Source organism: Heteronotia binoei, chromosome 21 (genome assembly GCF_032191835.1).
Source record: "Heteronotia binoei isolate CCM8104 ecotype False Entrance Well chromosome 21, APGP_CSIRO_Hbin_v1, whole genome shotgun sequence".
Taxonomy (NCBI): Eukaryota; Metazoa; Chordata; class Lepidosauria; order Squamata; family Gekkonidae; genus Heteronotia; species Heteronotia binoei.
The window spans coordinates 28,905,532-28,977,620 of NC_083243.1; the positions used below are offsets into that span (position 1 = coordinate 28,905,532).

The 72,089-nt window shown below is 45.0% G+C and overlaps 1 protein-coding gene across 1 annotated transcript; it reads right to left on the reverse strand.

The window, feature by feature from the left end:
* Positions 1 to 20,077: 20,077 nt before the first annotated feature.
* Positions 20,078 to 21,648, reverse strand: DIO3 (iodothyronine deiodinase 3). Its single transcript, XM_060262764.1, has one exon. The coding sequence runs from the start codon at positions 21,598 to 21,600 to the stop codon at positions 20,761 to 20,763; it is 840 nt and encodes a 279-aa protein (XP_060118747.1). The 5' UTR covers positions 21,601 to 21,648; the 3' UTR covers positions 20,078 to 20,760.
* Positions 21,649 to 72,089: the final 50,441 nt, after the last annotated feature.

Genomic DNA, 72,089 nt, shown 5'->3' on the forward strand with positions numbered 1-72,089 from the left:
TATTTTCAATCCACTTTCCAACTGGATTTTGCCAGTTCACACAGTAGAATCCAGTTGGAAAGTGGATTAAAAATGCATTATTTAGTGTGTGTGAGCACAGCCATAGTTAGGTCCCTCTCTGGGTGCATTCACGCACATTAAATAACACAATTTGCAACTGGATTTTTACTGTGTAAGAATGGCGAAATCCACTTGCAAACAGTCGCCATGTGAAAGCACACACTCTCTTTGTCCTTTTTACTATCAAGTATGTTTGTTCCTGAATAAGCCTTTACCTACTCTTTAATCAGGTTGTGCACTATTGCTGTGTTAATTACTCTGCCAAGAGAACCGAGAAATTCAAAAAACAGAACTGAAGTAAAGCATGTGTTAACATGACACATTAAATGATGCAAAATTACACAATGGCAGCCAACTATACCCAGTAGTATAGACTACAGTCCTTAGAAATCTATCCAAGTAACTTTGTGAAGCCTTTTGTACAGTGCTACCCTGTAGGCTGTGTAGAAAAGCCCTCTTGAATACTGCAGTTTTGCATCATTTGTGGAAAGCCAGGGAGCCTTTCTGATCTTCTCAGGCAGCCCATTCTGTAAGGCAGGTGTGTCAAACTCATTTGTTATGAGGGCCAGATCTGACCTTGTCAGGCCAGGCCATGTATATCATAAAATGTAATACCAAGTAAGAGAGATATAAACTTTATAAAGGACGCAGACAAACACAAAGATTTTTTAAAAAGCTTAAAAGAAAACATGCTTAAAACATTAGCACTCGGTCTTAAAGATACTTTCTTTGTATTTCTCCTGTGCAAGCCAGGGAACTGGGCAAAGGAAGCTCTGGCTTTCCTTCCCCAGGGGATCAGGAGGGTGAGGAGCCTGAGCCAATAGAAGGAAGAGAGGCTTGGCTCAGTAGCTCTGCTGTGCAATTGGGAGAGCCTGGCAAAGCAAGCTATTCCTCCCCCCTCCTCTCTGAGGGAGGAACCTCAGCCAATGGAGAAAATAGAGGCTTTGCTTTGTAGCCCCTGTGCGATTCAGCAAGCCTGGCAAAGCAAGCTGTGATGCAGAAGGTAGCAAGAGAGGAGAAGGAAGCAGATGACAGTTGGTTGCTTGGGGGCCTGACAGGAGCCCTTCAAGGGCCTGATTTGGCCCCCGGGCCGCACATTCAACACCCCTGCTGTAAGGTGAGGGCCACAATCGATAAGGCACATGTATGGGCAGTTGTTGATTTTGTCCATTTGCAGACTGGCACCTGCAGAAGCTCCTACTCAGATGAGCAAAGCCATAATGGCAGAGCAGGGGGAGACAGAAGATGTCAGGGATCACAGCAGAGATTCCAAATATCTGTTAAATTGACACTAAATCTCCCAGTTAATTCACCATATAATTCTGAACAAAAGTGGGTTGGTTGCAGCACGCTTGGTTAGCCCACAGGTTATCTATATCTTTCAGAAAGGACAATGCAAAACTGTATCCAAAGCAAAAATTTAAAGAGAAGTGTATAATTTTAGTTCGCACAAACTTGTTGATTCCATAAAGTAAGTTTCAGGCAAAATATAAGTTTTATCTGGCATACAGCACTGTGGCTCTTGAAAGCAAAAGGAAGGGTGGGGGAAATAAAGAGAGAAATTTTCTTGAATTTTAGAGCAGTTGTTGTTTTCCCAGCTAAACTGTTCCCTTGTAACAAGCGTGAGTGTGTGCAGCTTCCTCTGCTTCCCCTACTTTTGGACTAATTTTGATCGCTGTTTGGAATTGTGTGCCTATGCCTGAAGCACAGCATGTTCTCCAAAGTCCATGTGCTGTGAATCTGGTTGACAACAGCCTCGTGCTTCCCGAATCTCCTTCATCCCAAATGTTAAGTGATGTTATAAAATAACTTGAAACTTTTTTTTTTTTGCAGAGTTGTGTTGGCTTGTGCAATGCTGAATCATTTCACTGCCATTCCCTTTTCTCTAGAATCTCAAAATGCTCTTGGGCAGCCTGGGGTCGATTCCCTTTTGACTTATTGAGGAAGTTCCTGGTGACCTGCTGCTCTGAAGCTGTGGGGCAGTACCCAAAAGTGGCTCGTCAGGTCTCTGAAAGTGGGTCGGGGGCCAGCCCTTGCCCTTTCCATTGCTCTCTTTTGTAATTTGGAAACCAAGATCTGGCCCTGGAAACAGTATCTTCCATGTCATACATTACTTGGTGCTTTTTCTTCACTATATGTACATGTCAATCAAGTAAAATGTGTCCTGATGGTTACTGGTAGGATTGTCAAGTCCCCCATGCGCCGGCCGCTCTAGGCGCTTCTGGGAAATCTCTGTGGTCTCCGGAGGAAGACAAAGGGTTGAAAGTTTGGAACACTTTCCCTATGAAGAAAGGTTAAAACTCTTGGGGCTCTTTAGCTTGGAGAAACGTCGACTGCGGGGTGACATGATAGAGGTTTACAAGATAATGCATGGGATGGAGAAAGTAGAGAAAGAAGTACTTTTCTCCCTTTCTCACAATAAAAGAACTCATGGGCATTCAATGAAATTGCTGAGCAATAGGGTTAGAATGGATAAAAGGAAGTACTTCTTCACCCAAAGGGTGATTAACGTGGAATTATCTGCCACGGGACATAGTGGTGGCTACAAGCATAGCCAGCTTCAAGAGAGGTTTGGATAAAAATATGGAGCAGAGGTCCATCAGTGGCTATTAGCCACAGCATATTATTGGAACTGTCTGGGGCGGTGATGCTCTGTATTCTTGGTGCTGGGGGTGGGGGGTGCAAAGTGGAAGGGCTTATAGCCCCACTTGTGAACCTCCTTTTTTTTTGCCACTGTGTGACACAGAGTGTTGGACTGGATGGGATATTGGCCTGATCCAACATGGTTTCTCTTATGTTCTTATGATCCAAAGTTTGACTTTGATTAACCGAAATTAAAAGAGGAAAAAAGAGAGAGAAAGCAGGCTGTGTCCCAGAGCCTCAGCATGGTACAATACTATAGAGTCTACCCTTCAAAGCAGCCATTTTTTATGCGGGGGAGCTGATCTCTGTCAGCTGGAGATCAGTTGTAAAAGCAGGGGATCTCCAGGATCCAACTGGAGGTTGGCAACCCTGCATTGTGGAAGCATTTTGCGGTGATCAGTGGGCTCCAGCAGAACAGCAGGGAGTGGCATTAAAGTTGTGTTCTGCAGATGGAAGTGCCTTTTCGTTAACAGAAATTTTGGTCTGGATCCAACCCGTTGTCTCCTTATACAGCTCCATAGAGAGGTACTGCTTGGTGTATTTTTATTTGGTTACTTGAGACATTTCTGTATTACTTCTCCAGGAAAAAAAAAATCTATTCCAATCAGTGCATAGACTACTACATACAGCACCAGTAAAAACAAACAATGAAACCCACAAGTTTCTGGATTCCTGGATTTCTCCTCCCTCCTCTACCATCTTGAGTACTGCCTGTTATTTTTTCTATATCTGATCCAAATAGAGGTTGACTTCCCTAGTTTAGATTGTTTGATTTAATTTATTTATAATATTTATTAGCCAACTTTCTACCTTGCAGAACTCAAAGCAGCTTACAAAGCAAATAAATCAACAGTATGATAAAAAATACATGGAAAACTGGATTACTTCCTCTTTTTTTTGCTGCCAGTTCCCAGCATTCCAAAGTTCCCAGCATTCCAAAGGTGAAAAACTGATGCTAGCCACACCTTGCTGTGCCCACTGAATTCAACAAAGAATCCTACATTTGATGCTGGCAAAGAGACCTTCTGTTCATGGCCTTTCTCTGTTTTTGTACATCCAAGCTGACAAATAGCTCTGGACAACTTGAAAGTTTGTACAAGTCACTTACCTTAACAGAGAGTACTGAATGGCTTTTTGTGTTTGGGTGTTGATATGGACCCAACATGGTTGTCTGTTTTATTAGTTAAGTGGTTTTCAAAGAAACATTTGCTGCTGCAGGCTTGACCAAATGTTTTAAGCAGTGAGGTATCAGGCCATAAAGAGATTAACATAATGGTTATAATGTAAAAATATCGGGGGGGGGGGGATTCTGGAAAAAGAGGTGCCGAAACTGTCAAAAGGGAAATGAAGGAAAAACACATGAGTGCCCCTCATGTTTTTATATCTTAATGTGATTTTATGTTCCATGTATTTAAATGAGTGTGGAAGCCGCCCTGAGCCTGCTTTTGCAGGGAGGGCGGGATATAAATGGAAATAAATAAATAAATGAATTTTAAAACATTTTTTGAGAATGTTTTTTTCCACAAAGAGGTTCCAGAACTCTGTTCTGCCATGTTCCCACACAAAAAAAGAAAAAGAAAAAAAAAGAAAAACTCTGGTAATATCTTCTGTAAATAAATAAATACAGTACTCCTAATAGCAGTACTACTATAATAGCAGTACTACTTATAGTCCCTGGAAAAGACAATGATACTAGGAAAAGTTGAGGGCAGCAGGAAAAGAGGAAGAGCTGACATGAGATGGATGGACTCCATCATGGAAGCCGTGGCCCTCAGTGAGCACGGCTGTTAATGATACAGGATGTTTCGGAGGACATTAATTCATAGTATCACCATAAGTTAGAAGCAACTTGCTGGCACTGAACACCCACCCACTACTAATAGTACTAGGAGTAGTATTTTCAGAGGGCATTTAGATGTTTAGGGGGGTGGATTGTATTTTTATGGTTTGATATATTAAAAGGCTTTTGTTGCTAGACAAAAAAAAAGGATGATTGATTAAATATTGTCTTGGCTTCAGTCCAATGGTACTTAAAAACAAACAAACATGTGTTATCTTGTAATATTTTTTGTCACCATGCTTTCATTTTGCAAATGAACTGAAACTCCCTGACTGGGATTTCTCCACTACCAGCCCTTGAAATTTAATATAAAACTAAACCGGGGCTTTAATTCTGCTGTTCATATCATTTTTTTTTTAAAAAAACACCACCCAGTGGGGACCCAAAGAGGCTTGTATCACACTCCTCTCCATTTTTTCTCACAACAACCTTGTGAGGTGGGATAGGCCAGACACACAGTCATAGCCTAAGGTCACCTAGCAAACTTCCATGGCAGAGTGGAGGTCTGGACCTGGATCTTCCAGTCACTCTGACCACTATGCAGCACTGGCTATCTTTCTGTTTACCTTTATTGACTTACAACATATACTTATAAAGTACATTAGAATCAGAGACTCACACAGAGTTGGAAAGGGCCATACAGGCCATCTAGTCCAACTCCCTGCTCAAGCAGGATCAGTCTAGAGCATCCCTGACAAGTGTTTGTTGAGCCACTGCGTAAAGACTGCTGGTGAGGGGAGCTCACCCTTCCCCCTCTCGGTAGCTGATTCCGCTGAGGAGGAGAAAAAGAAGAACAAGAAGAAGAAGAGGAGGAGGAGGAGAGTGGAATTATACTCCACTCTTTACTTCCCGAAGGAGTCTCAGAGTGGCTTACAATCTCCTTTCCCATCCCCTCCCCACAACAGACATACTGTGAGCAATACCCCCTCTAAACTGGTCCTGAGTAATGCCCAAGACTTGGTGAGAGATGTAAAAGTGAGCGCACCACTTGGGAGCAGTAACCATAATGTTATTGATTTCACCATTTGTATAAATAGGGAGTTGCCCCAAAAGACCGGCACAACCACGTTTAACTTTAAAAGGGGTAAATTCTCTGAGATGAGGAGGCATGTGAAGAGGAAACTGAAAGAAAAGGTAAATATGGTCAAAACCCTTTGGGAAGCTTGGAGGCTATTTAAAACTACAATCCTAGAAGCTCAGATAAAATATATACCACAAGTTAGGAAAGGCACAAACAGGTATAAAAAAAGGCCTGCATGGTTAACAAACAAAGTGATGAAAGCTATAAAAGATAAGAAGGACTCCTTTAAGCGGTGGAAAACCAGTCCAAGTGAGATTAATAAAAGGGAACACAGGCTGTGGCAAATCAAATGCAAGACTGTGATCAGGCAGGCAAAAAGGGACTATGAGGAGCATATTGCAAAAAACATAAAGACCAACAATAAAAATTTCTTTAAATATATTAGAAGCAGGAAACCAGCCAGGGAGGCCGTGGGGCGCTTGGATGACCAAGGGGTAAAAGGATTACTGAAGAAGGATAGGGAAATGGCTGAGAAGCTGAATGCATTTTTTGCCTCTGTCTTCACTGTGGAAGATGAGAAGTGTTTGCCTGCTCCAGAACCACTAATTTTGGAAGGGGTGTTGAAAAACCTGAGTCAGATTGAGGTGACAAGAGAATTGATAGATGAATTAAAAACTAATAAGTCACCAGGTCCGGATGGCATACATTCGGTGGGAAGGGCGGGATATAAATCAAAATATAAATAAATAAATAAATCCAAGAGTTCTGAAAGAACTCTAAGTTGAACTTGTGGATCTTTTGACAAAAATCTGTAATTTTTCATTTAAATCTGCCTCCGTTCCTGAGGACTGGAAGGTAGTGAATGTCACCCCCATCTTTAAAAAGGATTCCAGAGGAGATTGGGGAAATTACAGGCCAGTCAGTCTGACTTCAATACCGGGAAAGTTGGTAGAAACCATTATCAAGGACAGAATGAGTAGGCACATTGATGAACACGGGTTATTGAGGAAGACTCAGCATGGGTTCTGTAAGGGAAGATCTTGCCTCACTAACGTGTTACATTTCTTTGAGGGGGTGAACAAACATGTGGACAAAGGAGACCCAATAGATGTTGTTTACCTTGACTTCCAGAAAGCTTTTGATAAAGTTCCTCATCAAAGGCTCTTTAGAAAGCTCGAGAGTCATGGAGTAAAAGGACAGGTCCTCTTGTGGATCAAAAACTGGCTGATTAATGGAGGACAGTGGAGGACAGTAAGCAGTGGGGTGCCGCACGGCTCAGTACTGGGTCCCATGCTCTTTAACTTGTTCATTAATGATTTGGAGTTGGGAGTGAGCAGTGAAGTGGCCAAGTTTGCAGATGACACTAAATTGTTCAGGATGGTGAGAACCAGAGAGGATTGTGAGGCACTCCAAAGGGATCTGTTGAGGCTGGGTGAGTGGGCATCAACGTGGCAGATGAGGTTCAATGTGGCCAAGTGCAAAGTAATGCACATTGGGGCCAAGAATCCCAGCTACAAATACAAGTTGATGGGGTGTGAACTGGCAGAGACTGAAGAGAGAGATCTTGAGGTCGGGGTGGATAACTCACTGAAAGTGTCAAGACCGTGTGCGATTGCAATAAAAAAAGACCAATGCCATGCTGGGAATTATTAGGAAGGGAATTGATAACAAATCAGCCGGGATCATAATGCCCCTGTATAAATCGATGGTGTGGTCTCATTTGGAGTACTGTGTGCAGTTCTGGTCGCCGCACCTCAAAAAGGATATTATAGCATTGGAGAAAGTCCAGAAGAGGGCAACTAGAATGATTAAAGGGTTGGAACACTTTCCCTTTGAAGAAAGGTTGAAATGCTTGGGGCTTTTTAGCTTGGAGAAACGTCGCCTGCGGGGTGACATGATAGATGTTTACAAGATCATGCATGGGATGGAGAAAGTAGAGAAAGAAGTACTTTTCCCCCTTTCTCACAATACAAGAACTTGTGGGCATTCGATGAAATTGCTGAGCAGTCAGGTTAAAATGGACAAAAGGAAGTACTTCTTCACCCAAAGGGTGATTAACATGTGGAATTCACTGCCACGGGAGGTGGTGGCGGATACAAGCATAGCCAGCTTCAAGAGGGGATTGGATAAAAATATGGAGCAGAGGTCCATCATTGGCTATTAGCCACAGTGTGTGTGTGTGTGTGTGTATAATTTTTTTTTGGCCACTGTGTGACACAGAGTGTTGGACTGGATGGGCCATTGGCCTGATCCAACATGGCTTCTCTTATGTTCTTAAGTCTTGTGAGCAAAAATTATGCTTCATGAAGTACTGGAATTAACTTTGTGTGCCACTACATAAATTAGTTTGCTCTCGGGCCATTCCTCCTGAGCTAAGACAAAAATATGTGAGCTGGAGGCTAAAAAACTATGAGCTAGTTCACACTAACTCAGCTTAGAGGAAACACTGCCTGTGAGGTAGGTGGGTTTGAGAGAGATCTTTCGAGAACTGCTCTTGAGCAGAACAGCTCTAAGAGAACTTATGGCTGACCCAAGGTCACATCAGCAGATGCATGTGGAGGAGTGGGGAGTCAAACCTGGTTCTCCCAGATAAGAGTCCATGCAACTAACCACTGCACCAAACTGACTCTCAGAAAAATATCCTGTCCCTTTAACAGAGACTTTACGTCTAGGAATGAGCAGATGAAGGTTTTCATGGCATGGAGGTAGATGGCATCACCTGGCAAATACAAATCTCATTAAGTCAATGCAATGTCACGGTTAAGAGTGCAGGATTAATATCTGGGAGACAGGGTTCGAATTCCCAGTTGTGCCATGGAAGCATGCTGGGTGACCTTGGGCCAGTCACAGACTCTCAGCCTAACCACCTTACAGGTTGTTGTGAGGATAAAATGGAAGAGAGGAGAATTTATGATATATAAATTAAGCCTTTGTTAAAGTGATAGAACGTTTTTCCTCCTGGCAACCTGAGTTTGTTTGGAACCGAGTACCATGGGCCTTGCTCCCATGACACAACAGCAGACGGCCTTGACTGTCATTTGTTGAAATGTTGACATGACATAATCCTCACACTCACTCAGGGCTTTTTTTGTAGCAGGAACTCCTTTGCATATTAGGCCACACATCCCTGATGTAGCCAATCCTCCTGGAGCTTACAGTAGGCCCTGTCCTAAGAGCCCTGTAAGCTCTTGGAGGATTGGCTACATAAGAGGGGCATGGCCTAATATGCAAAGAAGTTCCTGCTACCAAAAAAGCCCTGCTCACACTGATGAAGAATAGGAAGATGATGAAGAAGAAGATATTGGATTTATATCCCGCCCTCCACTCCGAAGAGTCTCAGAGCGGCTCACAGTCTCCTTTAACTTCCTCCCCCACAACAGACACACTATGAGGTGGGTGGGGCTGGAGAGGGCTCTCACAGCAGCTGCCCTTTCAAGGACAACCTCTGCCAGAGCTATGGCTGACCCAAGGCCATGCTAGCAGGTGCAAGTGGAGGAGTGGGGAATCAAACCTGGTTCTCCCAGATAAGAGTCCGCACACTTAACCACGACACCAAACTGTCTCTCCAGTTTGTCATCCCTTTGACCACAGTTCATCAAACTGTAAAGGAACTATATATATTTTCAAAAAGTGGCAGAGAGGAACAAGATAGGGATCGCAAACATCTCCCCCCCCCCCCGAAAAAAGGTCTGTTTCTCAATACATTCTTATCAGCTGAGAGCCATCCGTATAGGCAGCCACCTGCCCGGAGCCCTTCATTCTAATCTGATTGGAACAAGTCTTCTGAAATGCCCAATGGGATTGTAAACTATGATTCACTTGGAGAAGAGGCGGAGGTGATGGGAGAGATAACCTTGAGCGACGCAAAGTGGAAACCGTACACCCTTGCAGGGATTCCCAGCACTCACACTCAAATTCCACTTTCACTAATGGGAAGCATTAACAAAAAAAAAAGAAAAGAGAAGAGAAAGCAAAACTCTTCCACTTCTGCTGAGTCAGTTCAAAACAGGGAGGGCCAACTGGTAGCCCATCTGCTGGATCAGATTTTGAGGCAATTGCAAGGTTGCCAAGTCCAATTCAAGAAATATCTGGGGACTTTGGGGGTGGAGCTAGAAGCAAGATTGTGGCAAGCATAACTGAACCCCATAGGGAGTTCTGGCCATTACATTTAAAGGGACCACACACCTTTTAAATGCCTTCCCTCTATTGGGAATAATGACGGATAGGGGCACCTTCTTTGGGGGCTCATAGAATTGGACCTCCTGGTCCAATCTTCTGAAACTTGGCGGGTTCTTTGAGGAGAGGTATCAGATGCTGTGCTGAAAATATGGTGCCTCTATCTCAAAAAACAGCTCCTTCAGAGCCCCAGATACCCGCAGATCAATTCTCCATTATTGTCAGAACTTGTAACTTTCCTATATGCTGTTAGCCTATGTGACTCCATATTGTAACCAGGCACTAACCCCTGCAACCTTGCTTCGGCAACTAACAAACATTTCTGTGCATTTCAAAACAAACTGTGATCACTGAAGGGTGACAGATAGCCTCTGGTCAACATCTACAGGTGGCTCTTTGAAGCCGGGCCGGTCAGGCTCTCTCAGCAGGACTCCATCCTCCCTTACTGATAACAGACCCTGAGAAACAGACTATCATCTCTAGCCGTGTGAAAGATCGTTTTATTGCTGTCGCACAACTGCATATAATGTAACCAATGCTAACTTTCGATATCAGTGTTATCCTGTACCTTCAGCTCTGTAGTTCTCAATAAACGCCTATACTTTTGCAACAAAGTCTTGGGCCTCGTTTGAAGTTCTTCCAGTTCTGACAATTATACCCTATGGGAATCAGTCTAAAAAGGTAACGGTGCAAGCACCAGTGACGTTGCTTTCACAATGTTTTCACGGCAGACTTTTTACGGGGTGGTTTGCCATTGCCTTCCCCAGTCATTTACACATCCTCCCCAGCAAGCTGGGTACTAATTTTACTGACCTCGGAAAGATGGAAGGCTGAGTCAACCTGGAGCCGGCTACCTGAACCAGCTTCTTCTGGGATCGAACTCAGGTCCCAAGAAGAGGGCTTCAACTGCAGTACTGCAGCTTTACCACGCTGTGCCATGGGGCTTAGGGAATAATGGAGTGCTTTCCCTTCCCCACCCCCACTTTCTGATGACAATGAAGGGGGGTGGAGGCCTCCATCCCCTGCCCCCACCTGAGGATTGGCAACCCTAGGCAATTGTTTTCCTCTCCCCAATAGTTCTACTAAATTTTAATCAAGGCATGCGTGGAAATAAACTTATTGGACTGCTGTGGAGAAAACCAGTATTCTCAACCAGTAGAGAATACGTTTCACCTTATAAGTTGCACCTATCTTTTATGTGCAAAGTATATTTAATTTGAATTTCGTCTATTTATTAAATTGGATTTTTTTTTTTAAAAAAACCTGCCGTTCCCTGTTTACGCAGGGCTTGGGGCAGTTCACAACAATGTGAGTCCAAGGGCAGCTTTAAGACCAACGACGTTTAATTCTGGGTATAATCTTCGGTGTGTTTGTGTATGCTTCTTCAGATACTGAAGAAAGATACTGAAGATATGAACAAGTGTGCATGCACAAGGAAAGCATATACCTAGAATAAAACTGTTGGTCTTCAAGGTGTCACTGGACTCAGACTTGTTCTACTGCTTCATATCTGCACAGCTACCCACCTGAATGTATATAATATGGACAGGGCTTTCTTTTCTTTGAGCAGGAACACACAGGAACGCAGTTCTCGCTGGCCTGACGTCAGGGTGTGTGGCCTCATATGCAAATGAGTTCCTGCTGGGCTTTTTCTACAAAAAAAGCCCTGAATATGGACATTCATATGTAATGCTGCTCCTTTCAAGTTGACGTGTCTCCCAAAATGATTAATTGACTGGGGAAATTAGCTTAGCGAGAGGCGGGTAACTCAGGATCATCACCTCTGTATACCAGAATCTTCAGAAGACTTTCAGATAAACCAGGTTGTTGTTCAACTGATAGTGTTTTTATTGAACTATAATAAAGGGTAAAAGCATACACACTCAGAGCATACTGTATAAACACACAAAGACAAGCTAACCAAGAAATAAAAAAGGAATTGGTGGGGAATAGTTTGGGACAGGTTATATTTACTAGTCTTGAAGATTCAGGTCCGGAGAGAGAAGCAACCAGCGCTTTGTGGAGTGTGAAGCTGACGCCAAGAAAACTGTGACTACTGGAGATGGGTCCATGTCTTTCGAGGGAAAATACACCTTTGGACAATGTGACAGGTTTGCCCCTAAAACAATACCATGGATGCATTTACGGGAAGGTTCCTAAAGTGGCAGAAAATGCAAATGGCTGATGGCTCTTCAGGAAGGAGATCAAAGATCTGATTGAAACTTGATGGCTTTCCCAAGACTGATAATATTGGATGATAACCCTCAGAAATACAGGATGGGGAGGTAATCCTAGATGTTATGGCTATGCTAACAGGGTAAATGTCTCAAGTGGAAGAAGCAGGTCTGGGAATAAAAGAGGTTAATGTAAAGCAAGGTGCTATTTTCCCCAAGAAATCCGTTGTTACAAAAGTAAAGGAAATGCTTTGCAAATCAGCCTTTTAAATCACTTACCAAATCTTTTTCCAAGCTGGTTTCCTGGTTGAAATTTAGGGTCACCTTTGGGCCAAATGGTGTCTTAATATGGCAGGCAAACTAGTAAAGAGTCCAGTAGCACCTTTAAGACTAACAAATTTTATTGTAGCACAAGCTTTCGAGAAACACAGCTCTCTTTGCCAGATACATCTGACAAAGAGAGCTGTGTTCCTCGAAAGCTTATGTTACAATGAAATTTGTTGGTCTTAAAGGTGCTACTGAACTCTTAACTCTTTTGCAGCAACAGCTAATAAGGCTGACTGCTTTGGTTACATGGCATATTGGGAGTGATTATTTTATATATGAAGGTTGTTTGCTCTTACTTTTCTGTGAATGCCAGCTGCCCATCTGCAGGACATTAGCTGACTGGTAACAACTGATGCTGGTTTTATTATATAAATGGACAGGGTTGCCAACAGGCCTGCAGGAAAAAAAACCCTCTGTCCCTTTAACAGAGGCTTAAGATAGGGAAATGGGTAGCTGATGTTTTCATGGGAGATAAATAACCTAAGCTGGTAAAGAGCATCCGACAGCTCTATTAAGGGGGCACAACATTTTTTCCCTCCAGGTTGTTGGCAACTCTGTATCTAGACCACTCTTTCATTGGTATGTGGCAGAATGCCTTTTCACTGCCTGGAAAACAGAGTAGACCCTCAAGCAGGCTGCTCATCCTGATTGGAAAGCTTGTTTTAAATTATCTTTTAGGGGAAAAGAGTTAGATTTATACCCCGCCTTTCACTTGGAGTAGTGGTTTACAATCTCCTTCGCTTCCTCTCCACACAATAGACACTCTGTGAGGCAGGTGAGAGAGCTCTGAGAGAACAGGTCTGAGAGAATTGTGATTGACCCAAGGTCACCCAGCTGGCTGCATGTGGAAGAGTAGGGGATCAAACTCAGTACTCTAGATTAGAAGCTGCCACTCTGAACCACTACACCACACTGGTTACTTAGTATCCTAAGCAGAGGTCCATCAATGCCTATTAGCCACAGTGTATTGTTGGAACTCTCTGTCTGGGGCAGTGATGCTCTGTATTCTTGGTGCTTGGGCTGGTGGGGGGGCACAGTGGGAGAGCTTCTAGTGTCCTGGCCCCACTGATGGACCTCCTGATGGCACCTGGTTTTTTTTGGTCACTGTGTGACACAGAGTGTTGAACGATGGGCCATTGGCCTGATCCAACATGGCTTCTCTTATATTTTTATGTATCATAAGCCTGCCCTTACTCTGACACAGGGTTGCCAGCCTCCAGGTGACACTGGAAGACCTTCTGCTATTACAATTTATCTCCAGATGGTCAGGATCAGCTCCCCTAGGGAATATGGCTGCTTTGAAGGGTGGGTGGACCCTGTGGCACTATATTTTGATCAGGTCTGTCCCTCCTCAGGTTCCATCCCCAAAATCTCCAGGTATTCCCATACCCAGAGCTGGCAACCCTACTCCAAAGAGCTCAGAGCACCTTGGGCAGGGCCATCTTAACAGCATTATGGGCACGGGCAAAGCAGTGTACTGGGCCCCTACGATAGGCTTGCCAATCCCCAGGTCCCAGCGGGGGTTCTTCTGCTTTCCCAGGCTCCTTCCCGCCCCCAGTCAGCTGGCCAGCGAGGGGAAGCCCCGCCCCCAGAGGACCATGTGCCTTTGCACCTTTGGAGGCTCCAGTCTCCGATTGGAAAGGCTTCCTCTTGGGATGGGGTGTCGGGATTCTTTGAAGAAGTCAGCAGCAACTCGTGAGTAGAGAGGCCAATCCCTCGCTTCAGAGTCACCAGAAATGGGGCGGGGGGGGGGGAGGGGAGGGAAACGTCTGCTGAGCACTTCATTATTCCCTATGTGGAGATCGATTCTCATAGGGTATAATGGGGAATTGATCGGGAGGTTTTGGGAGCTCTGGGGAAGCTGTTTTTTGGTGTTTGGTAGAGGCACCAAATTTTCCGTATAGTATCTAGTGCCACTCCCCAAAGTACCTCCCAAGTTTCAAAATGATTGAACCGGGGGGTCCAATTCTATGAGCCCCAAAAGAAGGTGCCCATATCCTTCATTATTTCCTATGGAAGGAAGACATTTAAAAAGGTGTGCTGTCCCTTTAAATGTGGTGGCCAGAACTCCCTTTGGAGTTCAATGATGCTTGCCACACCCTTGTTCCTGGCTCCGCCCCAATGTCTCCTGGCTCCACCCCCAAAGTCCCCAGATATTTCTTGAATTGGACTTGGCAACCCTACCCTACGACAACAACTCACAGGAATAAAAATGCAAATGGTTACTGGTACTGCATCATACACAGATTAGTATGGGGCCCCTATGCTTGTGGGGCCCACGGGCAAGTGCCCATCAGGCCCATGTGTTAAGACAGTCCTGACCTTGGGAAGCACTTTCTCTGTTTGATGCTTACAACCACTCTTACAGGTAGGTTAAGCTTTGGGAGAGCAACTGGTGCAAGGTCATCCAGCAAATGTTATGATTGCAAAGCGATTTGAACCAGGGTGTCCCCAGCCATAGTCATGTGCTTTAACCACCACCTCATACTGTTAAAAAGTAAGGTATAATACATTCTAATGCAGCAGGTGTTTGCAAGCAGGTATAAAGGATTTCATACTGGATTTCAGGGAGGTCTATTGATTCACTACATTTTTCTTGTTTCCTTTATTTGGTTGGAATTTCCTTTATTTTGCTAAAAACCCCACCCCAAACGTGAATTCTTTTACTTTTGGTGGAATGAGATGCAAGTGAGAACATCAAGAGATTAAATTCCAAAGTCTAATAAGATGTTGTATTTGCTGCTTTGATTTTGACCAAAAAAGCATTTGTACTGGGGAATAAACCATCCCATAATAAAGAAGCTTCCCCTGCCACCGTTCTCAAACAGGATTATCATTAACATTTAATTTATAAAAATCTTAATGTATAATACACTATCTGGTCAAGAAGCAACTGTCAGAACAGGATATGGAACAACTGATTGGTTTAGAATAAGAAAGGGAGTTCGACAAGGATGTATATTGTCACCCTGCTTATTTAATTGATATGCAGAGTACATCATGCGGAATGCTGGCCTGGATGAAGCAGGAGCCGGAATTAAGATTGCCAGGAAAAACATCAACAACCTCAGATATGCAGATGATACTTTTCAAATAGCAGAAAGTGAGGAGGACCTAAAGAACCTCTTGTTGAGGGTGAAAGAGAGCACAAAAGTAGGCTTGAAACTCAACATCAAAAAACTAAGATCATGGCATCTGGCCCCATCACACTTTGGCAGATAGAAGGGGAAGACATGGAAGTAGTGACATTTCTGGGATCCAAGATCACTGCAGATGGTGACTGTAGCCATGAAATTAAAAGACGTTTGCTCCTTGGGAGGACAGCTATGGTGAACCTGGGCAGTATAATAAAAAGTAGAGACATCAGCCTGCCAACAAAAGTCCGTATAGTCAAAGCGATGGTATTCCCAGTAGTAATGTATGGCTGTGAGAGCTGGACCATAAGGAAAGCCGAGTGCAGAAGAATAGATGATTTTGAGCTGTGGTGCTGAAGAAGAATCTTGAGAGTCCCTTGGACTGCAAGAAGATCCAATCAGTCAGTCCTAAGGGAAATCAACTCAGACTGTTCCCTGGAAGATCAGATGCTGAAGCTGAAGCTCAAATACTTTGGCCACCCAATGAGAAGGGAGCACTCCCTGGAGAAGATCCTGATGCTGGGAAAGATAGAAGGCAAAAGAAGAAGGGGACAGCAAAAGATGAGATGGCTGGACAGTGTTACTGATGTAACAAACACGAATTTGGGCAGACTTCGGAGAGTTGTGGAAGACAGGAGGGCCTGGCGTGACTTTGCCCATGGGGTCGCAAAGAGCTGGACTTGACTGTGCAACTGAACAACAAAACAACACTATTACACAGTTCCCTCAGAGAAGAACAGCTCTCTGTGACTGTATTTCTGAAAAAGTCCATTGGAGAAAAAAGCAGGATATGAAGCAGACGTCTCCACTTTGGCTTTGCTCAAATCATCTTGATGTTTGAATGGGGCTGTAGTATAATGGGATGATTCAAGAGGGCGCTTCTTGATTGCAGGTGGAGGACTGTTGCCTGTCCTAAGGTTTATAGTCTATATTGTCCTGCTCTTACTGCACTGTTTCCTGTAATCCTGTTTTCTGCACTGTCTATATCACATCTGTCATCTTTTTCATTTTGCATTGTTTATCTAATTTTTGTAATTGTAGTACTATTGTCTTCTTTATTAGGTGTCTTATATTATCTGAATACCTTGTTTTATGTCATGTGACCCACCTTGAGTGTCAGGCAGAAAAGCAAGCTGTCGATAAAATAAATAAATAAAAAAATTAACGTCTAAGAGACAGCTCCTGTATGTAAAATGTAAACTTTTCTTCACAATCCTTGTTGGATTGAATGGGTGCTATGCAAAAATTAAGGTTGTAAAGCAGGGGTGTCAAACTCATTTGTTATAAGGGATGGATCTGACATAAAGGAGATCTTGTTGGGGCAGGCCATGTCGGGTTAGGCCAGGCCATGTGTGTACCTATTTAAGATTAGGTAGCAGAGATATAAACTTTATAAAGGACACAAACACAAGTAAATATATATTTAAAAAAAACTTAAAACATGCTGTAAAAATTAGCACTCAGCCTTAAAGGTGCTTTCTTTGTATTTCTCCCATGGGATCCAGGGAACTGGGCAAAGGAAGCTCTGGCTCTTTCCTTCCTTCCCCAGGGGACTGGGAGGGAGGAGCCTCAGCCAATAGAAGGAAGAGAGGCTTGGCTCAGTAGTTCTGCTGTGCGACAGGGAGCCTGGAAAAGCAAGCTCTGCCTCCCCCCTTCCTCCCCAAGGGAGGAGCCTCAGCCAATGGAGAAAATAGAGGTTTTGCTCTGTAGCTCCCGTGCAATTTAGCAAGCCTTGCAAAGCAAACTGTTATGCAGAAGGAAGCAAGATATCGGGAGAAGGAAGCAGATGATAGCCAGTTGCTCGGGGGCCTCATTTGGCCCCTAGACTGCATGTTTGACACCCCTGCAAAGGGGTAAATACACAATTAATACAACTTTAAGGGCCTGGAGACCAAGCTATCTGAGGAAAGGCTGAGGGACTTGAGAATGTTCAGTGTGGAGAAGAGGAGGCTGAGGGGGCACACGATTGCTCTCTTGAAGTCTTTGAAGGGCTGTTGCTTGGAGAAGGGCAGGGAGCTGTTCCTGTTGGCAGCAGAGGAGAGAACTCACAATAATGGGTTTGAATTAAAGGCAGGAAGGCACGGGCTGGATATTAGGAAAAACTTTTTTTTACAGTAAGAGCTGTTCAAGAGTGGTGAGCTCCTCCTCACTGGCAGTCTTTAAGCATCAGCTAGAGCAGCCCTTGTCAGGGATGCTCAGTCTAGGCTGGTCCTGCACTGAACAGGGGATTGGACTAGATGGCCTGTTTGGCCCCTTCCAACTCTGTGATTCTATGAAAAGAGGAACTGTAGCAATCCAGTATGATACTGTGGTTAATGTGCTGGGCTAAAACCGGGAGATCTGGGTTCAGATTCTGACTCCGACTAGGTAATCTGAGCCCAGCCACCCTCTCTGTCTAACATACCCCACAGGGTTGTTGTGACAGTGAGGCAGAGGAGGGGAGATGATCTTGGCTTTATACCTCAACCTTCACTACCTGAAGGAGCTCAACTACCGTATCTCCTTTCCCTTCCTCTCCCCCCAACAGAGAGCCTGTGAGGTAGGTGGGGCTGAGAGAGCTCTGAGAGAACTGGTCTTCAGAGGACAGCTCTGAGAGAACTGCTCTTCAGAGAATAGCTCTGAGAGAACCATGTATGCCATCCTATGTTCTCTGGAAGACAGGCAGGATAAAATGTGACATTTCATCTGTTTTTATCCCACCCTTCTGCCAAACAGCTCACGGTGAAACACATCTTTCTCCTCTCCTCCATTTTATCCTCACAACAACCCTGAGGTAGGTTAAGCTGAGAGTGTGTGACTGGCCCAAGGTCACCCAGAAAGTTTTGTGCCAGTGTAGGGATTTCAGGCTGGGTGCCCCAGACACTCTAACCACTGCACCACACAGCAGCAACCTTGGTCTGGAAAAACAACCCCCTCCCGTTGCTCCAGTCCCATTGGCAGCTCTCTGTGACTGTATTTCTGAAAAAGAAAGGTGGGCAAGGACTGGGACAGCCAATCAGAGATCTCCTGTGTAATTTGACCCTGGCAGAGAGCTGGGATTTTGGCTACAGTCCCCTTGGTTAAGCATTCACTCATTGGCAGACCCAGGCTTTGCCATGGTGTGAAAGCAGCTCTCAGCTGCCACTGAGTACAAACACACATCTCTGTAAGAATTGCTCATCTGTACTGCAAAATGACATGATCCTCTTAGGCTTCCATAGTCTTTTTTTCCTAGGGAAGATGGTGCCTGTTTCTGCCCCCCCCCCCCCAAGGATAAATATTCTTTGAGTGTGATGACTTAGAACACAGCCTTACGCCCCCCCCCCCTACACTGGGAGATCTATCCAACATTTCAGGTATTTTGGGTTTCAAGTCAGCAGAACTTACTTCTGAGTAGGTATGCATAGAAAGGGGGCACATTCACAGCTGTTGACACGGCTTGCTTGAAGCACAGCACACAAGGACTGTCAGTCGTGGGGCAGATGAGATGGATACCTTATTTAGGTAGCCGTATTGGTCTGAAGCAGCAAAGTTTGAGTCCAGTGGCACCTTTAACGCTGACAAAGTTTTATTCATGGTATAAGCTTTTGTGCGCACACACCCTTCTTCAGGAGTGTGCAAATAAGGGAAGATGGTTAAGAGGTACCAAGATTACATGGTGTTTAGCTATGACAAAGGAAGTACCTTCTTCCTTCAAGTGCAAGGGTTCCCTCTTCAGGAGGTGCAGACAAGTCTTTTGATTCCTGCTAGGGTCTGGGGAGGGGGGAATCTGCAATAAAGTTAGCTTTGGTTGCAAACAATGACAAAGGACATGTTTTTTTTTAGGGCTCTGCAGTTTTCAAGAGTCACAAAACCTCAGGTTTGTTTTTTTGGGGTGTGTGTGTAATAGATGGAGGACACTGTTTTGGATTCTGATGCTTCCTATTTCATCAGGAACAGCCTCCCAAGCTTTGGGATGTCAGTGGGGGATGACTCAAGGGTCACCTCCACCCCTGAAAGAAATGTCAGTTTCAGTAGGTTTCTGCTTTTCCCTCCCTAATTTGTGTGATTAACAAATCCCCCAAATGCCCCCTGGATCTTCCCCCAGAACCTGCACCCTCCTTGTCAAACTTTTGCATGTCCCTTAGAAGAATGAAGAGAAATGGACTGCAGGAATGGCCAAACTGTAGCTCAGGAGCCACATGTGGCTCTTTCACACATATTATGTGGCTCCCAAAACCCCCACCACCCCGTTGGCCAGCTTGGAGAAGGTATTTCTCTTTTTAAATCACTTCTCCAAGCCAAGCCAGCTGGTAGCTTGGAGAATAAATTTAAAAATTAAAGCTGCTTTCCTTCCACTTCTCCCTCCCCACATCTATTTCCTTCCTTCCGGCTCTCAAACATCTGATGCTCACGTCTTGTGGCTCTCAAACATCTGACATTTGTTCTATGCGGCTCTTACGCTAAGCAAGTTTGGCCACCCCTGCATTAGGGTTTGTGCTTAAAAACTGGCAGGCTCATTCTTTTATTTTGGAAGACAGTTGTCCAGAAAGCAGCTGGGGCTTTGATGAAGTCTGTTGGCCAACCTGAACTGTCAAGGAAATGTCTTTGGGACAGTGGTGCTGCACTCCATTGGGTGAAGATGCCGGCAGACAGGTACGTTTTAAGACTCGACTCCAGTAGACCCCAGGATATTTTGCTAGCTCAGTTAGTTTCCCTGAAGGGGAAAAAAAGATATCCAGACTTTCATCCAATACTTTTTTATTTTATTAATAATGTTATAAAAAGTTCATAAAAAAGACACAGAAATGAGCACCTTACAAAAGTGTCCCACGAACCAATTCAAATAATCACATAAATAAAACGCTCTTCGCAGCCCCTCCCCCCTTTCCCCCGGCGATTCTAGTATCTCGGATCATCGGACTCGATTTCCTGGCCTCGGATGAACCATTTCAAAACCGGTCGTCACAAAGAGACGCTAGAAAGGCCAGCCAAGGGCGGCAGAAGACCACCTGGACAATTCAAAAAATCTTCTCTCAGACTCATTCACGCACACACAAACAGGGCAGAAGGCGGGTCTGGGGGCACACCCTCACACAGACACGTGCGCACCCACATGGACCGGAAACTTCCTTTTTTCTTTTTAACAAAAACCGTAAACACTGCATCTTGCCTCCCTCCCCTGCCCGAGAGAGATCTGCAGGCATTCACACGACCCAAAGAAAAACAAAACGCATTTTGGAACGGCACGTTAAGGAGAGGAGTTTGGGCAAATCAACATGATTCGATAAGTCTCTGGGCCCGTCTTGCATTGCAAACTCACCCAGGGGCCTGCAGGGTGCAAGAGCCCCGCTTGGGCAGGCGGCGGCAGGGCCTTCCCCCCCGCAGCCCCCTCCCACCACGGTCTCTCCCCGGCGCCGGGCCGCCTTACACCTGGACGACCACAGTGCTGGGCCCGTTGTTCTGCAGGCGGCTTTGGTACTGGTCGAGCCAGCGGCGGAGCTCGGCGATCTTGTAGCCCTCGGGCCCGCGGCCGCCCTGGTACATGACCTTGCGCTCCTGGATGATGTAGAGGCGCTCGAAGTAGGCCCCGTAGGCGGCGCTCGACGCGTTGTCCATGGTGTCGACGGCCAGGGGGCAGGCCGGCGCGCCTTCCTGGAGCAGGGCGGCGGCCCTGAGGCGGTCCTGCAGGCACCGGTGCTTGGGGATGTCGTAGGCGGCGTCGGAGCTGACCCAGCCGTCGGACGGGTGCGCCTCCTCGATGTAGACCAGCAGGAAGTCGGCGATGTCGAGGAAGCGGGCGGCCAGGCGCCGGAAGGCGCGCAGGCGGGCCATGAAGGGCGGTCAGGTGCAGCTGCCGAAGTTGAGGACGAGCGGCCGCCCGCCGCGGGCATAGTCCAGCAGGCGCAACCGCGTCCGCCCGTCCAGCTGCACGACCTCCGGGTTGGGCGCCGGCGCGCCCACGTGCGCCGCCTTGAAGAAGTCCAGCTTCTGCCCGTGCCACACGGCCTTCAGCGACTCCAGCGTGAACATGCGGTTGGAGTCGGAGACGCAGAGCGGCGGGTCGTCGGGAGGGGGGGCCCGGGTGGCCTTCTCCCCTTCCTGGGCTGCAGCCGCCGCCGCCGTCAGCAAGAGCTTCTTCCTGATGCACAGGAAATCCAGCAGCCAGAGCATCACGGCCGTCAGCAGGAAGCGGGGCAGGAGCAGTACGCAGGCGGCCACCTGGGTCAGCGCCTGCAAGGTGTGGGCGCCCAGGGAGTGCAGCATCGCGGCGGAGGCGGCGGGCACGCTGGCCGGAGGGGCGCCCTGCCTGCCGCCGGCTCCCCCCCACTACTACCACCACCACCACCACTCCTCCGAGAGGCTTCGCCGCTGAGATCCCGCTTCTCCTTGAGCCCATTTTATAGTCGGGGATTTAAATGAAACGGCGACTCCACCTCCGGCCGGGACACGCCCCCTCTGGAACTTGAGCCCGGGGATTACCTACCCCTCCACGCCGATGACCTAAAAATACACTGAGCGAAGAAAAAAAAAACCCCAAAGAGCGGGGAGGTGGGCGGGTGGGGTGGGAAGGGGAGGTGGGGAAGCCGGATCCGGCCGGGCCGAGAGGAGGAGGGAGAGGAGATGAGGGGGGGACGTGCAACGGCGCAGGGAACAAGCCGCCAGCGGGTCGGCCAGCCAAAGGGCACGCCCGGGGCTCCAGCGGGAGATAGCCGGCCAGCAGTGCCAAGAATAATCAGTGCAACAGGCAAGCATCGGCCCTCTCCGAGGCAGCATTCCTCCTCATTCCCTCTGCTCCTAGCTTATTAGGCACAAAGGTAACACGCGTGGAGAGACTGTGCACGGAGGGGGCGTCCCCCTCCCCCTTCTCCGGCCCTGAGGAATGGGCTTCCAGAGCCCCACCGGCTTCTTGCGCGCTCCGCCCGGCGCTTCTGGTTTCTCTTCTCCACGTGCGCCAAGACGCACAACGCTCGAGCGAAGTTCCACCGAGTTCTTTTTTCTCCGGGCGCGCTTGGCAAAGAGCGAGAATCCGCAGCAGGCTTTTGAGCTGCGCGGCTCAACGTTTCCCCCTTTCCTCCAGTTGCAAGCAGACACAGCCTGCCTTCTTCAGCCCCCCGCTAGCGACTTCTCAGTCTCAGGGTTGCAAAAGCCGGGGAGGAGAATGAAGCCGCCACTCCCTCGCTTCCCGCCTCGCTCTCGATCTCCCTTGCGAGAGGATCGTCCGTTTCCCACTTTTCTTTTTTGCTGAGCCGCCTGCTTGTTGGAGAGAGGTGGCTGGAGGGGACGGCCCTTCTCCGGGAAGCAAGGGGTTAATTGTTGGGTCGTTGATTCCCTCCGAAGCGGCTCAGTTCTTTAAACCTGTTGAGCGGGAGGAAAATCAACAAGCGCGTTTCAAAGCCGCGGGATGCGTTTTGGAAGAGTGGCCACTAGGGGTAGCTGTTGGCCGAAGGCTGAAGCCGCTGTGACTAGATCCACGCTGGCTTTACTGTGGGCGCTCCCTCCTCCCCCCCTTTATTTAGCCCTAATAATCTTTCCCGTTCCTGGATGCCAGCCCTTCTTTCACCTTAAACATCAGAAGTCCAAGGCATTGGCTTGCTGTGTTCAAAGCTATAAAGTTCACTTTATTTAGAAAAGGCGCTCCAGTAAGGTGCCTTGGCCTTACCCCTGGCTGCGCACGTGGTAGAGGAGAGCGTGCATGAACTCTGCTCTTGCCCGGTTTGATAGGCACATCCGTTCATGTGGTATGGTTCAGATCACTTATGCTTGGGTCCGCCTTCCAACAGTTTTGAGGACCCCTCCCCCCCTTTTTTGCATACCGCCTTGGAGACCACGTCGGTGGTTCAAACACTCATACTCTCCTGGGTTCGTTTCCAGGTCATTTTTTTTTTAATTCTTAAATTTTATTTCACCGTGTTTGTAGTCCACCTTTCTCGCTGAGACTCGGGATGGATTACAGAAGAGGCTTCTGATCAGCAACGTGCGAGGACTAAGATTACAGACAAGTGGAACAAGCAGAGAATATTAAGCGTGATTTGGAATGCAAGGGGGGGGGGAAGAAACGACATTGCATTTGTAGACAGTAATGCAGTGTAGGCAGGATAGGGCATACAGAAAACATATAATAAATACACCCTATAGGCTGTGGTATATACTATAACCCACAGTCTGAAAGTGCTTTTCTGAACCAAAACATCCAAAAATTGAAAAGGATCATTGGAGAATGCATCCTTCAAACCTGAGCAGTTAAAGGAATCTCGGCTTGGCAAGGGCTGGAAAAGACACCCTGCTTTCCAGACCTTGGATGGTGGTGGCCAATTGGAGCAGGCAATACTGGACCAAGTGGATTGGTGGTCTAACCAGATATATAGAAACCGTGTAGTTTTGTACTGCCAAGGATGGTCCAGGACCATAGAGACAGGTGGGATGGTGGAGCAGGAAACATTCCCTCGACTTGTTTAAGCTACCAAACATTCACCAGCTTCAGACCTCTGGCCATGGCGCCTCAGCAAAGGGGTCTGGGAACTAGTTTTGCAGAAAGCAAGGAGCTCTTTGCAGTGCAATGCTATACAAAGGTAAACCCAGGTTAGAGTCCACGGAAATGGGCTAAGACTGGAAGAACTCTGCATAGAGTTGCACTGTCAGTCTTGCAACGTTGGGAGCATTGTAGACGGTGGTGGGCCATTTGTTTGGGGCACTATAGAGATACAACAGCACTATAGGAAGAGTGGTAAAGAATACGTTCATCACTGAAAACCACAAGAGAGTTTTTTGTTATAACTTGGCTTTCAGATAATCTCCTAGAGATGTTTTGCAGTCAAATCATAAAAACAGCAATTTATGATGAACAAATCTGGATGATGGAATGTCCCAAGCCTGAATGCCTGTGGCCAGTCGGCATCTGGGCCAGTGCTTAACTTTACATAGTTTCCTTATTGTGTGTCTATGAATCTGGGAGATACCAAAACCGTTAACGTCTTATTCCGTGTCGTCCCAAAACTCTTCTCCATGGGAAAGTGGGAGTCATTGTTGAATGGTGAAATGCATTGAATTTGGTCTTTTTTATTTTTAAAAAAGCTTCTTGTTACTGTATTTCTGAATTTGCACAGTCAGTTTTTTCAGCTTCTCTCTATGGAAACATCACAAAATGGTGATTTGCAAGGCTTCCAACTGGAATTATTTGTCTACAATTTGTGCATTGTGGGTGGTTCATAGTTGTATGAAATATGGCCTTGATATCAGGTAGCTTGTTTGTGAGCAAGGGATTACGTGCAGTGCTTCTGAACCCCCCCCCCTTGCCTCTGTGAAAAAGAAATTGTAAGTGGAACAAAATGAATGTGATGTTCTGCAGATAATATAATCTTATTTTTGGAGATGGTCTTACTTAATTAGAGAAACAATTTGGGAAGAGATTTCCTCTGCCTACCTTGACATATAAGACATGGTATAAGCCAGGGATGGCTGAACTTGCTTAACATTAGAGCCACATAGAATAAACGTCAGATGTTTCTTCATGTATAGACCATCTTTGTCTATGTCTATCAAGATCAACTTTGTTAGTTATTTGACTTCCTTAAAGCTAAATGTGGCTATGAGCCGAAAGACATGAATGTCAGATGTTTGAGAACTGCAAGACGGACGGACGGAAGGAAGGAAGGAAGGAAGGAAGGAAGGAAGGAAGGAAGGAAGGAAGGAAAATAGATGGGGGAGGGAGAGGTGGAAAGCAACTTTAAATGCATTCTCCAAGTCACCAGCTGGCTTGGTTTCGACAAGTGATTAAAAAAGACAAATGCCTTCTCCAAGCTGTATGACAGGGTGATGGGAGCTTCAAGAGCCACACAATATGTGTGAAAGAGCCACATGTGGCTTCCGAGCCAGTTTGGCCACCCCTGGTACAAGCTTTCATGTGCCTGTCAGAATTAAACATACCCAGAATTAAGTTTTGTTGGTCTTAAAGGTGCCACTGGATTAAAATTTTGTCATTATTGTGTTAGCCTCTATTATGGTAGGTATCATCTGGCTTTTACTGCATTATCAAGTACTTTGTAATCCTCTTCTGCATTGCTCATACAATACCTTTGTCTTCAGCAGTTTTCTGTTCTCACTGTTGCTTGTATTGCTTTTGCATTTTGTATTCCTAATCCTATTGCATTGTTTGTTGGATGATGCTGTGCAGTTGCTTCGTCTCTCTTTCTTTACTGTATAATCTGCCTCTTAGCAAAAAGGCAGGCTATAAGGAAGCCAAATAACTAACAAAGTTAATCTTTATAGACATAGACAAAGATGGTCTATACAGGAAGAAAAAGTCTGCAACTTTAAAGTTGAAGAGTTTTAAAGCAAAATATAGGCTGTGTTGCAGATATACAGCGCCGTTTAGTGCAGGTTTCCTTTGAAGAAACAGGACTGTGTTCAATGGGACTTGGATTAGGTTGCAAAATGGATTTGAAGGTGCACCCAACGCTACTTAGAGCTGTGGTTCCCAACCTTTTTTGGCACCAGGGACCGGTTTCATGGAAGCCAATTTTTCCACGGACCGGTGGGTGTGGCAGTGCTGGATTTCTTGCTACCCCCAGGCTGCCCCCCCACCCTCACTCCATCCCTGCCCCCATGGGGGTCTTAAAATTGGGAGGAGACTGGGGCTGTTTCTGCTGCCTCCCCACTAGGTGGCCAGGTGGCATAAGGCCAATCTGCCTCCCCTTCCCATTTAAAGACCCCCACCGGTCAGCTGATAAGGTGCTGGGTGGGCGGAAGGGGTGGTGGGGCTGCTCTGCCTCGCTCTGAGGCTGCCTTCCTGCCTCGGAGCAAGGCCGCACTGTCCCTTTTGTCTGCCTGGGTCCTGAGTGGGTGGGGGAGGTGTGGCGCCTCTGCCTTGCTCTGCGGCCCAGTTGCTGGCAGGCCACGGCCCAGTACCAGTCCACGTCCTGGTGGTTGGGAGACTCCTGACTAAGAGAATGTAGAAGCCAGCAGTTGATCAGATGTCCTAATCGAAAGAAATTACATGCCTGCATTTCCTGTGAAACTTTTGTGCATCTTTTTAAAATGCTGATGATGCAGTCTCCCTCCCACAAATAGCAAATGGGGATATACCCTTAATGTGGAGGCTGTTGTTTGCATACTCCACCCCCTCATGAAAAAAAATCTCTGCTAGATGTACTCGTCATTCTAATATATCTGAGGGATCATACAGGAGTTATCTCAAGCAGGACTGCTTATAAGTAAGTGTTTTTAGGATTGCAAAATGCCCAAACTTTGAAGAATTAAACCAAAACTTTGCAGAAAGGTGGGCTGTTGGTACAGGAGGAGGAGAAAGAAGAGGAAGAGATTGGATTTATACCCCACCCTTCACTTGGAGTCTTAGGGTGGTTTACAGTCTCCTTTCCCTTCTCCTCCAAACAACAAACACCCTAACAGGTAGGTGGGGCTGGGAGAGCTCTGAGAGAACTATGACTGACCCAAGTTTATTCCAGCAGTTGCATGTGGAGGAGTGGGGAATCAAACCCGGTTAAGAGTCCGCACACTTAACTACTACACCAAACTGGTTCTCAGGACTTGATCACGCCTTCTGTTCTGCTACATTAAAATAGGGTTGGACAAGTGGAGGTGTGTGCAGGATTCAAATCTTTAAGAAAGTTTTTGTTACTCTTTCATAACAATTTTATGAAGTGTCCATTGAGCATCTGCCAATGAAATCCTGTGCCAAGTTAGTCCAGTCTCAGCCCCTTGATTTTGGTGGGTTTAGTCTGGAGGAACTCTATAGGTTTGCATTGTGTGATGCATGCACAATAACTGCAGCAATTAATGTGCTGTGTGTGGGTTATGCACTATCAAGTCCCTACTTAAAGGAAATGTGACATTTTACCTTTTACGGAATGTTGCATTTGGAATAGCAGGAAAGCGTAGCCTACCTGTAATAGATGTTTTGTTATCTCTATGGCCCGAGCACATGCAGCTATGCTGTCAGGTGTATTATATGAATGGGCTCATAGAATTATTAGCATTGGATATCAACTGCCACTTTTTGGGTTTGTCCGCCAGAGATCGCTTGCCCTTGACTACCCTCTTGGAACCTTAAATTTGATTCCCGTTTGAACGTCTTGAAAAATCTTGCAATGGAAATTTGGGAGCCAAAATATTTTGATTGATCCCCAAATGTACCAGGCAATCCGCAAGCCTTGTGGGACAAGTAAGTATCCTGGTTTTGCTAGCCTAGTGGGATGAGTTAACATCTGTTTTTCCTCTTGGCAGGCCATAAATCTTCAAAATGGAAATAAAGGCATGCTGGAAAAATGCATGTCTATAATCTTGTATACCTATAAGGTTACGTAAGCTGCATTTCATCCTGTAGTTCTCCGCAGAGAATAAATTAGTCTTCACTGAAAGTGATTTCTTGCAGTTTGAGAAAGAAAGAAGATATTGGAGAGGGCTGTGTATATATTAAGTGCTGTCGAGTCACTTCCAACTTATGGCAACCCTGTGAATGAATGAGATACAGTTGCTTTAATGGGATCTGGTTTGTTTAAGCCTTGAACCCAGTGTAGATCAGTGCTGGCAGCTAGGAAATCCCATAAATTTTGAATTTTTTGAGTTTTTGAGGAAGTTATATTGGCATGCGTCCCTTTCTCTTTTTGTACTCCCCCTCTCCCAAGATTGTGTTTTTGTTAGTGTTGCCAGCCTCCAGGTGGGGCCTGGAGATCTGCTTTTATAACTGATCTCCAGCTGGCAGAGATCAGCTCCCCTGGAGAAAATGGCTACGTTGAAGGCTAGACCTAGATTCTATGGCATTGTATCATGCTGAGGCCCCTCCCCTCCCCAAACCTCCCCCTCTCTCAGACCCCTCCCCCCCAAGTCTCCAGGTATTTTTCAGCTTCAGGTCCAAGACAGACCTGGCCTATTTTGAATTAGGGAGAGACCTGTGCTTTAGTTGATCTTTAGTTGATCCTGGCCCTACTGATGGACCTCCTGATAGCACCTGGTTTTTTTGGCCACTGTGTGACAAGAAGTGTTGGACTGGATAGGCCGTTGGCCTGATCCAATTTGGCTTCTCTTATGTTCTTTTCAGCAATGATCATGACTGTAGGCATGTGATTCTCCTTCATGGATCCCAAAGTAATACAGGGTGGGGGAATAAATGCATGAGGTAGGTTCTCCTTCTTTGGAGGTTTTTGGACAGAGGCTAGATGGCCATCTGACAGCAATGCTGTTTCTGTGAGCTTAGGCAGATCATGAGAGAGAGGGCAGGAAGGGTTGCATCAGTATTTAGTTCTTGTGGCCCTTTCTTACATGCCCAGGGAAATGCTGATTGCTGCTTTGGGGTCAGGCAGCAATTTTATTCCAGGCCAGTTTGGGCAGGGATCCTGGAGGGTTTTTTTTTTGCCATCTTCTGGGCATGAAGCAGGGGTCACTGTGTATGTACACGGGGGGAAGTATTTGTGAGTTTCCTGCATTGTGCAGGGGGTTGGACTAGATAACCCTGAAGGTCCCTTCCAACTCTGATTCTAAGCTGCCTTATACTGAATGAGAGCCTTGGTCTGTTAAAGTCCTTTCTGACTATATATATTAGTTCTGGCAACAGCTTTCCAAGGTCTCAGATGAAGGTCTTTCAAAACTTCTACTACCTGATCCTTCAGACTTGGGAGATGCCGGGGACTGAACCTGGGACCTTCTGCATGCAAAGCAGCTGCTCTGCCTCTGAGCCACAGCCCCTCCCTCAACTCCAGCTATTCTCAAGAGTCCAGCTGTGGGGCATGGGGGAACAGCACCAGGGGCCCTGGGCATGCCATCCATGTTCCTTTCCACTGTGCCATTTTTTTCTTGTGCCGTCAAGTCACAGCTGACTAGTGGTGACTCCGTGAGGTATTCAAGGTAAGAGACATTCAGAGGTGGTTTGCCATCCCCTATCTCTGCATAATGACCCTGGACTTCCTTGGTGGCCTCCCATCCAGGGGTGGAATTCTAGCAGGAGCTCCTTTGCATATTAGGCCACACACCCCTGATGTAGCCAATCCTCCAAGAGCTCACAAAAAAGAGCCTTGTAAGCTCTTGGAGGATTGGCTACATTAGGGGTGTGTGGCCTAATATGCAAAGGAGCTCCTGCTAGAATTCCACCCCTGCTACCAGGGGTGCTGACCCTACTCCCAGGGCTGTCTCTTCTTAGATTCTGAGATCTGACAGGATCGGCGAAGCCTGGGCTATCCAGGTCGGTGCAGTATGCCATACCTGTCTCTAAATGTTTACGAAACGATGGAAAACTCCCAGGTGGCTTTGTTTTCACCTTATTCATTGCTGGTGACCTTGCAAATAGGATAGTGGCTTGTAGAATTTCGAATACTGTCTTTGAAAACGTACTTGCCATTCTTCTGTAAGGTTACAACTCATCGTTTGTGCTCCGCATTGTTCTGTTGTTTAATCAGTAATGGCAGAGTCTTACATCAAATTAGTCATTATGTGCCGGTTCAGTTACGTCTGTGTGCTTGTTAACCGGTCTCTGGAAGTTCAAGGGAGCTGTGTCTGCTGTGGGAAGAGCAGTTTCCGAGGGCAATCGTCTTGGTCTGCAGAAGGGCAGCTAGATTCAAGTTCAGAAGCACATCAGAGACCCAGAAGATTTTCAAGATATGAGCTCCCCAGAGTCAAAGTTCCCGTCATCAGATGGGGGAAGAATGCGTCCTGATCTGATGAAACCTCAGAGTGCGTTAGTGAAAGAAACAATTGCATTCCAACGAGTGATTCCTGTGCGTAATTAGAAATCGCCGTTTTGCAACTTGTTTTGACTTTCCCTTGTGCAGCAGTCCGAAGAAATGTGTCATGGATTTAATTGTACAGGGGTTAAAGAAAGGCTTCCTCATTGTTTCAGGTAGAGGGGATAGAAACAAAGAATCTCTGTGTCTATTTCTAATAAATTGTATTATTCATAGAATGATGGAGTTGGAAGGGACCTCCAGGGTCATCTAGTTCAACAGCTTGCACAGCGCAGGAAATTCACAAGTACCCCCTCCCACACACTCCCAGTGAACCCTGCTACATGCCCAGAAGATGGCAAGAAACCTTCAGGATTCCTGGCCAAACTGGCCTGAGAAAAATCGCTGCCTGACTCCAAAGTGGCGATCAGCATTTGAGTTCGTATGAGTTCACTTTAATAATTTTGGATTCAGAATAATAGATAAAAGTGACATAGAATGTTCTATTCATACTTTGTTAATTTTTTGGTGTAGTGGTTAAGTGTGTGGACTCTTATCTGGGGGAACTGAGTTTGATTCCCCACTACTCCACTTGCACCTGCTGGAATGGCCTTGGGTCAGCCATAACTCTTGTAGGAGTTGTCCTTGAAAGGGCAGCTTCTGGGAGAGCTCTCTCAACCCCACCCAACTCATAGGGTGTCTGTTGTCGGGGAAGGAGATAAAGGAGATTGTAAGCTGCTCCGAGACTCTGATTCCGAAAGAAGGGTAGGGTATAAATCTGAGGTCTTCTGGATTCCCACCTGGAGTTTGGCAACCCTACAACCCTTCCTGCCCTCCTTCCCATAATCTGCCTAAATGCACAGGATCAGTGTTGCTGTCAGATGGTCTTCTAGCTTCTCTAAAAACCTCCAAAGGAGGAGAGCCCCCCCGCCACCTCCCGAGGAAGCATATTCCACTGAGAAACCACTCTGTCAGGAAGTTCTTCCTAATGTTTAATCAGTAACAGCAGAGTCTGAAAACTCTTTTGATTTAGCAAAGATTTCAGGTTTTCACGGCTGGTAACATCATTAGGGTTTGTAGAATCTTTCGGGCTCAAGTGCCGTGTTCTACTGGAGAAAGTTTTCCTTCCAGACGTTTCGTTCTCAGCTGCGGAGAACATCCTCAGTGGCATTGCAGCCGGAGCAGGCGCTCTGACCTTCTTGGCTGCTGTGCATTGAGTGGGGCCAGGGCTGCTGGAGAGCTGCTATTTATAGGCTGGAGGGGCTGTGATGAAAGGGCAATTGGTTTGTGGATGTGCCCATTGTTTGGTGGGGCTTCCTGGAAGGGTAGTGATAAGGAAACTGGCTGTTGAATGTGACCATTGTTCTGTGTTAATTGCTGGGAGGGTTGGAAGGGGTGTGAAGATAAGGAAGATGGTTGTTGACTGTGCTGATTGTTCTGTGGAATGTGCTGGTTGTTCTGTGACTTTCTGCAATTTATGGTCTGTAGGGTGTTTTGCAGAGCTGGGTACCAAGATTGGTGAATGAAAATGCCTTCTTCCTTTCTGTTAAAATTGTGCTGGTGTTTGTAAATCTCAATAGCTTCTCTGTTCAGGCGGGTATGATAATGTGAGACCGTAGAAAGGACTTCAGTTCTTTCAAAGTGGATGACGTGGTCTCCTTCTTGAAGTGCATGTTCAGCTACAGCTGATTTTTCTGGCTGAAACAAGCGACAGCGTCTCTTGTGTTCGGTGAGACGGGTGTTGATACTGCGTTGGGTAGTGCCAATGTAGACTGCACCACAGGAGCAGGGTATTTTGTAGACTCCAGGGATTGAAAGTGGATCTCTCATATCTTTGGCTGAGCGCAGCATGTGGCGGATCTGTTGTGTGGGCTTGAAGACTGTGTCAACATTGTGGCGAATTTTGCCAATGCGGTCGGTGACAGATTTTATGTAGGGCAGGAAGGCTGATTTAATTTCAACCTATTGGTTCTGGTCCACCCTTCTGGGCCAATAAAAAGCAACTCTGCACCATCGTCTATATGACAGCCCTTGAAGATGGCGATCCTACCACTTCTCAGTCATCTCTTCTCCAGGCTAAACATACCCAGCTCCTTCCATCTTTCCTCATATTATATGGTCTCTAGACCCCTCACCATCTTGGATGTATTCTGGAAGGCCCCGGGATACTTCATGCTCTCCTTTTTAGAATCATGTAGGATGTTTGCTCCTTCCTCAATCCATGACATATCCTCTGAGCATATGAATATCCTCCAGCGTATGAATACCCTTAAAGAAGAGAGCAGGAACATACCTGAAACTTGCTGATGTCTGATTCACATGGGGATTCTGGATGAGGATCAAGATGACGAGGATCAATGCTACAGGTTGCATTTGGTTCTCTGACCTGATCTCCAGTCAATCAGTCACACCTGAGCTTTGTCTTCACCCCTGGGAACTCAGCTCCTGAGTGTGGAGGGGCCCTATTTGGATTTGGGCTGCACCACTCAGAAGAGGGTGGTCTGAGATGGGCATAGGAGGCTGCCCCAGTATGGATGGACTGCACTTGCAGTCTCCAGTGGGGCAAACAATGTCTTCTGGGTCCATTTTTGATTGGGAAAATGGAAGTGGTGGGTGGGTGAGAGGTAGAAAACCATTCTCCAGAGTGCTGTGGGCCCAATTTGAACTGGGCCCCCAAGTTCCAACGAGGGAACTTATTTTATGTTTTGTGATAGTCTGCCTTTCCCACTGAGGCCCCAGGCAGGTTATGTAATATGTTGGTACAGTCATGTAATATGTTGGTATGTAATATGTTGGATGAGGACGTAGCTAGCGTGTGACTAACTGACTGAAAGCCAGGTTTCAAAACCCAGATCCAATTTGTGGAAAACAGAAGATGTCATTTGGCTTTCACAAGACAAAGAATCTCATCAGGGGACTTTGTACTCATCCAAGGAGCATTTTGATTGAACTGCTAGCATCTCTGCAGCCTATTTAAATGAGTTGCTGTGCCAGTGAGTGCGAAGAAGACCCACGAGTGAGTTCTTTTTCCGTAGCCTGCTATGTATATAAACCAGGCCAAATCTTAACCTCAAGATCATGGTTGCTTCCATTATTCCACGCTACTGATGGCTGTTTTCTATCTTCCATATCGGTTTAGTTTGAAATTGGCTGTTTCTGGAAAGGAAAGGTCCCCTGTGCAAGCACCAGTCGTTTCCGACTCTGGGGTAACGTTGCTTTCACAACGTTCTCACGGCAGACATTTATGGGGTGGTTTGCCATTTCCTTCCCCAGTCATCTACACTCCCCCCCCCCCACAAGCTGGGGACTCATTTTACCGACCTTGGAAGGATGGAAGGCTGAGTCAACCTTGAGCCGGCTACCTGAAAACCCAGCTTCCGCCAGGGATCGAACTCAGGTGGTGAGCAGAGCTTAGGACTGCAGTGCTGCAGCTTTATCACTCTGCACCACAGACCTGTTTCTGACCAACCCACAAATCAGGAAAGGTGCATCTGAGAAACACAAATGTCCTTTTATGCTTCAGGCCCTTCTAAAACTAAGCCTAAAGAAGTGATAGTAGAGTTCCCAGCCTCCTGCTGGGGGTGGGGTTTCCTTCAATTTCAGGACCTCCAACCCACCAGCTCAGGATTGGCCGGTGGGTGGAGCTATGTCCCTGAAGAGCTCTGTTGGCGCCTGATGTGCCCTGTGCAATGATGTCACCCAAAAGTGACATAACAGTGCTTGGGACGCTCTAGCATTTTGTTAAGAGAGCCAGTTTGGTGTAGTGGTTAAGTGGGAGAACCGGGTTTGATTCCCCACTCCTCCACTTGCACCTGCTGGAATGGCCTTGGGTCAGCCAGAGCTCTGGCAGATGTTGTCCTTGAAAGGGCAGCTGCTGTGAGAGCCCTCTCCAGCCCCACCCACCTCACAGGGTGTCTGTTGTGGGGGAGGAAGGTAAAGGAGATTGTGAGCTGCTCTGAGACTCTTCGGAGTGGAGGGCGGGATATAAATCCAATATCTTCTTCTTCTTCTTCTTAAAAAAACTGTGGCACCATAGAGTTTTTTAAAACTAGAATGCTAGAGCATCCCCAGGGAATCTGCCCAGCATGATTATGGAACTTCCAGGTGACATCTTTGTATGCATGAGGACAGTCCCCACTGCTGTCAGCCAGGTAAGATTGGACAACCCTAAGTGAAAGGGGAATGAGTGGAATTCCCCCCCCGCCTTTATCCTCACCACCACTTCCTTCCCCTCTTTTTGTTGGTTTCCTGACGGCGAGGTTTAGAATGTGAAATCCTCAGGGCAGGGATCTGTCCTTTGTACTTTGTAAAGCGATGAGCTTATTGGCGGAGTGGTAGAAATGATAATAAGATTAGGGGAGTTTTGCAGGGAGAACGCAGCAAGCAGAGGAAAAAAGAAACAACTCTCTTCCACTGTCCCCTCAATGTGGACCCCACCTCGAGTTGCCAGACTCCAAGTGAGTCCTGGAAACGGTTGCCAGCTCTGGGTTAGGAAATAGTTGGAGATCTAAATAAATAGAATAGATGAACATATGAACATATGAAGCTGCCTTATACTGAATCAGACCCTTGGTCCATCAAAGTCAGTATTGTCTACTCAGACTGGCAGCGGCTCTCCAGGGTCTCAAGCTAAGGTTTTTCACGCCTATTTGCCTGGATCCTTTTTAGTTGGAGATGCCAGGGATTGAACCTGGGACCTTCTGCTTACCAAGCAGATGCTCTACCACTGAGCCACCGTGATTGGCAAGGACCTTTCATGAAGGTCCAGAAATGTATATACCACTAGCTTGGTGGTCTTCCCTCTCTCCTGGAAATTAATCATCCTACAACACTCTCACTGGAACTTAACCACTTTGATTTAGCTGTTACCAACTGAGAGATCAGGTGCAAATAACAAGAGATTTAGCTGGTGCAAGCATTTTTTTCTGTGACAAAATACTTCAGGCAGGGTGCTGGCAAAATACAAGCAGCCCTTTGGCTGAAGATCTACCTTGTGCTTTGGATGGTTGCCACAAATGAGTTAATGACGATTGTATTTTGTACTATGAACTAGTAATCGGAAAGGATGTAAACATGGGCACAGTCCAGAGAAAGGCATGTTATTCATTTAATTTTTTTTTTAAAAGTGGCCCTCCTCTGCTCTCCCAACAGCTCCTCCAGCACTTGTCAAATTAGCTGAATTTGAATGAAGAGTTCTCTGCTTGACCGAGGATGGTTTTGATGCCATTTGAACAAAGGCCAAAAGCTGAAGTGCAGGAAAGAAAGTTCAGGTGCAGTCAACGCTGACCGAAGATCACAGTCTTCAGTGCACAGCAAGTCACTGACACCAAAAAATATGTGTAATCCCTTTTACTAGAATAATGATCCATTTCATCCTGTGTGGTAAATCCATTGAAGGTGATGGGCTTAGAAGGATGTAACTATTAGGGCATGGAGGAGGGGCATATTACTCAGGCTTCATGTGGAGAAGTGGGGGATCGAAACCAGATCAGAGTCTACCTCTGTTAAGCACTACACCGTGCTGAATTCCATAATGGAAGGAAAATGAGATATTAATACAACATAATGCAGCTTCTTCAGAGTTGGCACTCCATTGAATTTAGTTGGTCTCATGCTCCAAAGACTGTAGAACAAACTTGAATAAACCTTTGTTGGTGTTAAAGGTACCGCTGGACTCAGCATTTGTTCTACTGCTTCACACCAGGGCTTTTTTTGAGCAGGAATGCGTAGGAACGCAGTTCCAGCTGGCTTGGGATCAGGGGTGTGGTCTAATATGCAAATGAGTTCCTGCTGGGCTTTTCCCACCAAAACCCTGCATGAAACAATGGTGATATCAGTGGGTGTGGTCTAATATGCAAATGAGTTCCTGTTGGGCTTTCGGTACAAAAAAATCCCTGCTTCAGACCAACATGGCTGCCCATCTGAATCTATGAAAAAATGTTTTGGGCATTACAGTTGCAGGTGGTTTAGTTTAGTTTAGTTTATTTGTAATTTATATCCTGCCCTTCCCACCAGGTGGTCTATGCACCAAAATTGGGATCCTCCACCAATGGTGGGAATATTGAACGGTGCATTAATAGCGCATGCGTACACGCACACACAAATTCACTGCTTCAGCTTATTTTATTAGTTTATATTTTATTTCATTTATTTACTGTGTCTCTGTCTGGCTCTCCCTCTCCCTGTCCCCTCCCTTCCTCCTTCTCCCCCGCCCCCCACCTTTCTGCCCTCATCAGTCCCACCAAGACAATTAACAGATTAAAAATGTCTGAAGAAGTGCACATGCATATGAAAGCTTGTCCAGAATCAAACCTTTTTGATCTTAAAGGTGCTGCTGGACTCAGACTTTGTTCTATACATAATTAATAACACATCTTAAAAACCACTAAAACCAAACAGAGACAGTCAGCCAATAAAAACCAAGTTAAATACACATACAATACATTTAAAAAGGTAGTCCCCTGTGCAAGCACCAGTCATTTCCGACTCTGGGATGATGTTGCTTTCACAATGTTTTGCTTGCTGGCAGCAAGCAGCAGCTGAGTCCTACCTAGATTTTTCTCCTTTCCTTGAAGGTACTTAGCCAGGGTGGGGCCAGAGGCATGCAACCTTGGGTGGTTGTATCTTCCTGATCGGCTCAGAAGCATCTGGCTGAGTACTTTAGTCAAGAGGATGTTGGAAGAGATGAGTTTTTCTCCTCTCTGTGAAGGTACTTTAGCCCAGATAGGGACGGAGGCAAGAGCCCTTGGGGGCGAGCCAAAGGGCCCTTCTCTCATAGGTCTGTTTGGGTTTTCTTGAGAATGGTCGTTCATTGATCCAGATATGGCCATCCTAGTTCAGTTGCAAGGTTGAACTCTTTAACCACCCTATAGTTCTCCTTGAATTGCCCCCCCCCAAAAAACATTGTCATTATTTAATATTCTCTTCCTCTTTTCAGCACTCCTTTTTCATTTCATGACTGTGCTTTGAACATCATGCTCCAAGAAGTTTCCCAGTGACTTTTAATTCCTGGCGTTTGTACCTCAAGTGCATTATCTGTTGCTGTATGATGGTTATGCAACATTTTAAAATGTGTTTCTTTCAAGATAGAGGTGATTTGTATGTTTTCATTTCCTGAGCACTCCCTTGAAGTTACCCTCTTGTCTTGACCTCAGGATTCCTCTCCCCCGGATCTTTGGTAGTTATTTTTTCCTTTCTGTGCTGTTAGATGCTGGCTACTTCACCCTGCTGTAATGTCCAAACCCTCATCTGTCGTGTGAACGAGCCAGCTTCAAGGTTAGTTTAATGCAAGAGAACCCTTTTATTTATCAGTAATTAAGAGAAATTATACTGCCAGATAGACAGACTTTTACACTATTAGTTCGAATGTGGAACTAGGATCTGGGAGACCCAGGTTCCAATTCCCTCCTATCATGGAAGCTTGATGGTGGGACCATGGGCTAGTCACATACCCTCAGCCTTATTTACCTACTGCAGGGTTGTTGTGAGGATAAAATGGAAGAAAGAAAAGTAAGCCACTTTGGGTCCCCGTTAGGAAGAAAAGCCAGGTAAAATTGAAGTCATTCATTACTCCAGTCTAAATCTATTAAAATCAGTGGGCTTAGACTGGAAGAACTCCATTTAGGATTGCATTATTAACTTTTGAGATTTGTGCTTGTGTTTTTAACCATTTTATTAAAAATAATCCTCCTTGTTTATTTTAAAATCTTAATGCTCTAAAAGTCTTGGAAATAGAAGCCTATTATTTTTGGATATCTATGGATTGTTTATATGGAACTTTTAAACTCATATGCAATTTATGTAACATTAATCAGTCTTTCTGGGCTGGAAGGAACATCTTTGGCACAACGCGAACAGGATTCTTTTCCTCCAATCCTCCTCTGGTTCTTTTCCTCCAATAGTCAAGAAATAGCAAGTAATTAAATGCCTAGCTGGAATTACTCAGTATCTTACAGGCTCTGTTGCCTTTGTACAGCGCACCATTTCATATACACTGGGAAACCGCATCCATGGTTGCTCTTTGAAATCTGCATTTATTTCATTTGATTTTCATCGTCAGTTTATTTAGACTTAGCAGGAGGGAGTAGATGAGAGAGGGAGAGGTTCTTTGCCTGATTAGAACTGTTCTAAGGGTTCTAAGAGTGAAGGATTTGTTGTCCTGACCTCCATGGTGTGCACCATCACTGTCCGTCTTCCAGAAGCCCTGTGCATATGAAGTGCATGCCAGAGAACTGTCTGGAAGAGAAGAAAAATGATGGCCCAGCCGTTTTATAGTAAAAGGGAACAGGATTCTTCAGACAGAAATATGTGTCAAAAGGATGAGGGTAAAGAAGATAGTTTAGAGAGACTGAAAGGCTGTCTCAGTGTCATTCAAGGTAAGTCACTTTGTATGTTCTTAACATGGACCCATGCAGGCAAAGGTTGAGGACCAGTACATATCTTCCCAATGGAAGCTGATGTAACATGCCTAAGAATGGTCAGAGTTCCATGTTTAGGGTTGCTGTTTTTACAGTAGCCAGGCCTTGAATTCAGCAGGAGCTCACAGGAGCACAGAACCTTTATGACAACCCCCTTCCTCCTCCCCATCTACCTACCGTGTCCATTGAATTGTCCATTGCAGCTGCATAACAATTTCTGGATTAGGAGAGCCGAAGCCAGCCAGCTACCAGGAGTTTTGCCACACCCCCAACAGCCCTCATTAACCCCTGAAGAAGCCTGTGCTACCCATTCTCCAGTTCTTATGTGATTTTGGGTGGTGGGTGGCTTGCTGGCCTTCTGACTGTTGGGGGTGGGGTAGCCAAGGAGAGCTAAGGTGAGTGAAGCCTGCTTGGGCTGGGTGGATCTTTAGCCTGTCCAAGCAGGCCTCGTTCGCCTGAGGCTCTCCTTTCTTGCATCAGGTTGCTTTTAGCTGATGGCTGGTGGGGGGGCAGCATATGCTAATGAGTTATACTAAAGAGCTCCACCACCTTTTTTTCTACAAAACAACCCCACCAATGTGTTTCCTAAAATTTTTTTGTTCCTCATAGCATAACTTCCCTAAAGCAAAGAGCCAGTCTTAGGATAGGAGGTACAGAAGAATAACCTAGGAGACATCATATTTGTGCCTTCAGAGAACATCCATTTGGAAACAGCTGACTCCATCATGGGAGAATGCTAGACTTGGAACCTCTTAATGTTTTGTTGGATCTCCCAGAACTTTGTGACTGGACCCAGACCCAGTGGTACCCATTTTGTGATTGATCTCCACAGCAACCATTTTGATGTGGTGTCCTCTCTCTGTTCTCAAAATTCCAAAAGTGACTAAAGATGGTGAGGGACCTGTATCTAGAGAAAGTTACCACGTAGGATGCCAAAATGGGTTGTTCATCTTATGAATCACATGTTTGCTTTAAAAAGCTTAGAGTGCTTTTTGCAGAGTTTCTATCTGTGCAATGGCCGGGTCCACAGTCCACATTTACCCAACTTCCATGATAGTACTCTAGCATTAGATGCTCCCAGATTATTCATTTAGCCAAATTATAATGGCAGCTGGAGAGGATGTAGAAATTCTCTGTACACAGTTGTGTTGGCCAATAGAGCCATTGTAGTCATGGATCTCTCACCATGTAGAGTCTGTTTGAAGCAGTGATACTCAGTGGCTTGGGAGCCACATGTGGCACTTGGACATATCATTTGAACAGGCCCCGGGCTTTTTTTGAGCAAGAACATACAGGAATGCAGTTCTGGCTGGCTTGACATCAGGGGGTGTGGCCTAATATGCAAATGAGTTTCTGCTGGGCTCCCCCCCAAAAGCTCTGGGTGAAACAATGGTGACGTCAGGGGGTGTGACCTAATATGCAAATAAGTTTCTGCTGGGCTTTTTCTACAAAAAAAGCCCTGTGAACAGCATTCCCAGTATGGCACCTGCCTCATGTTCCAGGAAAGTGAGGGAGACCCTTCTCTGATGGGGCATGTGGTTGGCAGATGGTCCCCACCTTGAAACAGCCATTGCCAGAGGTAAGCTGCAAGTTTTCTTGAGGCGCAGGGCCTTATGCCAGGGATGTTTGAGAGTAATTGTGAATGTGGTTCTACATGAGCCACTGAGTGAGAACCACTAGTTTAAAACAACTTCCACATGGGGAACTACTCTACTTTTTAAGATTTATACCCTGTTCGTCTCTCCGAATCAGAGACTCAGAGCGGCTTACAATCTCCTATATCTTCTACCCCCACAACAGACACTCTGTGAGGTGAGCGGGGCTGAGAGGGCTCTCACAGCAGCTGCCTTTTCAAGGACAACCTCTGCCAGAGCTATGGCTGACCCAAGGCCATTCCAGCAGCTGCAAGTGGAGGAGTGGGGAATCAAACCTGGTTCTCCCAGATAAGAGTCCACACACTTAACCACTACACCAAATTGGCTCTTCCTACACCAAACAGTCTCAGGATCATCTAAAACTATGGGATAATATCAGGCCCCTCTTTGGAAACCAATAAACAGCATGAGGGAGGTCTTTTGCATTAAATGTTGTTCCATAATCCTTTTTAATCGTTTTTTTTTTTTTTTTTTAGTTTTATGGAGTGCAGTATTGGATGAGTCATTTGAGGAAGAGACCTGCAAGGATGGGTTGAGTTGGGATGTTTATTCTTTCTCCTTGCTATGTTCCAGCTGAAATTACCTCAAGCAAATAAATAGCTTCTGATTTCCTCTGCAGAGCTGGAAATAAGATGAAGAAGGGTATGCAGGTTATCGAAAAATTGTACTGGGGAAAGATGTAAAAGCACTTTACTCTGTGCCTTCAAATTACAACTGCAGCAGCTTCTTTTATTTATTTATTTTTAAAAAGCTATTAAAGGACCACATAAAATGTAGTTCTGACTGAGGTACACTTACCGTATTATGTGAAAGCCCCCCCCCCGCCCTAAACTCATTGGGATTTACTTCCAAGTAAACAAGTATGTGGGAGGAGCCCCCAGATTGGTAAACTGCAGTTCAAGCTCTGCTCACAACCTGAGTTCAATCCCGGTGGAAGCTGGGTTCAGGTAGCTGGCTCAAGGTTGTCTCAGCCTTCCATCCTTCTGAGGTCAGTAAAATGAGGACCCAGCTTGCTGGGGGGAAAGTGTAGAAGACTGGGGAAGGCAATGGCAAACCACCCCGTAAAAAGTCTGCCGAGAAAACATCATGATGTGATATCACTCCATGGGTCAGTGACGATTCAGTGCTTGCACAGGAGACTACCCTTACCTTGCTTTTCAAATCCACTAAAATCCAATGGAATTGTGATAGGTGTAAATCTGTTTAGGACTGCCCTGTTTGTCATGCATACCTTTCAGCAGTTTGGGCCCCAATATTATTCAGGCTCTCTGAAAAGATTAGTTACCAGTCAAAACGGATGACACTGGCTAGGAGATCATCTGGTGCCCTACTGTGTATATATCCATTTTAAAAGCATCCTCATGCGTGCCATGATGAGGACACACATTAATGATACTGAGCATCTCCCATCTGTTCCAGTTGAGGTTGAACAATCTTCCACACTGCAATGCCAACTGCAGCAGCTGTCACTTTTCAGCAGGAGACTCTCTGCCAGTAAAAGACTTGGAAGCATTTGCTTTAATTAAATAACCTGTTTTCAATTAAAAAGAATCCAGATTGCAGTTCAGAGCCTGAGCAGAGAAAAAGGAGTCACAAGCAGGTGCTCTTTCTAAGAACCTCTGGGCATTGTTAATTGCTAAGCAATTACATGCGTTGGTGAAACACAATATTCTTTAATTGGTTTAAGTGATATTTAGATTAATGCTGTACACGGGCAAGGGCTTCCGGCTTCCGTATGTCATTCAAACTTACTGCCGTAGAGTGGCACGATGCTTGATTTCTGCACTGATATCTTGCAGTGTTTACAAACCCATTTGTTAAGATTGGGCGGGCTAGGCTAGTTCTGAGCTGGGTGGGCTTGGCTAGCCTGATCATATCTTGGCAGCTAAGCAGGGTTGGCCCTGGTTAGCTCTTGGATGGGAAACCGCCAAGGAAGTTCAGGATAGCTTTGCAGAGATGGGCAATTGCAACCCACCTCTGAATTTTGGGCTGTATCAACAGAAGTATAGTGTCCAGATCACGTGAAGTGATGGTATTGCTTTACTCTGCTCTGGTGAGACCTCACCTGGAGTATTGTGTTCAGTTTTGGGCACCACATTTTAAGAAGGATATAGACAAGCTGGAGTGGGTCCAGAGGAGGGTGACAAAGATGGTGTGGGGTCTGGAGACCGCCCTATGAAGAAAGGTTGAAGGAACTGGGCATGTTTAGCCTGGAGAGGAGGCGGCTGAGAGGTGATATGATCACCATCTTCAAGTACTTGAAGGGCTGTCCTATAGAGGATGGTGTGGAATTGTTTTCTGTGACCCCAGAAGGCAGGATCATAACCAACGGGTTGAAATCAAATCAAAAGATTTTCTGACTCAACATTAGGAAGAACTTCCTGACTGTTAGAGCGGTTCCTCAGTGGAACAGGCTTCCTTGGGAGGTGGTGGGCTCTCCTTCCTTGGAGGATTTTAAACAGAGGCTAGATGGCCATTTGACAGTAATGAAGATCCTGTGAATTTAGGGGGAGGTATTTGTGAGTTTCCTGCATTGTGCAGGGGGTTGGACTAGATGACCCTGGAGGTGCCTTCCAACTCTATGATTCTATGAATGTCTCTGGCCTTGAAAATCTTACAGGGTCACCATTAAATCAGCTTCAACTTGAGGGCACTTTCCATCCCCAAAGCTCATGCTGCAAACTTTTTGCTCCACTACCCGTTACCTTGTTCATTGACCAGTATTGCATTGCCATGTTCCTCAGATCAGCCCTCCACCTTCTTCTCATAGAGCCAGTTCGGTGTAGTGGTTAAGTGCAAACTCTAATCTGGGAGAACTAGGCTCAATTCCCCACTCCTCCAGATGTGGAGTGACCTTGAGTCAGTCACAAGTTCTCTAACAGCTGTTCCGTTCAGGAGCAGTTCCCTCAGAGCTCTCTCAGCCCCACCTACCTCACAGGGTATCTATTGTGGGGAAAGGAGATTGTAAGACGCACTGAGACTTTGAGCGGTTTTCCAAGATTAGAGTCCGTGCACTTAACCACCACACCAAACTGGCAGGCAATGAAAAACCACCTCTGAGTGTCTCTTGTCTTGAAAATCTACCAGGGGCCAGTCAGCTGTGATTTATGAAGGCAACACACACATATTGTCATGTCTTCATGAAAGCCAACATGGTGTATTGATTAAGAGTGGTGGACTTTAATCTGGAAAACTGGGTTTGATTCCCCACTCCTCCACATGAAGTCAGCTGGGTGATCTTGGGCCAATCACAGTTCTCTCAGAACTCTCAGCCCCACCTACCTCACAAGGTTAAGGTAGAGAAAAAGTGGGATATAAAAAACCCTCCTCCCCTTCCCCCTCCTTTTGGCCTGTAGAACTGATTCAAGTGGCTGTGTGCAACAGTTCCATTCTGCTATTACCACTTGATTTGTGTTCTCTCATTAAAATGCCACTTTGATGAAAACCCTTAATAAAAGTAGGAGTTTGAGGCTTTGGAAAAGTCAAGAAGTTTTAAATCTTCTATCAGCCTTTAAACCATCCCCCACACATTGGAAAAAAAATGTCATGAAGGCATAAAATTAGTGATTTAAAATCCTTCTTATTAATTTTTAAGATCATCCTCACTCCAATACAGCATTCAAAAGCTGGGTTTAAGTCTGTATTTCCAGTTTACTTCCAATTCAGTTTAATTGGCTTGTGAATGACAGAAAGATGTCAGGTTTTGGATAATTGCCAGTGCTTTCCCATCCTCTCAGCTTTGCCTTTGTTGGCAGAGTCATACCAGGTTGGGGTTTTATGGTGAATTAGTATGACTAGGCTGGAGACAGATGAACACAGAAACAGGAATGGGGTTATTTTGGGGACATGTTCTGCTTCTCTGCCCTGTCCCACTCCTACCAAATTTGTTTGGGAGCTAACTGGAGGTTGGTTCAGCAAGATATCAGGCACAACCTGTGTCTCCCTAAACCCTGGTAAGTGACTGGCATACTTATCTAATTAAAAGCAGGGCTTTTTTTGTAGCAGGAATTTTTTTGCACATTAGGCTACACACCCCTGATGTAGCCAGTCCTCCTAGAGCTTACAATAGGCCTTGTACTAAGAGCCCTGTAAGCTCTTGGAGGATTGGCTACATCAGGGGATGTGTGGCCTAATATGCAAAGGAGTTCCTGCTACAAAGAAGGCCCTGATTAAAAGTGTAAGAACAAAAGAAGAACCCCGTTGGATCAGACCAATGGTTCATTGATTCCAGCATCCTGTCTCACACAGTGGCCAACCAGTATCTCTGGAGGGCCAACAACAGGGCATAGAGATCAAGGCCTTCCACTGATATTGCCTCCTGGCACTGGAAATCAAAGCTTGACTGCCTCTAAATGTGGAAGTTCCCTTAGTCACCATGGCAAGTAGCCAATGATGCATTCATCTAATCTTCCTGTAAAGTCATCTATGGCTGTACCCATCCTCTGGCAGTGAATTCCACATATTGATAACTCGTTAAATAAAAAAAAAGTTTCTCCTTTTGTCTACCCCTGAATATGTTGCTCATCAACTTCACTGAGTGCTCTCAAGTTTAAGTAGTTTGGGAGTGGGAGGAAAAGCTATCTATTTTAGGGGCAAATGGAGTTGATATCCATGTTGGTCCATAGTGAAATTTAAAAAAACCCAAAATCCGTGTTAATATGTGTTCTGATGACAAACCAAAATAACTAGGGTTGCCAGCTATGGGTTGGGATCTTAGAGGGGATCCTTGAAGATGAATCATTAGGAAAGTAGCTGGAGTGTGTGCGTTAGAGAAGCCATCAGGCCAATGGTCCATCTGGCCCAACACTTTGTGTCACACAGTGGCCAAACCCCAGGTGCCATCAGGAAGTCCACCAGCAGGGTCAGAACTCCAGAAGCCCTCCCTCTATTTCCCCCAAAGTACCAAAAATATAGAGCATTCCTTCTCAAGCATAGTATTCCATTGCGGCTAATAGCCACTGATGGGCCTCTGCTCCATATGTTTATCCAGTCTCCTCTTGAAGCTGTCTATACTTGTAGCTGCCACCACTTTCTGTGGCAGTAAATTCCACGTTAAGTTCCTGCTTAGGCAATCGTTGGATTTTATTATTTTTTTGGGGGGGGGACTTGGGGGTGGGCAGAGGGCAGAGGTCAGCAGAGCTATGATGCTATAACAGCCGATCATCTAAAGCTGCAATTTGCTCTACGGGAACCAATCTGTCTAGACTAGAAATCAGTTGTAATTTCAGCAGAACTCCAGATGCCATCTTGAGGTGGGCTACCCTGTTTATGGGGTACAGAATTGGAGGGTTGTTAGTTACCCTATTGTCCCCCTGTGAACTTCCTGGGTAGAGTTGCTCGGTCTGGGTTGGGAAATACCTGGAGATTTGGAAGGTGGAGACAGGGTTTGGGAGGAGGAGAGGGACCTCAGCAGAATGTAAAGCCACTGAGTCCACCTTCCAAAGCAGCCATTTTCTTCAGGGGAGTGGATCTCCATTGTCTGGAGATCAGGGCTTTTTTGGTAGAAAAAGCTCAGCAGGAGCTCCTTTGCATATTAGGCCACACACCCTGATGTCACTATTGTTTAACAACGGCTTTTTTGTAGAGCTCAGCAGGAATTCATTTGCATATTCGGCCACACCCCTGATGCCAAGCCAGCCAGAACTGCATTCCTAAGAACATAAGAGAAGCCATGTTGGATCAGGCCAATGGCCCATCCAGTCCAATACTTGTTCTCACAGTGGCAAAAAAACCCAAGTGCCATCAGGAGGTCCACCAGTGGGGCCTGTGCGTTCCTGTAAAAAAAAAAAAAGAGTCCTGCTGGAGATCAATTATAATAGTGGGAGAAAAACCCCTGGAGGTTGGCATCCCTATTCCTGGGGCATTAGGTTAACTCACATCACATCACACTGCATCCAGTTTGACTGACAGTGGACCTCCAGGGTCTCGAGCAGAGATTTTTTTCATATCCAAGTACCTGATCACCTTTTAAACTGGACCTGCCAGGGACTGAATTCTGGCATCCTCTGTATAAAAAGCTGATGGTCTGCAGCTGAGCCACAGCCCTTTTGCCACTCCTTGGCCCCTTCCCCCTCTGGAAAACAGGAAAGATGGACCTGTGGCCTGATGCAGCAAAGCTCTTACGAAAGCATTTCTTTGCTTGGCAAAGAGAGATTGCTCCAGCTCCAAATCTCCCCAGTAAATGCAGTGACAGGCAGAAGGTCTCTAGATAGCTACATCGGACTGCACACGCCAGAGCATAAGCTTTTGATAGCCTTCTAAGAAATGGTCTCTTCCTTTCTCCCGGTGAGGACAACATACACCGTTGCATAGGGATAGGTGATTATCACTCAGGGGACTCACTCAGTACAGCACAGCCTTGAATAACCAAACGTCAGTGGAAACTGAATAAGTTCATGCAGTCAAGGTGAGGTTTTCAAGGGAGTAAATGGCTGTGGGAGGAGCGCATGACCTTGCTCGCTATCAAGGGAGTGACGGAGATGGGCTTAGTCCCTGCTGGTGTTGTGACTATTGTATTAAAAATGGCTAGGACGACAGCTGTCAAGGAAAACAAAACAAAACAAAAAGCTCTTTGGGTTATACTCTCTCCCTCTCCCCCCCCAGAAGAATACTGTTCAGATTACCACAACAAGGGCCCATCAATTCAAAGCCTATTAGCACTTCTATTTCCCCCTTCCTCTACCCAGAATGCTTTGTGTTTTAACAATGGTTGAGAGACTCGTGTACTGTGAGGTGTTGATGACTAACATGAATTTTACTAGCCAACACAAATCCCAGATGGGTATCTATGACAGTCTGCTGTGGCCAGAATTATGAAAGAGTTGTGGCACCCTAGAGGCTAGGGGCGCCAACTCCGGGTTGGGAAATTCTTCAGGTTTGAGGTGGAGCCTGGGGAGGGTGGGGTTTAGGGAGGGAACTTAGTGGGAGATAATGCCATAGAGTCCACCCTCCAAAGCTGCCACTTTCTTCAAGGGAACAGATCTCTGTAGGGTTGCCAGCTCTGGGTTGGGAAATAACTGGAGATTTTGAGGAGAGCAGGGTTTGAGGAGGTGAGGGACTTCAATAGGGTGTAATGCCATAGAGTCCACTTCCCAAAGCAGCCATTTTCTCCACGTGAATTGATCTCTGTCACCTGGAGATCAGTTGTAATAGCATGAGAACTCCATCTATCACCTGGTGATTAGCAACCCTAATAGATCAAACATGAGTTGTAATTCTGGGAAATTTCCAGGCCCTACCTGGAGACTGGCAATCCTATTAAAGACTAACAAATTTATTGTGATGTATACAGAGATGTGACCAGTTACAAAATGTCTGCCATGAGGGGTAATTACAATTTCCCCAAGGAGCTCAGAGTAATGTATACGGCTTTTGTCTCCTCAGTTTTATATCAAACTCTGAGATACCTCAGACTTGCGCTCCCTCAAAGGAAAGTAACCATTTCTCTTTTGTAGTCTGTTGTTCTGGGTGTGCCTACTGACTGGGCAGAAGCATCGTCTGGGTTCCTTGCAGGGAGTGTGGGAAGAAAAAGCCAAGAAATTATAATCTACTTTGGTCCATCAGAAAAGCAGTGGATGATAACTTAGGATAAATGAATAAAGCAGATCTCTGCATGATAGAAGTGAGATCATCAAAACCCCAACGGGCCCTGGCTTTTAGTTCTTGCTTCATATCGCTTTGTTTAAAAGACATTTGAAAGCCTACTCACTTTTCCCAGAGAGCTTCTGTTTTGACTAGTGGGAACAGCTGCAGCAGTTGACTCTTTAATTGCTGTTTTTTAAAAATTTTAAAGTTTTCAACAGAGATTTTGGCTTGAGCATCAATATATTGTCATGGGTTTTTTCTGTACATATGCCTACTAGAGACTTCACTGGGACCATTATTACATTTCATTTACCAAACTGCTATAAAGTCCGTGCTTCAACTTTCTTTTCTCTTGTTCGGATCTTTGAAGACTTGGAGTATTAGCACAAAGAATGAATTTTGTAATGGGCACCAGAGCTGTTTCTCATGTTATTCTGGTCTCCCAATACTTACCATAAAATGCTTTCAACCTTCAGTCACCTAGCTTGGCTTCTAACTTGGTGGGTGAGAGAGCTCATACAGCAGCTGCCCTTTCAAGGACAACTCCTACGAGAGCTATGGCTGACCCAAGGCCATTCCAGCAGCTGCAAGTATTAACCAGGTCCAACCCTGTTTAGCTTCTGAGGTTTGACAAGATCAGGCTTGACTGGGTCATCCAGGTCATTCGGAGATATGAAACCTCTGTTCTGTACAAATCCAAAAAGAGAAATTTATTTTATTTATTAAAATACTGATATTCCACCTTCCCTCAGGTCTCAAGTTGGCTTACCAGTTATTATTGCAAATGAGGCTTTCCAGGTCCAATTCAGGAAATATCTGGGGACTTTGGGGGTGGAGCCAGGAGCAAGGTTATGACAGGCATGATTGAATTCCAAAGGGAGTTCTGGCCATCACATTTAAAGGGACCGTGCTCCTTTTAAATGCCTCCCGTTCATTGGAAATAGTGGAGGGTGGGGGCACCTTCTTTAGGTCCAATCTTTTTGAAACTTGGAGGCTCTGTGGGGGCTGTTTTTTGAGGAGAGGCACCAGATGCTGTGCTGAAAATTTGGTGCCTTTACCTCAAAAAACAGCCCCCACAGAGCCCCAGATACCCATGGATTGATTCTCCATTATACCCTATTGGGACTGGTCTCCTTAGGGAATAATGAAGTGCCCAGTGGACATTCCACCCCTCTTCCCCCATAAACCTGAAGCAGAGGGCAAGCCTCCAAACCAGGGGATCCCCTGCTCCCAATTAGGGATTGGGAACCCTATACCAAATTTAAAATATACAGAATAAAATCCCAGATAACCCTCTCTCCCTAATGATGCCTGCAGTTGGCATCTTGTTAAAAGCTCTGGCAGATAAAATGACCTCACAGCCCCTGAAATTAAATAGAAAAAAATATTTTTTAAAAAAGACAGTGCCACCTTCATCACCTCAGGAGGAGATGTAGGAGTACTGCTGATTGCTATTGTATTCTTAGCCAGAGTTCATAAATGTTTGGCTTTTCTTGCTAGATGCTAATAATACAGCTACAAAATGTCTTTCAAAAGCATTTTTCTTAATTTTTGAAAGTTACACTTCCTTAAACATAAATTTATATTTGTAGAATAACACTTTTTCTATTATTGGAGGGCTTGACCTGGTTGGTGTCCTAATTAAAACTTTCTTCCTGTTTCCCTGATTCTCAGGGGGTTGAGTAAAGTTCTGCAGATGTGAGCAAGGGCTATGATTTTTCTGGAAAAGAGGCAACGCTGTCTCCCTCGGGGAGAAAAAATTCCCCCAGAATAAGATTCCATTGTATTGAAATGTAATTTGAAGTTGAATTCACTGATTCCCTGAAGCTCAGAACCAACAGGAGCTTCTGATAGAGTTGAGCTTCGACTTTTGGTGCATTTCACATTACGGTGACTTATATAGAATCAGACGATTCATCCATCTAGGTCAATATTGTGTATTCTAACTGGCAGCAGTTCTCCAGGGTGTAGGGCAGAGAAAGGGGTTTCCAGGGCTTTTTTTCTGGGGGAATGGGGCAGAACGGAGTTTTGGAACCTCTTTGTGGAAACAAAATTGTCAACAAATGTTTAAAAGTTCATGAAGGGCACGGCACCTCTGTGTTTCTCCTTCATTTATATATATATAAAATTTTACTTCCTTCATTTCCCTCTTGAGAGTTCTGGCACCTGTTTTTCAGAAAAAAAAGACCTGAGTGTTTGCCTGCTCCTGCTTCCTAACAACATGTCCCATTCCAGAATTCACCTTGGGTCTTGTCAAGCAGATGTGTGCTGGGAGTTCCCAACTAAAATGCAGATTCTCAGGCCAACTGGGACCATGGCAAATGTGGAGAGACACCTTAAGCCTCCTCTTATGCTCTTTCCTGACCTTAAAGTGCCAAGGAGAACCTCTGTTTCCTCTGGTGAGAAAAGGTATGTGTCCTGATGGGACAGCTGTATCAATGGCTTATATGTAAATTTCCCCAGCATGGAAGACAGAACCAGCATAATGTGGTGTAGTGGTTAAAGAAGGGGCTCCCAACCTTTTTGAGCCTAGTAGTGGGCTGAAGCACAACATGGCTGCTGCAGGAAGTACCATGTTGGGGAGACCAGGGTTGGAGTGTCTGACTTAGGGTCTGGGAGACTCAAGCTTGAATCCTCATGCTACCATGAAAGCTTGCTGGGTGGCCATGGGCCAGTCACATAGTCTCAGGCTAACCTACCTCACAAGATTGTTGTGAGGATAAAACAGGCATCCTAACAACTTGCATTTGGATATAACCCCAGAAATGACATCTATTTATTAACTTTATTTACATCCTGCCTTTCTTCTCAAGGAGTACCCAAAGCAGTTACATTGTTCTCCTCACCTCCATTTTATCCTCACAACAACCCTGTGAGCAGGGATGGAATTCTAGCAGGAGCTCCTTTGCATATTAGTCCACACACCCCTGATGTAGCCAGTCCTGCTACATGTACCCCTGATGTAGCTGAGCTAAGCTCTTGGAGGACTGGCTACATCAGGGGTGTGTGGCCTAATATGCAAAGGAGCTCCTGCTAGAATTCTACCCCTGCCTGTGAGGTAGGTTAGGCTGGGAGTGTGTGAGTGGCCCAAGGTGACCCAGCAAGCTTCCATGGCAGGGTGAGGCTTTGAACCTAGAATCATAGAATCACACAGAATTGGAAGGGGCCATACAGGCCATGTAGTCCAACCCCCTGCTCAATGTAGGATCAGCCAAGAGCATCCCTGACAAGTGTTTGTCCAGCTACTGCTTACAGACTGCCATTGAGGGGGAGCTCACCACCAGTGTTCCCTCTAAACTGTGGAGTGTTGGGAGCAAAAATTCTACTTCGTGAGCTACTGGCATTGAAGTTGTGAGTGAGCAATTTGGCAACAGCATACATTAGTTTGCTCTGGGGCCATCCTTCCTGAGCTAAGACAAAAAAATGTGTGAGCTGGAGGCTAAAAAACAGTGAGCTAGCTCACACGAACTCAGCTTAGAGGGAGCACTGCTCACCACCTCCCTTGGTAGCGGATTCCACTGTTGAACAACTCTTACTGTAAATTTTTTTCCACCGTAATATCCAGCCAGTACCTTCCTGCCCTTAATCTTGACCCATCATTGTGAGTCCTCTCCTCTGCTGCCTACAGGAACAGCTCCCTGCCCTCCTCTAAGTGACAGCCCTTCAAAGACTTCAAGAGAGCAATCATGTCCCTTCTCAACCTCCTCTCCTCCAGATGGAACAATCTCAGGTCCCTCAGCCTTTCCTTCTAGGGCTTGGTTTCCCAGATCCTAGTCTGACATGTTAACCCCCACATCATGCTGGCTCTCTGTTTGCACCTAGTGGTACGGCTTCCAGTTTCTGGAAGATTCAAGAGCAAAGGGGTAAGTTGCAACCAGCTCCTGCTTCCATGCAGGTCGGTAACAAAACGATGATTCTTACATGCATCTTTGGATATACCCCAGAAATGACATACCCCAAATGCAAATGCAAGTATATCCAAATGAGCAAGTATATCCAAATGACAGCCAGTTTGATAGATTAGATAATTTTATTTATATCCCGCCCTCCCCGCCGGAGCAGGCTCAGGGCGGCTAACAACATCATTCAAATTACCATTATACAAAAGACAAAGTTACATTTAACATTAAACATTAACATTAAAATTCTGATAAGTTTAAAATTAATTAATTAAATTGATAAAAGTGCTAATGCTATTTGTTCTTTTATGATGGCGGTAATCATTAGCAATTTCTTTCTACGTCAGCGAAAGCCAGTCGGAAGAGGAAGGTCTTGCAGGCCCTGCGGAATTGTTCAAGGTCCCGCAGGGCCCGCATTTCCTCTGGAAGTTGGTTCCATAGGTTCGGGGCTACAGAGGAGAAGGCCCGATTGCGGGTGCATTGCAGCTTCACCTCTCTTGGTCGGGGGGTGGTCAACAAGTTTTTTCCAGCTGACCTCAGTGCTCTCTGGGGTTCATATGGGGAGAGATGGTCCCTAAGGTAGACAGGTCCTCGACCATATAGGGCTTTAAAGGTAATGACCAGCACTTTGTAACGAACTGGTGTAGTGGTTAAGTGTGTGGACTCTTATCTGGGAGAACCAGGTTTGATTCCTCACTCCTCCACTTGCACCTGCTGGCATGGCCTTGGGTCAGCCATAGCTCTGGCAGAGGTTGTCCTTGAAAGGGCAGCTGCTGTGAGAGCCCTCTCAGCCCCACTTACCTCACAGGGTGTCTGTTGTGGGGGAGGGAGATAAAGGAGATTGTGAGCTGCTCTGAGACTCTGAGATTCGGAGTGGAGGGCGGGAAATAAATCCAATATCATCATCATCATCATCATCATCATCATCATCATCATCATCATCATCATCATCATCATCATCATCATCTTCTTCTTCTTCTTCTTCTTCTTCTTCTTCTTCTTCTTCTTCTTCTTCTTCTTCTTCTTCTTCTTCTTCTTCTTCTTCTTCTTCTTCTTCTTCTTCTTCTTCTTCTTCTTCTTCTTCCAGCCTCCTATATTATGTGCCCCAGATTCAGCAAGAAGCTTGCATTCTGGCCTCTCCCTTGCATGGTCAACCAGAGCAGAAGTCTTGCTCCAATCATGCATCTTTTTGAAGAAAAAGACGTATTTACGTAGTGCGGACAGCTGCCGATTGATTGCCTGTGTGGTTTTGGCAGCTGCACCAGAACATTTTATTTACCCCTGGTGACTGCAAGGAGTTTATGCAACTTATTTATCTCGTTTTAATCTTGTTAATAATCCAATTGCTTTCAATGAGGATTGCTTTTTACGATCGGGACAAGCTCTGTAGAAATGCAGTGCTGTTTTAAAATAGCGTTTTAACACTCTAAGAGCAGCAGAGCTTAGGACCCCACAGTTGAAAAGCAAAAACAAAAAACCCAAGCCTTTTCATGCTGGCGGAGTCTAGAGTGGCTGAGATCCTCAGTCTCAAGGGCCAGACTATAAGTTACTGGGTGCTTTTACACATGCTAAATAGTGCAGTTTCAATCCACTTCAGCGACTGTTTGCAAGTGGATTTTGCTGCTTCACACACAGTAAAATCACATTGCAAAGTGCATTGAGAGGGGATTGAAGGTGCATTATTTAGTGTGTGTGAAGGTGCCCCCTGTCTTCACAAGTTCACCACAGGAACTTGCAACCATACTGCAGTTGCTACTTTCAATGCCAGCTGGACATAAATGCACAATTCAAAAGTACTCTTGCAAAGTGAGGAGATACTCTGGGGTGAAACTGCTTTTGGTGTCAGTTCAAGAAAGTGAATGTGAAAGACTTCATAAAATGCAAAGCAAGACAGAAGTGATGGTGGTATGAAATGTAGATGGGCACTTTCCAATGCGCACTGAGAGAAAATCTTCTGCCCAGTGTAGAATCAGCCTGTGACAAGTTGCACAGAGTTCGGTCCAGCTGCCTTTTCCATTCTATCTCACCCAGTTCCCCTTCAGCTTTCTCAAGTTTTTGTACATGCAGCCCCTAATCACTCCATCCCATGTTTTTGTCCATGCAACCCCTAATCTTCAACACTGCCTTTGAGAGGGGAGTTAGTGGGGGATCTTTTTAATTTTTATTTTTCGCCACCAGAAAAGCTGGTTGGAGCTAACCTATTGTTTAGTTAAATCAGTCTTGATGACTTGTTTAGAGGGTTTGCCCTCCTAATTTTCAACTTCTTTATAGGTGACAGAAGAAAGTTAAGACTGACTTTATTGGTCTGAAAGGTATCACTGGACTCAAATGTGGTTCTGTTGTGTGAGACCAAAATGGCTACCTGACCTGAATCTATCTTCTTTTTGGATGAGTAGCCACATTAATTCGTGCTGGCAGAACAAACCTGGAGTCCAATAGCACCAAAGAACCCTAATAATAATAATAATAATAATAATAATAATAATAATAATAATAATAATAATAATAATATTTTTTATTTATATCCCGCCTTCCCCGCCAAGGCAGGCTCAGGGCAGCTCACAGACATGGGAAGTACCATGAATTACAATAAATACAATATACAATAAAATACATTAAATAAATAGCTTAATTAATTAAAACCACAACAGATAAGGTGCTATAATACAAAACAATATATATCAGATGGCTGGATGTCATTTCAGGATTCAATCTTGTAGGCCATTTGAAAAAGGATAGTTTTACATGCCCTGTGGAACTGATTATAGTCCCGCAGGGCTCGGACCTCGGCTGGTAGTTGATTCCACCAATGGGGAGCCGTTACTGAGAAGGCCTGCTCTCGAGTTGTTTTCAGTTTGGCCTCCCTTGGTCCAGGGATTTTTAAGAGATTGTGGGAGCTAGATCTCAGTGCTCTCTGGGGAATATATGGAGAAAGGCGGTCCCTAAGGTAGACAGGTCCTCGGCCATATAGGGCTTTAAAGGTAATAACCAGCACCTTGTAACGAACTCGGAACACAATTGGCAGCCAGTGCAGCTCCCGCAACCTAGGCTGCACATGCTCCCACCGAGGTAGTCCCATTAGCAGCCTGGCCGCCGCATTCTGCACCAGCTGCAGGGTATAAGCTTTTGTGAGTCAAAGTTCACTTTGATATGTATCTTTGAATCATGAAAGCTTATACTCTGGAAAAATGTGGTTGGTCTTTAAGGTGCCACTGGACTCAAATTCTATTCTACTCCTTTTTAGTCCCCCTAAGTTTTGAAAAAAAAATTCTTTAGGTTTCAGGCTATTTAGTAACATTTTGTAAATACTCAAGATTAAGCCATGATTTATGTTGCCATAACCCTGTATTCTTTTTTTCAAATTCTGTTAAGCCCTAAATCCTAAATGTTGGAAAGATTGTAAGCAGATTGGGGCATATATTCATTGCTGGTGGTCCTGTGAAAAGATACAAACTTTCTGGAGGGAGGCACTATCCCAAATTAAATTGATATCTACTTAGACCTAACATCTTACTGCTGAACTATTGGCCTCAAGGAATATACCCCCCAAGAAACAAAGACCTAATAGATACAATGGTTGTAGCTGCCGGAATAGCATTAGCCACCAAATGGAAAAACCAAGTAGTACCTAGTCTATCTTTATGGTATTGCAAACTGTGGGAACAATATATAATGGAGAATATTTCAGATAGAATCCCCAGACTAATGCAATTTCCCTAACAAACTAACTTTACTGAAAAATGATGCCCCCTACTAGACTTCTGGGTAAACAAAACTTTATACCAGTTGGCTGGGCACAATGGCTATAAAAATTGCTTTTCTAGGGCACAAAATGTTATCACTCTTTGTTACAAATACATTTATACCTCTGTAACTCTATGTGAGCTAATTAATGTATATTTACTAGTCTGTGTAATCCTAATCTTAAAATCACGCTGACCTGAAATATCTACTTCTAATCTCAACTTTAACCAAGTTAATTTTTATTTTTTTAAATTTTTATTTTTAAAAGTCCTCTTTTGAAATTAATTTTTACCATTTTGGATTTTCTGGACAATTGTCCATTTGCAAAGACATTAAATTGAATAATCCCATGTGATTCGACAACACTCATGCTCTGTACCAGATGCTGAGCAGCCCTCAGGATTGGCTCAAGAGTCTTCTCTTCTCTCGAGAGTTTCATGATGAACTGTCCTTAAGGTACAGCCAAGTCTAGTCTCTACAAATGTCTCTGTTTGGTGTAGGAAAGTGATCTTAGGTTTGCACTGGCAATAATTCTATGGAAGAGTATATTTTCAGATCATTGGATTGCCCCCCAAGTCGGAATGAAGAGTCGGACACAAGGTATTGGTAAAACTAAGGGCCACTTTATTATATGAATAAACAACACGGCAAGGGCAACTAAAACTGTAGCCTAGTCAGGGCCAGGGGTCTCAACAGACCCCTGAGCCTGCCCCGGCAGGGAGGGCGGGGTATAAATAAAATTTTATTATTATTATTATAGACCACTCCCTTGCCATTAGCAGGTGATTAGCTGTGTGTCACAGCTCCCGCCAGGCCGGCCCAGCGGGGAGGCACGCCCCAGAGGGCCCAACCACCAGACGCACGTCTCAATGGAAGGCACTCTTTGGTCAAGCCTCCAGGACAGTCTGTATTCACCCACCCCGGGTCATAAACACCCAAAGGTTGATCCTGCAAGACCCCTAACTCCCCAAAAGGGGGAGGCTTTCCGGTCCTCCCTTAGCCACATAGCACCATAAACCCAGTAAAACCTGCCAACAAAAGTGACCAACCTATTTAAAGGCACCTACCCGTGGCCAAATCCACAATCCACTGATCTGCTATGCAGGGTAGGCGAAAAACACACCCCAGTCATCAGCCAATCATCTGGGGAGTAAAAAATTCCTACCTGACCTCCCAACTATGAGGCGACCTGCACTTGCCTACATAACGAACAGGGCGGGCGGGAGGGTCAAGCTTTCAAGAGGGACTGAACAACGGGGACGGAGGCCCGGCTGTTACAACGCCCAAGTCCCGCCCCCTCAGAAGTGTGCCTAAACAGGCCCGATAAGTCCTCCCTTCCCTCCAGGGAGGCAAATAGATTCCCAGCAGCCGAGCCGCAATGCAACCAGCTGCCGGAAATTCCTTCTATGCCCTTTTGGCATATTTATGTATTTCCTTCAGTTATACCTTGCCCTTCTCCCCAGTGGCAGCAGATATCCAGGGTCTTAGGTGAAGATCTTTCACATCATTTACTGCCTGGTCCTTTTAGCTGGAGATGTCTGCATGCCAAACAGATTCTTGACCACTGAGCCATAAGCCCTCCCCAAAGTGGTCCAGAGTCATTTTGAAGACATTTCTTGTAGCATCAGTTTTTGTGGGCTTGAGCTCACAATGCAGATGCAGCTCCTCCCCTCCCCCCGCTCCAGATTCGTATCCATGGAGTTCACAGAAGCCTCAGCCAAAATGAACACTTAAGAAGACATCAGCAACAAATCACATAGACTCCCAATATTTGAGTCCTCAAGAAGCCTATGATAGAATTATTTAACACGATGCTTCTTCAGCACAGCCGGAAATTCTATTTGCTTTCTTTTTTGCTGCTGGATTGTACTGCAAATTCTGTTTCCATTTGCTTTGACTCTAATTCCTTTCTCTTATGTGTTGCATTTCATATTTCTTTCTCCCAAATGACTTCTCAAATGACAAATGAAGAATTAAGGGGACAGGTGAGAGATTCGAGTTTTGGTGTTTTCTTTTCTTTTTCTAATTTTGGTGTTTTTTTAACAAAAGGAATTGTGATTAAACATGTTGATTTTCTTTTTCATTGCTGTGCAGCCGTGGCTTTTCCCCCAGTTTGCAGAAACAAATCCTGTTCTTTCACTGCAAAATGTGCCTTTATCAGAAAAGCCTAGTCCAATGAGTTAGCAATAAAGATCATATTTGAAACAATAGTCTGGTATAGGCATCATCTGGGGCTTGAAAACATTTTCGGTAATTAACCTCCATTGTTTCTCCAGTGAGCAAATATGTCAGTTTACCCGGTTGCCAAACCAAGGTCACACTGGGAGGGCAATCAGTTATCTGCTGCCGATTACATAATCTTGTGATGCATTTTGTGAACAAACAAGAAAAGGAGAAAAAAGGAAAAAGTCATGCCTCTTACCTCATCCCCCCATTTTTAAACCTTCCCTTTGTATACACAAGTGGTTTAAAAATTCATCACAGCTTTCTACAACATAGCCTTCAAGTATATGTCAAGGTGAGAAACCCATAAACATAGCAGCAAATATCCTACCATTCTGCTCAGCAAATTTTAAAGCTTAAGAAGTCTTTGCAAAGGAAGGCAGCATGGGAAAAGCTCCATCCTATCATCTTGGAAGCTAAGCACAGTTGGTACATTACTGAGGGACCACAACAGAAGACTGCAGAGGAAAGCAATGACAAATCACCTCTGTTTCTCACTTGCCTTGAAAGCCCCTTGCTGCAGTCTCCATAAGTTGGCTGCAATTTGGCTACACTTACATATGTACATAAGTAAGAAGTCTTTCTCCAACTTGTGTCTCTTCCTCCCATAGCGTTCCTCTAGCTGAAGGAAGGGTAGATGCTGGTATGATTGCAGCAGGGCCTTCTTTGAGCAGGGTGCACAGGAATGGAGTTTCAGTTGGCTTGGTGTCAGGGGATGTGGCCTAATATGCAAATGAATTCCTGCTGGATCAAAATGCGCCTGTGCAGCAACTGGTGGGAAATTGATCACTTGAGCTGGGGGAAACAGAAACTTGGGGGCGGAGCAACTGCTAGGGAGGAATTGGTCTCAAACTTCACTCTATTGCTTCAGACCAACATAGCTACCCACCTGCATAAGTGGGAGTGATTAGAACATTTGGGGGGGGGGTCACTATGTGCTGTTGTGAGAAGGTCTTAAAATCATGATGATCTGAAATACCTACTTCCCTCCTGTTTTAAAGATTTGTAACATGGTTTGATGAAGAGTTTTGGGGGTATCTCTATCTATCTATCTATCTATCTATCTATCTATCTATCTATCTATCTATCTATCTATCTATCTATCTATCTATCTATCTATCTATCTATCTATCTATCTATCATCTATCTATCATCTATCTATCTATCTATCTATCATCTATCTATCTATCTATCTATCTATCTATCTATCTATCTATCTATCTATCTATCTATCTATCCGTCTGTCTGTCTGTCTGTCTGTATATCTCACCCCATCCCATCCCTTCATCCATCATCATCTACCATCCATCCATCCATCCATCCATCCATCCATCCATCCATCCATCCATCCATCATCTCTCTATCCATCATCCATCCATCCATCATCCATCCATCCATCATCTATCTATCCATCATCTATCTATCTATTATCTCTCTCTCTAACTTCTTCTTCTTCATCATCATCATCATTATCATTATCAATCTACCTACCTACACAATAAAATACCCTACACCTCTGTTTGTATGCAACAATTATGTTTATTTATTTATTTACTTCTCAAATTTGTATCCCGCCCTCTCCGCTGAAGCAGGCTCAGGGCGGTTAACAACATTCAACTAAAACGTTGGCAATGCACTCTGCTTACCACTTCCTTACTTTGTACTTCAGTTTAATAACTCCCCCAAATTAAGGTTGACAGCCACAGGCAGAGGGAAAGGGGTATAGTTGCCAGATCCAACCTGAAGGTTGGCATCTCTACCACAAATCTAGCCATTTGGCCGAAAACTGCCAATCATGTGGATATATGTAAATTCAATATTATTGCTGCTATTAAATATTCATTTTCTTGTGCTAATGTCTGCTATAGTGGATAAAAAAGCGAAAAAGAAAAGGTGGGGGCAAGGGACAGCACATCAAGTGCTGAATAATTAACATTCCTTCTTAGAAAAGAAAAGTTTTGAAATCTTCCTGGAAATACAGATTTATGATTTTGCTACAGAGCCCCATGGGGGTGGCTACAGCCTATGCGTACAGTGCTCTCCTGTACAACTGTGGCTGTTACCACAGAATTCATTCTTTCTGACTAATTTCCTAAACAACGCTTGGCTGTTCGCTCATACAGTACAATGCAGAAGGCTGTGAGGGAGATTCAGAGGCAAGCCAAGGAGCAGATCTCATATTAATAAAATAAATACTTTGAGAGGGAAGGAAAGGGGAATATTTGGACATCAGGAAAAGTACAATGAGCTAGAGTGTAAGAAGGGCTAGGAGAAACTTCAGCAGATGACCTCGAAGAGTCCACTTCTCAAAGACAAATGGAATTATGGGAAGTTTTCAGTACTTAAATCTGGCCAGATGGAGAATATTCGTCTCCTGTTTCAGCCACAAGTTCTCTCCTCTGTTCTACTAATCCACATTCTCCTCAGACTTAGCAGATGTTTATATTTGACTGTACCATTAACCAGGTCCCTAAAGGTCACTTTCCCAAATCATCATTGCAGCAGGAGGTAAAACTTCCATTGTGTGATAGTTGTCACAGGTAACTCTGGTAAACAGCCCACAGATGGTAAGAGTTATCTATGAAGTAGCTCGGCCAATTGTTTCTCTCCTTGGTGCTTGTGAGGGGGGGGCACAGTGGCTTCTAGTGTCCTGGCCCCACTGATGGACCTCCTAATTGTGCCTGGTTTTTTTGGCCACTGTATGACACGGAGTGTTGGACTGGATGGGTCACTGGCCTGATCCAACATGGCTTCTCTTATGTTCTTATGTTCTCTGTAGGGACACATGCATTCTTGTCCTTTGTTTCTAGGTCTGTTAATCATGGCAAGTTTTGTCCTTTTCCTCAGTTTAAAAGTTGCCAGGCATGGAAATAAAGGTAAGCAGGGGCTTTTATAAAAGCTGCCAATGTTACAAAGGCACAGACAGCTCCCTAAAGCAGGAGTCTTTTCAGTGTTGTTCAAGCTGTGAGTACTTTTGGAATTTTGCCAACAGGTCATGGCCTCCACTACAAAATGGCTGCCATGAGGGCTGACACCTATGATGGAGACAGCTATTTCCAAAGGGATTTTCCACCTTTCCTCTCCTAATTTCAGCCTCTTTATTCACATAGCTGTTCCTCTACATGGACCCTACAAGACCAGGATTAATCTTTTTTTGAGGGGGCAGAAGGGGTGGCAGGAGCAAAGAGAAATGCTGGAAAATAGGTGTTCCATACACAGCTAGTAGGATACAGGCTGTTATTCGGTTAATATTTACTGTGCTTAATTTGTTTACTCAAATAAGAGCATAGGCAATCATTTAAACCAACCACCCCCACCCCAAAAGCAGAAAAAAGGTCCTTTTTTGGATGGTTCTGTGAGTCTGATCTGTGTTGGACCAGTGTTTACTTCTTTGTAGGAGGTTCTGTAGAGCCTTTGTATAGAGCCACCTGCAGAAGCTGTGACAGAAATGACAAATTGGCCACCTCCGCCCTCTGCTCTAATACCTGAAGTGGTGCCTGTGTTTTCAGATGCACAACTTCAAGTAACATCTGTATTTTGACAAAGAACTCTCAGAATTAAAAATATCTATGGATAGAGATGACAGGAAATGAAACTGTATGACTCAATTTGATTGTGTATACCTTCAAGAGAGGACTTTGGGGTTATAGCACGACATCGTCAGATGCCAACAAAGTCTCTATGGTAAGAATATAAGAAGAGTCCTGTTGAACCAGACCAGCAGTCCCTCTGGTGCAGCACCCTGTCTCACACAGCAACTAACTAGCTCCCCTGGATGTCCAGCAACAGAGGTAGAAAGAGGGTGTTCCAGAAAGTCCATATGTCTTATACTGAATCAGACCATTAGTCCATCAGGGTCCATCTTGATATATGATATGATATATGATAGGTGATATGATCACCATCTTCGAGTATTTGAAGGGCTGTCATATAGATGATGATGCGGAGTTGTTTTCTGTTGCCCCCAAAGGGCAGGCCAGAACCAAAAGGTTGAAATTAAAAGTTTTCAGCTAAGCATTAGGAAGAACATTCTGACAGAGCAGTTCTTTAGTGGAACAGGCATTCTTGGGAGGTGATGTGCTCTCCTTCTTTGGAGGTTTTTGAACAGAGGCTAGATGGCCATCTGACAGCAATGCTGATTCTGTGAACTTAGACATATAATGAGAAGGAGGACAGGAAAGGTTGCATCAGCGACTTGTCAGCTTGACGTCTATACCTGGAAAAGTTTTAGAACAAATCTTCAGTCGGTCCTGGAACATTTAGAAAGAATGGATGTGATTACTAAGAGCCAGCATGGGTTTCTCAAGAACAAGTCATGTCAGACTAACCTGATCTCTTTTTTTGAGAAAGTGATTACCTTGCTGGATCAGGGGAATGCTGTAGACATCGTTTATCTTGATTTCAGTAAGGCTTTTGATAAGGTTCCATGTACTAACCTTGTTGACAAGTTGGTAAAATGGGGTTTGGATCCTTTTACCGTTAGGTGGATCTGTAACAGGTTGACAGATTGCACCCAAAGAGTGCTTGTGAATGGTTCCTCATCCTCTTGGAGAGGAGTGACAAGTGGAGTGCCTCAAGGATCTGTCCTGGGTCCTGTTTTGTTCAACATCTTTATCAATGATTTGGATGAAGGAATAGAGGGAATGCTTAATAAATTTGCAGATGATATGAAATTGGGAGGGGTTGCAAACACAGAAGACAGAAACAGGATACAGGATGACCTTGACAGGCTGGAAAACTGGGCTAAAATCAATAAAATGAATTTTAACAGGGATAAATGTAAAGTTCTGCATTTCTGTAGGAAAAATCCAATGCATGGTTATAGGATGTGGGAGACTTGTCTTAGCAGTAGTATGTGCGAAAAGGATCTAGGGGTCTTAGTAGATAATACGCAGAACATGAGTCAAAGGTGTGATGCAGTGGCTAAAAATGCAAATGCAATTTTGGGCTGTATCAACAGAAATATAATGTCCAGATCATGTGACGTGATGGTATTGCTTTACTCTGCTTTGGTAAGGCCAGGCCTCAGATTCAGTGGAAGCTCATAAGAGCACAGCTCCTGAATCTTTCTGAGAGTTCCTTCTCCTCCTTCTGAGAGTTCCACCTCCTTGTCCATTGAATAGTATGTGCAGCTGCATAACAATCCCAGGATGAGCTATTTTTCTACAAAAGGACCTCTGGATAAGACCTCACCTGGAGTATTGTGTTCAGTTTTGGGCACCACATTTTAAGAAAGATATAGACAAGCTGGAAGGGTCCAGAGGAGGGCAACGAAGATGGTGAGAGGTCTGGAGACCAAGTCCTATGAGGAAAGGCTGAAGAAGCTGGGGATGTTTAGCCTGGAGAGGAGGTGACTGAGAGATGATATGATCACCATCTTCAAGTACTTGAAGGGCTGTCATATAGAAGATGGTGTGGAATTGTCAGATTGAGGTGACAAAAGAGGAGGTCCTACAACTGATGGACGAATTAAAAACTAACAAGTCACCGGGTCCGGATGGCATACATCCGAGAGTTCTGAAAGAACTCAAAGTTGAACTTGTGGATCTTCTAACAAAAATCTGTAATCTTTCATTGAAATCTGCCTCCGTTCCTGAGGACTGGAAGGTAGCAAATGTCACTCCCATCTTTAAAAAGGGTTCCAGAGGAGATCCGGGAAATTACAGGCCAGTCAGTCTGACTTCAATACCAGGAAAGTTGGTAGAAAGCATTATCAAGGACAGAATGAGTAGGCACATTGATTGACACGGGTTATTGAAGAAGACTCAGCATGGGTTCTGTAAGGGAAGATCTTGTCTCACTAATCTGTTACATTTCTTTGAGGGGGTGAAAAAACATGTGGACAAAGGAGACCCGATAGATGTTGTTTACCTTGACTTCCAGAAAGCTTTTGATAAAGTTCCTCATCAAAGGCTCCTTAGAAAGCTTGAGAGTCATGGAGTAAAAGGACAGGTCCTCTTGTGGATCAAAAACTGGCTGAGTAATAGGAAGCAGAGAGTGAGTATAAATGGGCAGTCTTCGCAGTGGAGGACGGTAAGCAGTGGGGTGCCGCAGGGCTCGGTACTGGGTTCCATGCTCTTTAACTTGTTCATAAATGATTTGGAGTTGGGAGTGAGCAGTGAAGTGGCCAATTTTGCGGATGACACTAAATTGTTCATGGTGGTGAGAACCAGAGAGGATTGTGAGGAACTCCAAAGGGATCTGTTGAGGCTGGGTGAGTGGGCGTCAACGTGGCAGATGCGGTTCAATGTGGCCAAGTGCAAAGTAATGCACATTGGGGCCAAGAATCCCAGCTACAAATACAAGTTGATGGGGTGTGAACTGGCAGAGACTGACCAAGAGAGAGATCTTGGGGTCGTGGTAGATAACTCACTGAAAATGTCAAGACAGTGTGCATTTGCAATAAAAAAGGCCAACGCCATGCTGGGAATTATTAGGAAGAGAATTGAAAACAAATCAGCCAGTATCATAATGCCCCTGTATATATCGATGGTGCGGTCTCATTTGGAGTAGTGTGCAGTTCTGGTCGCTGCACCTCAAAAAGGATATTATAGCATTGGAGAAAGTCCAGAAAAGGGCAACTGGAATCATTAAAGGGCTGGAGCACTTTCCCTATGAAGAAAGGTTGAAACGCTTGGGGCTCTTTAGCTTGGAGAAACGTCGACTGCGGGGTGACATGATAGAGGTTTACAAGATAATGCATGGGATGGAGAAAGTAGAGAAAGAAGTACTTTTCTCCCTTTCTCACAATACAAGAACTCGTGGGCATTCGATGAAATTGCTGAGCAGACCGGTTAAAAAGGATAAAAGGAAGTACTTCTTCACCCAAAGGGTGATTAACATGTGGAATTCACTGCCACAGGAGGTGGTGGCGGCCACAAGCATAGCCACCTTCAAGAGGGGTTTAGGTAAAAATATGGAGCAGAGGTCCATCAGTGGCTATTAGCCACAGTGTGTGTGTGTGTGTGTATATATATATATATATAATTTTTTCCCACTGTGTGACACAGAGTGTTGGACTGGATGGGCCATTGGCCTGATCTAACATGGCTTCTCTTATGTTCTTATGTTTTTATGGAATTGTTTTCTGTGGCCCTGGAAGGTAGGATCAGAACCAGTGGGTTGAAATTAAATCAAAAGAGTTTCCAACTCAACATTAGGAAGAACTTAGAGTGATTCCTCAGTGGAACAGGCTTCCTTGGGGGGTGGTGGGCTCTCCTTCCTTGGAAGTTTGTAAACAGAGGCTAGATGGCCATCTGACAACAATTAAGATCCTGTGAATTTAGGGGGAAGTGTTTGTGAGTTTCCTGCATTGTGCAGGGGGTTGGACTAGATGACCCTGGAAGTCCCTTCGAACTCTATGATTCTATGATCAGTGCTTAGTTCTTGTGGCTCTTTCTTACATGGCCAGGGAAGTGCTGATCACCCCTTTTGGGGTCAGGCAGCAATTTTTCTCCAGGTCAGTCTGGCAAAGTATACTGGCAGTTTTTGCCATCTTCTGGGGATGGAGCAAGGGTCACTGGGGATGTATATGTGTTGGGGGGTATTTGTGAAGTTCCTGCATTGTGCATGGGGTTGGACCAGATGTCTCTGGAGGTCCCTTTCAATTTTACGATTCTGTGGTCAGTATTGCCAACTCTGACTGGCAGCAGCTCTCAAAATCTTTGCTGATATCCCCTACAAACTGATGCTTTTAGCTGGAGATGCCAGGGATCAAACCTGGAACTCTTTACGTGCCAAGCAGATGCTCTGCCGTTAAGCCATGGCCTCTCCCATGGTGACCTATCCTCATTTCTGTTCATGTTTTGCATTTAACAAGGTGCTCTTTTCTTTCTATGGGCAACTAATGGCCAAACCATGTCACACTGGAGACTCACAGTCATGAGCTTTCTTCCTCCTTTCCTTAAGGCAATAGCAAGTATTGGATGAAGGCATCAGCAATTGAAAGGAAGTCCAAATACATCCTCAAAGGGTGGGGAGTTAATTCTTTCCTTTATGCTTTTCCCCTGATTTAAATCACCTCTGTTGATATTCTTTGGGCAAGAGTGAAACTACGTAGATAAGATGCTGTCACTGCCTTTCCTCCAAAGCACTCCAGGTGGTGTATAGAGTTTTTGCCTCTTCTGTTTTATCCCAGCAATTCCGTTGGAGAGGTTGGTTGTACTGAAAGTCTGGTCCAATGTTTCCCAGTAAACTTCATGGCAGAGTGGGGAATTGGGACTAGATCTTTCTGGCAGCACTCTTGCCAGGGGTCTCCCAACCAGGTTCCCATGGGAGCTATGGCACTTGCTGACCCCTTTCAGAGAGCCAGTTTGGTATAGCGGTTAAGTGCATGGACTCTAATCTGGAAAACCTACTCCTCCACATGCAACTGCTGGAGTGACCTTGAGTCACAGTTCTTGAAAGAGCTGCTGTCTCAAGAACAGTTCTCTCAGAGCTCTCTCAGCCCCATCTACCTCACAGGATGTCTGTTGTGGAGAGAGGAAAGGAAGGAAAGCGTAAGCAGCTCTGAGACTTCGAGTGAAGTGTGGGGTATATCTAATCTTTTATTTTCTTTCTTGCCAAGTGTTTTTAGAAAGTGGATGGGGCCAAGTGGAACATTTTGAGTTTCTGATGTTTATGGCATAATAATTACAGTGACTTTATGTAAAGTACTATTACCTGTACAAATAATAGAGTGATTTTCTAAAAAAAATACGTTGGACTTCTTTCTGCTTAAACATGAGGACTGAGATCAAAATGTCCTGATCCTTAGTTTTGGTTTTGTTTGGCACTGTAGGACTTGAATACCTAATGAACAAGTTTGTGACTGTGCAGTAGCTGTGCTTGTTAACTTTTGTTGTGTTATTTAGCCTGTGTGCATAGTTACTTGATAACTTCTGTTTCTTCAAGATCTGTTGCCTTATTTGGCACCTGTCAAAAATAAGGATTACAACATGTGTAGAATATAATATCAAGGAATTATTATGTTGTAATGAAACACTAAATATTATATAAACCATATATTGTAACGGAAACATAATACAAAAAACTGTATAACAAAATTTTAACAAAACAGTGCAGCATACATACACCAGTTGTTAAAATAGTCCAAAGAAGATTTCCAGATTCTGCTTCTCTAGTCCAATAGGAGGAGCCCTGTAGCGCAGAGTGGTAAAGCTGCAGTACTGCAGTCTGAGCTCTCTGCTGATGACTTGAGTCCGATCCCAGCAGAAGCTGGGTTCAGGTAGATGGCTCCAGGTTGACTCAGCCTTCCATCCTTCAGAGGTCGATAAAATGAGTACCCAGCTTGCTGGGAGGAAAGTGTAGATGACTGGGGAAGGCAATTGCAAACCACCCCATTAAATCTGCTGTGAAAACGTCATGATGCAATGTCACCCCAGTCAGAAATGACTGGTGCTTGCATGGGGGACTACCTACCTTTTTCGTCCAATACGATCAATAGCAGTTCAAGTCTTCAATCATGTCTTATAGAATTCATATCAATCATATATCCTATTAGTTAAATTTGTTATAATGTTGGTATACAAAAATTTTCTGTTTGGCACATTTCAGTCACAATATATGACTTATATAATATTTAGTGTCTCATTACAACATAATAATTCTTTGGTGTTATTTGGCAGCTGCGTAGATCCCAGTATCAAACGACACAGTCATGAACCAACTGGATGAAAGGACAATGAACCAACAAGTTTGAAACAATGTGTGTGGCAGATTTTTGTTCAATCCACTTGGGCTGTGTTTGCTTGGTAATGTTCTCCCCCCCTTGCTGTTTTGTGCAATTTCAAATCTTAATCTTTGGTATTATTTATAAGACTCTCCTCCAAATGTAAGGGGGTAGGGTATAGCTATACTTTGTGAAATCACACATGTGCAAAACCACTGCAATACAAACAGACAGGCAGCCGTTACCGTTGCTAAAGACTACTGAAATGGACACCCTTCTCTTTTCCTGCTTCCCTCTCTCCTCGCCACCCACTAGCTAATCTACTTTCATCTTCCCCTCACCCATTGTCAGGTCTTCTTCCCCCTCCTGGCAGCCTCTACCTGGAAAAATTATGGCCCAGTTGGTCATTGCCATTTGGATATTTGAGGCAGAGACTAGGTAGGTTAGAGTTTGTGAGCAGCACAAAAAAAAAGGGGGGGGGGTGAGGCAGCAGATGATGCCAGGATGTGGAAAGGCAGAAAACTGGGGAAGGCAGTTGAAATTAGGCTGGTAGGCGAGGGGTAGAAAGAAGTATGGAAAGGGTGCGATGTAGGGGCTGCCAGGAGTGAGGGCAAAATGTAGATTATGTAGGAAGTGGAATATAAAAGAAGACCCCCCTCCAACAATTCCCTTTGGGTCCACAGTTTGCAATTACTGAGTTCAGTAGTCCCAAGAAAAGCAAGATCCAGGACCAGGAGCTTTTGAGAGTCAAAGCTGTCTTTGTATCTACTCAAGACCAGAAGGAAGGAAGGAAGGAAGGAAGGAAGGAAGGAAGGAAGGAAGGAAGGAAGGAAGGAAGGAAGGAAGGAAGGAAGGAAGGAAGGAAGGAAGGAAGGAAGGAAGGAAGGAAGGAAGGCCAGAGCTACCTTCAAAAACTATCCTAAGAAGGTAAGAGTTGCTGAAGTGTATGCAACTGAAATGTCCTTGATACTGCAAATTTGTCAGAAAGATTTGAGGGTAATAAAGGTGGGAATTATGGATTCTCCATTCATTTCAATTCCTGCTGAGAGAAATGCTCCATGACTTTTTAGGAGAGAAGGAAATATGACTCGCATCCAGGGGTGGAATTCTAGCAGGAGCTCCTTTGCATATTAGGCCACACCCCCTTGATGTAGCCAATCCTCCAAGAGCTTACAAAAAAAAAGCCTTGTAAGCTTTTGGAGGAATGGCTACAACAGGGGTGTGTGGTCTAATATGCAAAGGAGCTCCTGCTAGAATTCCACCCCTGCTCGCATCAGTGGTTTTCTTGCTTCTTGCTTTTTCTCCAGTTGTTCTTCCATGATCCCATGCTTGGTGGCTTCCTGCCTCTTGCCCATGCCTCCCCCCACTTTGTTCTGCTTCTGTTTCTATACTTTAACTCCTGCACCAAAATCTCTGATGGGTCACTTTGGAGAAACATTATCTGATCTCCTTCCTTGAGCTAGTTTTGCGCTGAAGCAAGATGGAGTTGTTACCTGCCAAAATCCTCCACATTATCCAGAAGGCTCCAGGAACTGGCAATATATTACTCATCCTGAATTGCAAATGTTTACTTATGTCTTCTGGGCTGAACTGCATTACCCCTGACAGCTCCTTCAGGGTGCTTAATTATGATGATAAATTGCAGCAGTGATTTGCGGTCACAACATAGAGCCCGATAAATGCAGTCTGAAGAGGCTGAAACTACAACTTCCTTTTCTACTACAGAACACAATTTTTGTAAAGTAAGTTTTGTGGAACAAAAATAAATCAATAAATCCTCTTACTGGAGTCAATGCACCCTCAATGCACAGCAGCCAAGAAGGTCAGAGCGCCTGCTCCGGCTGCAACGCCACTGAGGATGTTCTCCGCAGCTGAGAACGAAACCTCTGGAAGAAAAACTTTCTCCAGTAGAACATGGCACTTGAGCCCGAAAGATTCTACAAACCCTAATGATGATGCCAGCCGTGAAAACCTGAAATCTTTGATAATATTACACATGCAATTTAGATTTTAAATAATCTGATATTTCTCTCTGTGACCAGCAGGAGTACAATTTGAGGTCATTTCTGTCACGCGCACACATACACAATACATTATACATATAAAGACCATATAAATAGTATGTACAAAACCATGCACAGTAGTAATGAATCTGCAAAGCCGTCACTCAAAAGAGAACTGTAACCACTGCCAAAATATGAAGAAATGTTAAAAAGAAAAAAAAGAAATCACTGAAATAAGGAACACTGTCTCATATCTAGGACAGGGGTTTTAAATACATATTAAATACATATTTTTGGGATGATGGCTATTAGCAATTAGCTCAATTACACCAGGGTGTGCAGGCCCATCCAAAATGAAGAAAAGTAAATAGTAGTTTTAATTTCTTATACATTATAAAACAATAAATCTCTATCTGAGGCCATACCAACCTTACATATTGTTACCGTAGAGGGATCTTGAAGTCTTGATCCTTTTCAACTCCTAGAGTGTTGTTAGGATAACTTCAGGAGGGGTTTTCAGGTCTGGGGTCACCAGGGATTGCCAGCTTCCAGATGGGGCACAACAAAGAGATCTCCCAGAATCACAGCTGTATCTTCAGGCTACTGAGGTCAGTCACCTTGGAGAAAACAACTGCTTTGGAGGGTGACTCTGTGGCATTATACCCCACTGATGTACCTCCTCAAATCCCGGCCTTCCCAGGCTCCACCCCAAATCTCCAGGAATTTCCTAGCCTGAGAGGCATCTATGTCTGTACGCAGACCATTAATAGCATCTGAGGTACTGGAAGTGGGGGGCAATTTGTGTGGCGCAGAGCTTTTTTTTGTAGTAGGAATCCTTTGCATTTTAGGCCACACACCCCTGATGTAGCCAATCCTCTATGAGTACAGGGCCTACTGTAAGCTCTAGGAGGACTGGCTACGAATGCCCTCAGCCTACACTAAAATAGATAAATAAGTACAGGTGGAGAGGGGAAATGGTGAGGCAGTGGAGGAGGAAGGGTATAGAGTAGGATTTTACACTCTAGTTTCCTGTAGACTTGTGGGTTGTGTCCCAGGAATTCAGGGATTGAGGAGCTGAGGGAACTCAGCAGAGATGTAATTTCACAGAGTCCACTCTCCAAAGCTGCCATTTTCTCCAGGGGAATTGATCTCTGGAGATCAGTTGTAATGCTAGGAGATCTCCAGGCCCCATTGGAAGTTGGCCTCCCTAGTATGAAGTCCCTGGAGCAATGTCACCCCCCCTGTCATTACCACTTCTAGAACAATGTATAATGGTCCAGGTCTCTAACAAGAGAAGATGGATGGCCAGTAAACCATAGCAAGGAAAGAATTCAGAAAAGAGACTCCCTTCTTTGACATTAACTGTTCTCTGTTGCTGTTAAAGAAACAAAGAGAAAAACAGAATACCGGGAACCAATTCCTTGATTTGAAGAGATAGGAGTGTTTTTGCTTCTTTTTAAAAAAAGAACTGCTTCAAAATAATGTCCAACTCACACAAAGGCCAAGTTGTCATTTCCACACAAATCAAGACTCCAGGCCAAGGATAGAAAAATAAACAGGATTTTCAAATTCTTATTTTAATTAACTTGGGGGTGGTGGTGGGGGGGGGGGGGAAGAAAACTCCCTCTGCAAATAGTGGAAAAATTCAGTTTGGATCCATCATTACTGAATTATCCTAAAGTTTAACCACTGCCACTCCATGAGATAATGTTACATTTCGTCTCATCAAAAATACATGGCTCAGTGGTAGAACATCAGCTTGGCATACAGAAAGTCCCAGGTTCAATCTCCAGCATAGGGTTGGCAAGTCTCAGAAATGCTCTAGGATTTGCAGAAAAACTCTGTGGTATCATAGAGTTTTTAGTGCGAGTCCTAGAGTGTCCCTGGCATGCGCCGCCTGAGATCCTAGAGTGCCCTCGGTAGGAGCTTAGCAGTCCTACTCCAGCATCTCCAGTTAGAAGGCTGAGGTAATAGGTAATGAGAATAACATTAGGTGGGGATGAGAGAGCTCTGACAGAAACTGCTCTGGAGAGGAACCACTCTGAGAGTTATGACTGACCCAAACTTACTCCAGCAGTTGAATGTGGAGGAGTGGGGAATCAAACCCAGCTCTCCCAGGTAAGAGTCCATTACACCATACTGGCTCTTCCTGCTGGATCAGACGAGTGGTCCATATTGTTTGACATCCCGACTCACAATGCAGACAACAAGTTGTCCTGGAGGGTCAACAAACTGGGTATAGAGACCAAGCTCTTCCTTGATGTTGCCTACTACCACTGGGTTTCATTGGTTGAACACGGAGGCTCCCTTTACTCACCATGACTGGTGGCTACTGATGGACGTTTCCTCCATGAATTTGTCTAACCCCCTTTTAAATGCCATCTATGCTCGTGGCCATCACTATATTCCCATCAGCACATTTCAACGTTTATTTACCCATTGAGTAAATAAGTACCTCCTTTTGTCCATCCTGTATTTATTTTTTTTTGCCATTAAGTCTTAGCCAACTTCCCTCTCATGGATTGCTGCCTTGTCATGGTGAGAGGGCTTGCGCGGTTCAATGAGGCTGTGGGCTATGCCATGCAGGGCCACCCAAGATGGACAGGCCACAGCTGAGAACCCAAACTAAATGTGATCCACTGGAAAAGGAAATGGCAAACCACTCCAGTATCCTTGCCAAGAAAATCCCATGAACCGAAACAAAAGGCTAAAAGATATGGCTCTGGAAGATGAGCCCCTCAGGTCAGAAGGTGCCCAATATGTTACTGGGGAAGCGCGTTCAAGTAACCACAGAAAAAATGAAGTGGCTGGGCCAAAGCCGAAAGGACGCTCAGCTGTGGATGTGTCTGATGGGGAAAGAACAGTCCGATGCTGCAAAGAACAATACTG